The sequence below is a fragment of the Lepisosteus platostomus genome, chromosome 3 (assembly GCF_059453375.1).
Source record: "Lepisosteus platostomus isolate fLepPlt1 chromosome 3, fLepPlt1.hap1, whole genome shotgun sequence".
NCBI lineage: Eukaryota > Metazoa > Chordata > Actinopteri > Semionotiformes > Lepisosteidae > Lepisosteus > Lepisosteus platostomus.
The window spans coordinates 10739474-10811562 of record NC_142613.1 but is presented as its reverse complement, the minus strand read 5'-3'; the positions used below and the strand labels follow the sequence as shown (position 1 = coordinate 10811562).

Sequence of the window (72089 nt, the reverse complement as noted above, 5' to 3'; positions counted from 1 at the left end):
CCAAATGAAATGGCACAATCTGAGAACCTTTGTAAAATATTGCAACAGTGTCCTAATTCCGCTTACATTTGTTAACTCAAAAACACGAGAAGATGTGGACTGGGTATAGATATTGCTGCGTCTACAATGAATGATCAAGGTGGAGAGACCCACTGAGAGAGCGACAGAGATTGATGTTGCCTGTCTTCCACTCACCATGTCTGCCAGGGCAATGTACAGGAACATGCCACCTGCTAGGGCAAAGATCCAGTTGGCAGAGAAGTGACTGCCAGCCAGAATGCCAAAGCCCATACCCAGGTAACAGCAGCAGGCAGAGATGAAGTTAAAGAAGAGTGCTTGTTGGATGCTCATCCCTGCGTTGAGCAGAATCACAAAGTCACCTATGTGCAGGAGATAGGGAAGAAAGGAAGACTGTCGGTCTATATTTTTACAGCAACACAGGCCTATCTTGAAACCCATCTTTTGAAGAGTACTCAGGCATACAAATAACCATCCTTCAAAAGTCTTTGGCATGTCAAATCATCCCTGTCTTTTCAATTGTCTGCATCTTTCTGCCAAACAGAAGCTTCTGCTGTTTGAAAAGTTGGCAAGGCTTTAAAAAATGATATGGCTAACCAAATGCACTCATAAATGCTGGCAAGCAATATGAATGCTAATGATGGCAACAATTTCATGAGCTTTATGGGCCTAGTTCACTAAAAACAAAGGCAAACTCTCGGATTCGTTTACTATGCATTTGTTCCAAAGGGGAAAAGAACATAAGCAGAAATATTACAATGGAAAAAAGTGGAGTAGAGCAAACTTTGATAGTCATGAGACCAGCTGTGATATTACAGTACTAACAAGGAGTTGTCATTATCAATTCTCAACAGTAGAGGGGGGTACAGATCTAAAAGTCAGGCAGAGAAGCTTCATAGTACTTACTTATCTAATAAGGCATTTAAATCTAGTTTATAAAAGGCCATAGATGTCATTTTGTTTATCTCTATACAACAAAATTCTGAACTTGATTAGAAAAAGTATTTACATAACAATAGCTAAAGCAAGATACAAGTTTTTAATTGAATATCTGAGTCATGGTTAATTTTCCAAGTTTAAAAATACAGAAGCAAAAACGTCAAAAATCCAAGGTTTATTATGATGTTCATTGATGTTTTACACACATTTAAGATATGTTCATTATGATTCGTGGCATTCCGAGCAGCAAATTAGAATTTAATAATCTAACTACTCTGATCTTAAGGTTACATATACTGTACAGTATTTGGGATCTTCCGGCCTGGAATGCAATCTGTCTTCAGACCCTTGCCGAGATGAAAATTACGGTTCTCGCCGGCTGCTGTGGGTTGCTAGTGCCACCAGCCTTACCGAGCTCGTGTGGGAACTCTTCACACAGGATCGCCACGGAGGTGCTGATGCCCTGGAAGACGGACACTGTGAAGGAAGCGCCGATGGCCAGGCCGTCGATGAAATTGTGCAGGCCGTCACTCAGAGTTATCATCCAGGCCAGAGTGCCGATGTCGGAGTATCGGGTTCCCTTCAGCCAGTAGCAGGCCCCCTGCGCGCTCTGCGTTTCCTGTGTCAATATGATAAGAGCTGGCTTATTCAATTACAGGAAAGATTAGGACAACGTTTGCTTCAGAACAGACACCACAAACCAAGTCAGCTTCCATTTCTACATTACATATCTCCAGCGTGAACAGCATGCACAGTCTACAGCTTCAGACACAGAATTGGAGCAGTGCTTCACTGTGGCTAACTAGAGCATCAGCATCAAGAGGATGCTGCAATGCACCAGCTGAGACATCCATCCACTTTCTTTCTACTTTACCCAATACAAAGTCGAGGGGGAGCTGAGCCTATCCCAGCAAGCAACGGGCCTGGAAGGTACACCAGTCGCTCACGAGGCAAACACACAGACACACATCTCGCATCAGGGCCAATTTTCCCTGAAGCCAGTTAATCTAACAGTGCTGTATGTGTTTGGACTGTGGGAGGAAACCAGAGCACCCAGTGAAATCCCACGCAGACACGGAGAATACACAAACTCCGCACAGATAGCGCTTCAGGACCAGAACTAAACCCAGAACTCCAGCACTGTGAGGCAGCAATACACCCTACTGCAGTACTGCGCCGCCCCCAAATGAGACATCCGAGACTGAATTGGTGTCTAAAAGAGTGGAAACCATTACTAGTTGAGCCATACAGAAGCCCCTACCTCCCTCTTTTACTGTTTAAGGGTACACGGTGTTGAGACAGACCATTCATACACTTTGAGCTCCCTGCTACACCCAAATGCAGCTCCACGATTTCTAACATTTCCATGTGTCAAGATGCATTGCAATCGACCATCAGACAGAAGTTCCCAGGGATTCTCATTTCCTATCCTTTAGTCTACAGCATCTACTAGGCTCCTATCTAGTGCTACAAATTCTTAACTGAACTAGTAATCTGCCAGATTATTGCTTTTTTTGATGGATTTCTGGTCTTGAAACAGAAGATTTCAAGTTATTTCTAAAACCAAAACTAATAAGCTCTAATTAAGCAATCATTAAAAAAAATGACTGTTCTCTATTATTACTCTTTAATCCGATTAAGAGTTCAAACAAATAAGCAAGAGCACGTCTAGTCTGAAGACACTGGGGATCCTGAAATCTGCTTTTAGGGGTTGAGTGTAAGACTATGAAGCCAGAAGATTAGCAATGGATTCCTAAGACACCCTCAGCTTTCCCTTTCATTTGCACATCTCCCCTGCCTGCACACACACCTGCACTGAGAGGGCCGTGGTCAGGACCTTCTCCTGGTCGCCGAGGTTCTGATGGTCTCGGTCAGCTCCTGGGTGAGGGGGCGGCGCTTCTCCGTTCTGCAGCTTCTCCGTCACTCCATCCTCAATGTCCGACTTGGAGGCGTAGCACTCGGAGGGATAGTGGCTGTGGCCGTGGCCTCTCTGCACAGGACGGAAGCAGGCAGATGTTCCAAGCTCACGCGGGGTCCGAATGAAGCTACAAGTCAATAACCCAATCCCACCTCACCTAACAATCTTGTAACAGAACAGCTCAACAAAGTTCCCCAGGGCAATTTGCTTTGCAGATTATCACATGGGCTCATATCACAACTGTCATTCAATGAAGTGAACTCCATAACTGATTCTCCTGCATCCCGATGAACTAGAAAAAACAGTCTGAATTATCCCTAAGATGTAAAATGTGCAAAAGGTGATACAAACCCTTACTTCAAGGATGTGATTAAGAAACTGTCAAAAGCAGTTTGCATTTTTTTTAAATGATGTTCTTAGCTTGCTTGGTTAGAGAATTATTCAACACCTCAAACTCTGCTGTACTGTAAATCAGTAGTGTAACAGTTTTTTAGTTATGGATGGATGGATACTAATGAAAGTAACTGAAGAGCATCAAACACAAGGTGATCTTGTGCATTGTGGAGTTTGGACAGGAAATCAGTATCGACAATGAGCCACCACCCCCCCCTTATTAACTGTTCAAAAGAGGCAACAGTCTGAGATCAATGGAATGTAGAATGCATTCTAAGAAGTGCTTGCATTTATATAGCACTCATACCATCATACCAGAGGAACCCAAAGGACTTTGCATAGAAGGGAAACACGTCATGCACCTTCCAACTGGCTGATGCACAGCAGCCATTCTGGACCAGCAGTCTCACAAACACACACAAGATATCTCATAGAAATAAGAAACTGCTTCACAAATTGAATGGAAGGAGCAACCTTAGGTCAGGGCAAATGTTCAAGCTGAGAATGGAACTTATCCAGAACACCAGCGTTAACACCACCACTCCTAGGAACAGTGCCATGGGATCATTAAGGACCCATAAACTCAGTTTCAAGGCTTTGGTTTTGTTTAAACATTGCTTTTGTGTTAAAACAAGATGCCTAAAAGTAGTTAGGCCAACATCAGACACTTGGAGCTGTGCTTCAATGTTAAGTAAATTATTGTCTAACAATTCCTTTTCAACTCAGTGAAATATGATGACAGAAATTAAATAATTTGAATGATTTATTAATCAATTGAAATGCTTGCAGACACTCAGGGGAAACAGAATGCCTGTCAATGTAGTGTGACAGTAAGGAAAAGAGCTGTCCACCAGGGAAGTGGCCGACCCAAGAAATCCTCACCCCATCCTTCTGTTTCAGCACCATTTTCAGGACCTTCTCCGTGAAGAAGAAAAGGTAGAAGCCGCCAAACACCACAGCTGACTTGGACACATAGTAATCCTCAAGAGGGTTGAATCCAAACGCCTGGAGGAAGAGAGCAAGATGTTGCACATCCCACATACAGCAACACCGGCAGCAGTGTCCACACAAAAAAGGGTTGGGAAGCCTTTTCTCTATCAGAATCAGAAACTGCAGGGCAGCATTTTGTCCAGGTTAGATAATTGTAAGACAACAGCATTTCTATGGAAAACCCTTATCAGATTATACACATAATTTCACGTAACTTCTAATCTATCTCCCAAATTTTATTTCAGTCTATTCTATAGAACACCAGTCAGCCACAGTCCTATAGATTTTAAAGAGCACTTAAAACGGTCAGTTAACAGAGACCTTTTAAAAAAGTTCCTTTTTAATGAAGCAAATACTTGGTTCAAATTAAGTCTCAGATCGTATCTGGAACGTAAGCCAGGAGAGACTGCAGTTCTCTAGGACAGTGGTTTCGAGTCTTGGTCCTTGGAGACACCTGTGTACTCTGGTCTGTGTCCCAATGGATTTCTTCATCAGAGGCTTAATGAAATCAATTTTCCATTTGCGGCTCATTTTAAAATTAAGTTTTTAAGAGCTGAAAGCAAGTGGGATTTATTAACTAATGAAGTGGTCACTAATTAGTTAGTTTCAGAACTGCCCTGATTCAGGGGTGTCAGATGAAATGTGACCAAGTGGACTTACAGTAAGCAGGAGGAAAAGCACTCACATTGTCATTCCACTACTGTCTGTCCATTATAAACTGCTCACTTATTAAGAGGGTCATAGTCACAAAAAGCGAGTGAATTTCTTTAAATGTTAGAAATGAAAGAGGAACCCCAGAGTTGTGTACTAATTATTTTTTTAAAAAACTGAAAACTCAAGGTGTGCTAAGATGTTTTGTACGATGCTTAAGGGAAAAGGGAAAATGATCTAAGGTTACTAAAGTCAACTGCCAATAAGCTCTCAGGTTCCTAAATGGTTTTGGATAAACACTTGAAATATGACATACTTGTTACTTTGTTTTATAAGAATACAGGTATTGACTTCAATGTGCTAAGCTTCAACATCCGTAAACTCAAGAATCAGTTGGGGTGTTTTTTTTTCTCCTTTTTTTCCAGCATGGAATAAACCTATTACTTGTTCCTTTGCAGCCTACGCATCCTGACGCAGCTACCCACCTGAAATATAAGGTCAGGTTACTAAATCATTTCTATAGCCATCATTGGAATGCACTGATCACATATTCTGTATACACACCGCTGACATTTGATACTGTAATAAGTTATTTAAGTTATTAAGAGTGATCAAATAAAATATGGACAAAGCAGATTAGTGTTAAAAAATTATATGCTTATACGCCCAACCCTTTTTTCAAGGACACTTTTGCGTTTGTACAGGTTTTTGAAGTTTGAGACAAGTTAACAATCTCTAAATAAAAATTCTGCAAACCAGGCCTAACCACTGTAAACTGCACAGCCACTACAGAAGTAGGATACAAGTACAGAGCAAACACACCATAGTGACATTCAATAGGCAGTTGTGGCTTTTGTGCAAACACATGTGTTACTGTTTACACAATGTGAGGCATGTCAAGCCTGAAGGGTAGGATTTGCCAAGGTAAAAACTACTCAAGGCTTCTAGTTCAGTGCTAAAGCATCAATATGGACAGTACTATATTGCTTTCATATCCACGACTGTTAGAGTGCAAGGCAGTATTGCAATGTTGACTATAGCTTTGAAGCCCATCTTCACAACTGACTATTTAAATAATTATCTGTGGAATAATAAGAGTTGCCCACAGATGTCACATCATTTTGCCCTACAAATTGCCCAAAAAACTAGCTGGGTTAGACAGGTTCTACAATGTTAAGAGTTTAGAAAATTTAAATAGCCCTCATTAACTCCAAAATAAAGCCAATGTATGACTGAGAAGCAGTTTTCATCAGAATTTAGGAGAATAAAATCCCAGTCCAGCTAAAATTCTGATCAGCTATACATTATGGATTTATTAAATCATATTGCAATAATCAACAAACATTTCAATGGGCAAAAAGATTACAAAACAACTGTAGTTTAAAGGGTTTCCCAATCATCTGCCCATTGAAGCAAACTGCTCCTATAATTGAACCCAAATGTCACAAATTGGAGGGAAATCCAAGTATTTTGGTAACACACGAATTATTAAATTGGTACCTTTTATATTTTTTACTACATTGACTATTTTTCTTAACTCATTGGCCGTTTCAGTTGGTGCCCTAGTCACCCAGTCTAGAATGACGAGTACACATCTTCCCCACTCTTGAACCTAAACCACAGCCCATTATTGGCAGGACACGGTCATTAACCTATTCTAAACTACAGTGTCCCCAGAAAACAAAACAGCAATTACCCCGAGCAGGGATGTGAAAGTTAAACGTTTAAACGTGATCACATAGCTTCTGATCACACTAACTTCCCCCCAGCAATGTAGAAACCAACCTCAACAGCTCTGTCCCTTTGTGGTTAAGAAAATGATACCCTGTATATATATATAATATACTATATATATGTATACATGTATAAATGTAAGCCCGGAGTGTTTCTAACCCGTAGTTTAAACGTTTAAGTTGCATCACATCCCTCAGACCACACTACCTCTGGGATGAGCTGAAACAAGGCATTGGAGTAGAGCGTTCCAATCGCCAGGGCTATGAAGTACAGGAGCAGCCTCTTGTAAAAGGTTTTCCTCATGAAAGGAACCACGCAGGCGCCCACCAGTGAGCAGAGGGAAATCACCGTGACACACAGGAAACCGTAACCCCACACTGATGTGCCGTCCGGTCGGAAACCAACCCAGCAGACGGGGAGAGAGGGATGGGGGGGGGGAGAGAGAGAATCAAATAATGGGAAGAAAGAGTAGGGGGAGGGGCAGAGAGAAAAACAAAGATTTTTTAAAAATCATTTTGTTGGAAGAGATTATTCAGAATGCAGCCTTTCGGGGACAAAAAGAAAAGCTGCATTTCTTTACCATCCACTCCCACCACCAGTATTACGTCCCAGTGATGGTGGCTGTATCCCCCTTTACAAAGATGGCCACTACTGCTTCTGCCAATGTACTGAACGAGCAGACGGTAATTGAACTGCACAACTGCTCGTCCTTGATTGTTGCAAAGCACTCTGAGGACCGGGGATACAGTCCACTCACGAGACTGAGCTGCTGGCGATAGGAATTCTGCATTAACATAAAGACCGATGAACATGCTGGATCAGTTTGCAGCAATTACACTGATTCAGAGTATGCAAGAGAAAGAGAAGTCTCTGGAGTGAAAATCCAAGCATTTATCTGGTAAGGATGCAAGTACAGGTAAGCAAGAGATGAAGATGATTGTGGACCATGACAACAGAAGCTGGAAGCTTTTTGTTCGCACCTTATAAATTCTAACCAGGGTTTGATCTATTTAAATAGGAGAATAGACTGTCTGAAGCTTTTGAGGGAATACTGTATGGTTTAATACTACAAATCATCTAAATGATGAAATATCTAGTTCACTGGATGGTTAATTATGATCCTACAGCATACGTCTGATTATGATGTCTGTCCTTAGCATTTTCAAGTTAATATGAGGCTTCTTCAAATTACATTAAATAAGTTTGTTATAGCCATTCTATTAGGAACATACAGTTCTGACAAAGTGACCATGCACAGGAGAGAATAAGGAAATGTAGACAGACTCCTCTGTCCCAATGACCTTTGGGCCACTCCTTTTATAATCACTTAAACACAATCATACAGACTATGAAGAGGGCTGTGGGCAACACTGTAATCTATTTGCCCAATAACTCACATCGATGCCAGTTCAATGATGGATTTCCACTCAAAAAACCCAAAACCCATATTTATTTTTATTTTTCCTGAAATAAAAACAATTTCTGTTTGCACCACCCTCCTTTCAGTTTTCATTAGAATCTCGTAGCTGCCCTGGTGTACTCTTGTGCCCAGAAGACCTGGTGCAAAGACAACCATTCTGATAAAACAGAATTGGAAAATTTGTGAATACAGAAGGATGTTAAGCCGAAAACAAATCCAGAAGAAATCCTCGAAGGAAAAAGCACCCGTTGATTGTTTCTCTTTGGTGTGATTTTGGACTGTTCTGGGAGAAAGGGAGGGGTTCAGGGAGAGAGAGAAAGAGAGAGTCTTTTCAGAAACCGGTGCTGGTTACTCCACCTCTGGCATGAGCTGGAAGACAGCAGTGGAGTAGAGTGTTCCGATGGAGAGGGCGATGAAATAAATCAGCACCCTGCGCATGAAACGGGTCTTCATACAGGGCACCACAAACACGCCGGTCAGGGAGAAGGCACTCACCACAGTCACACTGACAAAGCCAAACCCCCACACTGTCAAACAAAGAACACAGCAAGGCCTCAGTTACCACTATTGGTCATCAGGGGGACAGGAGGACCATTACCTTAGTCTTGATACAAATCATTTGCTGGAAAATAAAACATTAAGGCCTCAGTTCCTTGCAGAATTGACACAGAAACTTGCAGTTTAGTGGTCACAAGCAATAAAGTTCAACATGAAATATGGAGTGTTTGTAGCTTTACAAAACAGGCCAGAATTGAGAAGAATCGAATTTTTATGTTGACAGTAGTATAATGTTTACATCAGATTTTACTGGGAATCTAGGCTAGGGTATACAAACAGCAAGTACCCAGAAAAGAAATGTTTTAATTTTTCGATCTTTTGAATTTTAACCAATTTATGTCCAAATTGCCACCTGGTCATCTTGGAAAGCAGTAATTAGAGACCAACATGGCATCCAATTGGAAAACCATCCCATTAGGGCTTGACTGCAAGAAGATAGAGGGGACAGTGCCCAGTAGACTTCATTATCTTTCTTTGTGGCAGGTGTACTCTTCTACGCACTACTGGTATGGCTTCTTAACCTGTAAAACAAACCACTGTAGCGATCAGGTTTCTTTCCCAAAGAACAATGAAGGTGCATGGCGTGATGAATTATTCACACAGTGTATTTATTTGTGAAAAGACAGTTCAACAATTCTTCGGTGTGGATGACACCAGAACTCGGCTGTGCAGGGGAAGAATTCTTGTATGTTAGTGAGTGCTGCAGAGGCATGTTTCCCTGAGGTTTCTGTTCCTGAATAACGCATGGCCCTTCACTTTCTTTCAGTGCCTTGCTGGGTTACTACACCCTTGAACGTGCTCCGTTTTACACGTGACAAAAATTAATTTGTCACACTTTGAACACTTTGCTCAGTAAAATGCTGAAGAGGCACATGGATATTCCCTTTGTACCAAAATCCAAAATAACTGAACTGAAACACTTAAGCTATTGGTTATTGCAAATGCAGCCAGTTTGTTGTTTAAAACAAGTCTCATTAACTCACAAATCGAGCCGCTTTTTGCCTGTGAATTAAAAATAATAGTTACGCAAGCAAGAATCATACATGTATATTCTAGACAAGACATCTACTCAAAAAGTGTTCTAAAACATAATTCAAGACCTCTAAAACAAATAATAAAAAGGGGTTAAAGTTAAAATCCAAAGAACAGAATTTGGCAATTCTGAACTGTTTCAAGGCGCATGTATCTCCAAAATCACTTTAATTGATGATGGCTTAATGTTTGGACAGCCTTACAGAGTCATACCACATTGTTACATATGCATATGTTCTGTAGCCTTTGATGAGATGGTGTAGAACCTAAACAAAGTCCTGCAAAAAAAACACGTTATAGAGAAATGACAAAATACACACCAACCTCAATAATTTCTCCTAAAGGACTAATAAAATCCTGCTTTCAAAACTCATTAAGAGCTAAACCCCTATAATCTCCCTGTTCAACAGTCCAGACCCAAAGCATAGGGCAACACTGTGGTATTAAGATAGTTTGAAATACTTTGCTTTCTTAAAAATTGGAAAGGTTATGGTATGCTAATCCAAGCTCTGAACTTGACTAAAGGTAACGGATAGAATCATGCCTTTCGACGAGAACAAAATAAGCAAAGCATTTGATTGGGATCTCAAGCATTTTTAGATGTCTCATAAAATAAATTGGTTAAGACTTCCTGATCAGATACTCCAACATATACCCATTTATTTGCTACAGGCTACTCAACGTTCTGTGCTTTACTTCTGGCAAGTCTTTACTTAGGTGAACCTCTCTTTACACCTGGCCAATCAAGCAGCAAAGCAGAATGTAAGATGTGAACACATCACTTAAAAGTCTACAACAATGTTATGTTCTGTAACTGAAATCCAGTAAAGAGAATTTCCCATCATTCAGGGTTTAATCTAGGAATGAGTTTGAATTTAGTCAAACTGACACAATCACAGAATCAAATCCTCGACTATCATGGCTATCACATGATGTCTTTTAGAAGACTAATTTGGCAGGAACACTTGTTTTGTTCTAAAATGCTGGTAGTATTTTTTTAGAAGTGCTATAAATACAGAGTGGCCTTAAATGCTTTCAGAATACTTGCTTTTTCATTTCCTTGTATATTCCTGCCAACACAAATGGCAAATAATTTTGTTTTCCTCTCCTGCAAGGCATAGTAAAAATAGCTCAGTTGAATAAATATTACTAAAAACTATTTAAAAAAAAACATTTCAGGCAACTGTGAATTATTAACTGGAATTTCATCATATTCAATTTGAACCCATTGAGTCTTCAATAAAATTTCATTACAGTGACTTTGAGCAGAAAGTGAGATTAGAGACGTAATAATCAGCAGTTCCCCAAGTTCAGCCAAGAACACTTCACCGCCACACTGTGTGAACCACTGTGACTAAATTCCTTGAACAAAAAAGGAACAATCTTCAACAAGTATTTTTTAATAAAGTGGTTCCCTTATTCAGGTTTCATATCTTAGTAATGCACTCGTGCATGCACTTATAAGTATGGTAAAAAAATTAAAGTGAATATTTTGATAACCACTGCATTGCGATAATGCCCATCAGTGCTGTGACCCTGGGTTCAATTTCTGGGTTGCTATCTGCATAGAATTTGTATGTTTTCCCCATGTTCTTGTGGGTCTCCTCCGGGTGGCCCTACTGTGAGCGTGTGTGCGTTCGTTTATGTGTGTGCCACCCAGGGTGTATCCTGCCTTGCGCCTGTTGCTTGCTGGTATAGGCTCCAGCTCCCCCATGACCCTGTACTGGATAAAGTGGATTGAAAATGGATGGATTCTGATAATGCATATAGAAAATCATTTAATGCTTTTATTGAATAATACATCTAACCTTAAGGGACTAAATCATGTTTATTTTGAAAATCAATCTACAAATATAACTTAAAGCAAAACAAATTTTTAAAGCAAAAACAGATTTAAGCTACCATCTTCCCGCAACTGAAATCTTACTGTTTCTGCAATAATTATTCTTTAAGAGTGTTATTCTTGGTGATTGACAAAAAAAAGGCAAATTTGATTATTTTTGAATATCAAATACACTGTAGGCAAAACCTTCAATACTTTGCTCCAGACCAATAAATACCCAATGACTGATGAAATAACAATCATCTAACTGACAAGAAGCCAACAGTATGAAAAAAGTTTTACGGAAAATAACAGGAATAACAGGAAATGACTGCAAGAAACATAGCTAAAGACTGGTCAATCACCTGTCATAATTGCTTACAGCAGGAAAACATGAACTATACTTCTCATTTGAGATTTTAACTTGTCAAAAGCAAAACATGTGTGAAGCCAAAAGTGAAATAAGTACAACACTAATAATATGTGATTGTTAACATTACAATTATCTGGTATATCCACCTGACAATTTTTCTGTATAGTATGAGGTTTTGTTTTGCTTAAAATATTAGGTAATTCTCACTGGTTGATTGATTTTCAAGATAAAACCACTTCAAATGCATGCCTGACTGGCAAAGCAAAAACAGAAATATCAACAGAAGAGAAGTTCCAGAATGAACAAAACTGTCCAGGTGACACTCGGAACAGAGCTATGCAGGTATAATTTAATAACGATTCATTTTAAAATAATACACCCATTTTAAAGAAGACCTTAATCTCATTCCCAGCAAAGAATGAGAATTCAAAACCCGCAAGGTGACATAAAATCACTGTGCCTCAAAATGAACACCAGCTCTGCTTCTCCATTCTTCCCTTTCCCTCCACTAGATTCCCATGAGTCTCAGTTCCTTTTCAGAAATGGAATTCCATTTTAATGAAGAAATAATGCAGCTTTTGACTCTTTACATGAATTGTTTAAATTCTGCACTGGTGGAGTGAAAGGAATTTACTTTTCTGTGAAAAAAATCTAGGCCACATCAACCTTTTTTATTTATTTCTTCATATTCTGCAGAACTTGCTTGGGCTGATGGTGGGGATTTGGGTGGCTAGCAAGACATGGGAACACTGCAGTCAGAGAGGTCACACTGACGCCTACCCTCTGCGCTCGAAGGCCTCTCCTGGGCAGGCTCTTTGCCCTGTTCCTCCTGGCCCATCACCCCACATGCCCCCGTCTCCAGCTGCTGCAAAATGGTGGGGCAGAAGACTTGTAGCTCATGCGTGTCCAGTCGAGACTCCTCCGTCAAGCTGTGGGCTGCCAGGAGAGAGTCTGACGAGAGACACTGCAGAGAGAGAGGGGACACAATGTATCGTGACCCTTTCTGAACCGAGAAGAAGCTGTTAATACTTGCCAGTTTAAAATGTTTTCAATGTGCAACAGAAAGAAGTCAACGATTCTGCACTGACAAATTAGGCCATCCTATTTGTGCGTTAACCATGCATTTTAAAAAGAACTATTCAGTGAAATACTGGTGAAGAACCAAGATACACAAGTAAAACTCTTATATATGCACAAATACAGTATATGCCTGTGCCCAGGTACACTGCCACAGACATTCTTCTTATAGGCCACAAAGGCAGGCTGGCACACAAATGTTAGAACATGAAGCTACAACAAACCACATGGAGACCTTTGCAAAAAGAAAAAGCCAACCTTTGAGCTTGTAGAATCTTAATATAAACAATAGACCTTCTCTGTTACTAAGTTTTTTATTGGGTTCATAGGACTAAGCAGAGGATTATCGTTAAAAAAAAATCTCAAATTACTTTAGCGGGATCAAATAAGGTAATCCATACAAATCATAAAAAGCACAAAGCCTGGAAAAAATGTAAAATATGCCTGATCAGCATTTAATTACAGCAGTCCTTACTTAAAACACTGCCTCTTCTGCTCTGCTTCAAAGAGTACAGAAAAACCTCTGCATAGATTTGGCAGGTATACATTTTTAAAGAATAAACTAGCTTGCAGACCCATGTACTGCACTTAAATAACAACCAGATTGTGGCATTCAATAACTTCATGTAAAAAATTCTCTCTAATAAATGCAGCAACTACCAAGATTTATACAATGGTCTTAAAAATCCATTGAAGGACCTGTAGAATCATCTGGATTTCATGCATGTTTAAGTCTTTCATTAATTTTAACTAAGCCAAGGATTGACTTAGCTGGAAATGTTTAATATTCTAGTTTTTAGAGATTGAAATGCTGCAATTAAATTCGCAGTATATTAGTGATAAAACATCTTTCAGGCCTGTTTTAACACCAAGTTGTAGAAAGTTGAATGCATGCCATTAACGATCAATTTACTGTCAAAATACAGTTCTATAGACTTCCAATAAGCATATAGGACCTCAAGTAAGAGTGAACAGATCATTCATACAGTGCAATCTACATCACTAATGTTCACTACATTATTCCAGCCAATTAGACTAAATAAAGAGAAGCAAGGAAGAGATGGAAGTCTTGCATGAGGGGCATACCCTGGAAATGTTGGCTTCGGGTCCCGTGCGCTCTGTAGCATTGTTTCCCAGCCCCACTTTGAGTTGGCTGAGCAGGACTCTGAGCTGAGGCACGGAGAGCGTGACATTGTCCCCATACCGAGACAGCAGATCCTGGAGGAAATCAGAAGGAGAGGGGACCACAGTGGCCCCTACGCCCCCTGTCGCCAGCAGCACACAGAGCAGCAGGGTCCAGTTCAGGGTCAGCTGGGTACTGCCATGGCCAGGCCGATGGGTCATGACTCCACCTGAGCGGGCCTGACGTGTGCACAGACTGGAAAGAGAGGAGGAAGAATAGCAGGGTTAGTAGTCTTGCTTACAGGAGTCAAAGCTTAATTCAGGATTCTAATATCTTAAATGACTGGTCTAATTACTGTACTTGTTCCCTGAATTATTCACTGCAGAAGGCTGTGAAGTGCGACACACAGTGAGACCCAAAACACATTGTTTTTATGGCGTTTTAAATGATGTACTGTTAAAAAAGATGAGCAAATAATTAAATTAATTAAGATATTATGAAAATCAGAAGACCAATGCCATTCTAAATGCTGGGATAGAGCAAAATGGTCCAATACATAGAATCCTTATTCCTAAAACATCTACCATGACCCACAACTTACTCTTTGCTTTCTATAATAACCCAACAGTGTTGTAAAGTATGATATAAACATTTCAAGATACTAACTTGTACTTTAAGCATAAATGGTGTAGAACACATCTAAAAGAAAAATCAATTAACAGCAGTAGTTAGTTAAGGCTCAGGTCCTCAAAGAGAAAATCCAATGAGAATTATAGGTAACTTGAAGCTGTTGACACATTCAGCATCTGGAAAAGGAGCGGGCTGTCTCTAACTTACTGCCAGACTGGACTTTACCCCTCCAAACTGTTGATGCTCCCTGCTCAAGCCTGCTGGGTCTCTTGGGGGCTGACAGACTAGTGTTACTGGAAAGCAAACCTGAAAAGAAATATGCATACAGTTAAGTGATCTGAGGGGTCATCTCATTGATGGGAAGAACACAACAGAATTATCGCAGAATTAAGAATTTAATAAAAACTACCATCAATGTTAACAAGAGGCATTATATGTGCAACAAAGGAGTACAAGAACCTTTTAGCATTTAATGCATTTTTAATGCCTTATAGTATATTTTATGCAGTACCTCGACCTTAGCTTCACAAAAAGGAAGTCATTAAGAAGATGCCTTACCCGGAGCAACTTACAGACTGTACGCATTGAGAATTGCTTGCTTTTCATACTGAAGGGTACAAGAGCACTTCACATACAGACATACAGTATAGGAGGGGACCCATTTTATCCATCACTGAAGTGAAGCTCCTGCCTGGATGATGAATGGCAGTTATGCTATTCCAGCAGCACATTATTAGGATAAAACCAATTCACCAATTAAATTAGAACTATAAGTCGAACACCAAGGTTAAAAGTCCTGCTCTTAAATGAACAGTGTCATGGGACTTTTACTGCCTTTTACAGTGTCCATCTCAGACAGTGTCCCTTCACAAAGTGTAGGGCACTCGTTTGGGAAATCATGTCCAGTGAGTGAAATAAAAAGAAGTTTTAAAAAAGCCTTATTTGCCAAAAAAAGATCCTTTTCCTGGCAAATGCAATCCTTAAACAAAGTAAATAATCTGGCTAATAGTCAAAAACCTTAAATGTTGATTCTTAGAGCTGATTTCCTAAAACGTTCAGAAAGATTGCTGGTTAGAGTACTGATCTACATTGCTCATAATGACCCCATATGGTCACAAAATAGCAACAGATGAGATGCACACCACAAATGTCATCATTACTCTGAAAAATATTTTCAGTTTTCAGTTTTCAGAAATAGGGTATTTTCTGAACTAGTGTGAAAGCATCCTAATTATGTAACAACTTTCGTCTTGTCTGCTTCAAGTTCAGCCTATACCCACAAGTCTGGACAAACCCTTTCACAGTGAACAAAGAGAGGAGTAAAATCACTTTGGGCTTTGTTCTGTTTAAGGCTGGGCTGATGCTGTGAGTTGAGCTGTATATTAACATCAATGATTCATGAACATAATCAGCCAGCCCTAAAACAACATGGAAAAGACAACACAAAATCAAGGGCAACGGCTTTAATTGTACAGTACAGCGATAGACATGTTCTCACAAATAATCAGGGACTGCCGATACTTACAACAATGATCTACTGTATCTCCAGGAATTAAAAAAACTATATCACACAGGCATACTACACATGTGCAGTAGCCCTACTTGTAATGGATGAAATATGTGCCCTCCTAAAAGTAAAGCTTTTCAAAACACTTAAAGACAAAAACAAAAAATGTAAAGCAAGAAATTATTACACATTATACACATGGTCCCTATTTGATTTTGAAAGCAACAGATTAGGAGTAGGATTTTTCTGAGTTTCGAAAACGTTCAGGACAATATGCACAGCTTGTATACAGTCTTTATAATGGGAACTTACAAATTCTGCTAGCTCGGTACAACCATCCTGCAACTCCTCTCCTACCTGTAAGAGTCATTCCCAATTCACAATTTCGGCACCTGCTGTCAAAGATATGACATGGCTAGGCAATATGTGTATGGTAATATCCTTGCAGTCTGCCACAATGCATTTCTCTTTTAGCTTGCTAACAGTAAGAGCCCCAGACAGAGGCACATTACAATTTATTTATAAACCGTGTTCAATAATTCCATGATAATGAAAGGAATCTTAAGTGGCTCTTTATCTGTGCTTTCCCAATACTACTTGCTAAAAGTAAGTAATCCAGTTCGTTTTAAGTCACCCGTTTCTGGAAATTTGAAATGCTTGCAAGTTGTTGATTGTATTGTAAGTCATGTATTAATTTAAGGTAAATCTTGTCCATTGGGACTAATGTTTTTGTTCCAGGTGATCTGCAAATTTTGTACTGCAACACAATTCATCACAATTAAACTGCTGCAAGCCTTTAGAACCTACAAAGAGAATTGGATTAATGCTATAAGAGACATCAAACCAAGTTATCAATGTGTTGAACAAGACCAGCATCACATGTTAGAATGTAGGACTGCCTTATTAGACTCCTACTTAAAGATGTGATCATTCCATCTACAAGAATTATACCATCAGCCGAGGGAATGGAGCTGGAAATAATAAGGCCGAACACCCACCACTCCTGAGACAGACCTGTGCATAAGTGGTCAGATTAAAATGCACAGAAAGGCATACACGAACACGAATAGAAAGCATTCTTCTTGGAACATGCAGGCTTTATTTAACCAGTCTACAAACAAAACAAAGGTTGCCAGTAACAAAGGACAAGGTCATTATGTCTATATCTAGTCCACTGCCATGCTTATCAAGCTGTAACAGGGTTTTGATTAGACACTGTTGAGTCTATGCCGTGAAAAGCCAAAGTCTATCTCTATCAAAGAACATCCACTCAGAAAGGAGGTGTTATATTATTTTTATGTTAGAAAGCACATTTTGCTATATTAAAACCTGGTTCTATTTTTGAGTAACAAGTTACATTATTGGTTTACTTCTCAATGTAAGATAAGAGTTGTACATTTCAGAGTACTGAAACAGGCACATTAACTTTATTTCCCTTTGGGCTTGAATTCATTCTGAGAGTTCATTCTGCCCCACTTGATTACACTGCAAAAGAGGCAGACTTTGTGAGCTCTGTCAGAGAACTGGGGAAGACTTAACAGAGGAATGTAAGAAGGCCAGGTAGTGCTTTTTTAAATACTTTTTATTGCATACACAATTTAGAAGGGACAATAACGGCTCAGTTCTCTTACAATTCCTTTACTGTGCATGCTGTTCTGAGACACTACAAGCTCCACAGTGTCCCACACATCCCACAATTAAGTCACTGTAAGCCTGCAAGCCCTCAGCAAGTCGAAGGTGTTACACCAAAAGGCAAAAGGACTCTGGTGAACTTATCCCAGCTTTATCCATCCAGCCCTCTGCCACGTGTGTCCCACTGTTCAGGGACTCTCAGCCATAGCTGTTTAATGACATGACCCAGCAACTAACAATGTCTGAACTACAGAGTGTATATGGAATTCTTCAAGTGGAAAATCTCAATTTAATCTTGCCATACCTCCAATCAAATAGACGTCATTAAAGGGCACTAATCTGGATTTTTTTTTTTATCATGATGGAACTTACCCTCCATTACCACTCAAAACATTTGCAGCTAGATCTAAGAGAGAGGAACGCATTAAAATAATTACCAGGATCCTGCTTAGGATCTTACAGCTAGAAGCCATATCACCCTGTAACTCACAACTGGCTACCCAATGAACCCAGCACCTGGATGGGAGACCTCCTGGGAAAGCTAAGGTTGCTCCTCCTGGAAGAGGTGTTAGTGGGGCCAGCAGGGGGTGCTCACCCTGCAGTCTGTGTGGGTCCTAATGCCCCTGTATTGTGACAGGGACACTATAATGTAAAAGGGGTGCCATCTTTCAGGTGAGAGATAAAACTGAGATCCTGATTCTCTGTGGTCATTACAAATCCCAGGGCATTTCTCAAAAAGAGTAGGGATGTAACCCTGGTGTCCTGGCCTTTACCAATCACGGCCTCCTAGTAATCACCATCTATGAATTGGTGGTGGTGGAGGGGAGTCCACTTCACCTGTAAAGCACTTTGAGTGGAGTGCCCAGAAAAGCACTATAAGTGTAATGGATTATTATTAGAATCTAAGACCTCATGACAGTACACTTCAGCATATAATCCTGCACACTTTTATGAAAAATTAAATATAAAATGGCAGAGGTAATAAGGCAAGCGAAGAGAAAGTTTTTTTTAGAAAAGTAGCAATTCTGAAGGCCTAAGAATCTATTTTAAGCAGTAACCACAAAACATACTGAGAAAAGGGATAATTGCAGGTGATGCAGATGATCTGTCGAGTTCTATCCACCTACATGAGAAAATATCACGCCTACAGTACTAACAACAAAAAACCACTTTACCTGTTTGCCTAATACTTCTGCCTCTACTGATAGCACAAGCTGCTAAAGTGAGACATTATCCCATTTGCTGGAAAATTAGCTCACTGAGGTTATCATATTTGATTACTCAGCAGTTGAGATAAGCATGACAATGTAGATAAAACTATGCACCTTTGATTAAAGTTTGAGACCGACACGTCCCAAGTAAAAAAATACTACTTGACTACTGAATTTCTCATTAGTGACTGATACCCATTTTATGATTCCAAATGCTCTTTGAAAAAAAATCTACAAGTGCCGGGAGAACATACATGATTTGAAATGGACTCTGGCCCCAGAGGCGATTCTGCCTTTAAAATGTAAGCTCATGTTTCAAGCAGTAAGCTAAATCACAAATGTAAGAATTCTAACAGTCACGTTCTCCTTCCTGACAAAGCAACCATTCTGACAATCAGACTCAATGTAAAAAGTCAGGAGCCAACCACCGAATTAAAGAGTGCTACACTTAAATTACGCAAACTATCAATTTTGGTTTCTGAAACGGTGATGAAATCACTTAATTATGAATTCTTAGGCAATTACATACTCTCGTTTGACACAGCAAAGTATCCTGGTGCTGCAAAACAAAAGCAGCACAACCTTTTACATTTGTGAGTTTGAAATAGAAATCTCAGGCAATGTCTTATACAGTATGTTCCTGTTCATATCTACCTTGCAGGCATTTACTGCTAGGTTAATGCAGTACTGTACATTAGCTGTGGGTGTTAGCTCATATATAATGTTTGATAGCACGGTAAAACTTAAACAGCAAAATAAGAACTGCTATTATTATGGTGTTTGGTACTTGCACTTAGCTTGTTATAGCAGCATGTACATCTTTTAACTTTTTCTAAAGCTTTTTAGCTGAGCACTAAACATGAATGAAGGCAACATGGGTCAGTCCACTTATTTAGAATTGTAGAGCACCCACTATGCTGATCTTCAAGTCCTTTACTTGCATATCTACCGACACCTTACCATAAATGAGAAGAAGCCTTTCAACCCTTGTAGCTCCTTAATGCATGGGGTTTTGAATGCACTACCCCCTTAGCTTCATTTGTAAACTGTGAGGCTCTCTAGTTCAAGATATACTCTTGAATCCCAATTCCATAGGGTTGATTTTGTCAGTACTTTTGAGGATTTTGAATAAGTGAAACAGGCCCCCTCAGTCTTCAGTGTACAGGACTAAACCAGATCGTTTACTCTATCACTAGGACATTCTTTTAAACTTGGTGATACATTTGGTTGGTTTTCTCTGGACTGATTCCACAGCATGCAATATCTCTTCTCTAACACTGTGAACAACCTTGTGCATTATATATTGTTAGCACAACATAAGCTGACTTGAACTCTACACTTAACTACATATCCTAATTTTATCATTACTTTTTTAACTCTTTCCCCACTCACCTAAAATGATGCTCTTACTTAAGGATCATCTGCAAACTTTAGTTACTTGCCTGGTAAATACCCGTGTCAAATGAATTTCACTCATCACCCTCTTCCCCTTTTCTGGTACTGAAGACACACAGCTATTGATTTTTCATTCCAGCCCAGCTCCATTTCCTAACCAGGGCTCTAAATTTACCAAGTTGCTTGATTTGGAGATTGGAAAGTTGTTTTTTTTCCCTATTCAAAACATTTGGATTTTATTTTACTTCCGATGTGCAAATAAAACTTGACTGGAACAAAACCCAGTGGGTCTGTGCACAACCTTTTACATCTGTGAGTTTTACATTTAGCCGATATGTGGTGAGCTTTCTATGGCTGCCATTGCATCATCCAGGTGGATGCTGGTGGTGGTGGTGGAGGGGAGTCCCCATTATCTGTGAAGCACTTTGAGTGGAGCGTCCAGAAAAGCAAGGAATTATTTATATTTACATTTGTGAGTCCAGTCCATCCGGGACAAGGACTGGGAGGTCCTGGGCTAGATTTTCCCACTATTATCCCTGAGACACTTTGCTTCATACACTGTTCTACAACACCTACATGCAAATACAGGGGGAACTTCAAATCAAGAAGTCAATCTGGGAGAGAAGTGGGAAAGGGAAAGCAGGTAGAATTTCACTGCAATGTAGCCTACAGTAGATGAATAAAAATATGTGCTCAAATCTGCAGCAGGCCAGGAATGGGGACAAAATGGGCTACTTTTCACTGTGGCTCAGTTTTAAGTCTACATTCTGGGATTAGTACTTTTAATTCACAATAAAGCAAACGGACATGAAAATTCGGATGCTTTGTACTGTGGCCAGCAGAGTTTTGCCAAGGTCTCGGAGAGTCAAAAAGTGTAGACCACTCAGCAGGTTTGAAAGTTGAAAGAAATGGACAAACTTCTGGTGTTAGCAGCTGAGGTTAGGGTAGGCTTGGGCAGTACCCTAGGCAAGGTCTTGGGTTCAAATTCAGGTTAGTAGTTACAGTGATGGTAAGAATTCTGGGGAAAGACTTATAACTTATGTACAATTTGCTCAGACATACTGTAGACAGTTCTTGATTTATAAGTCACAAGGTGCCACACTCAATATGAACCGGAGTGAGAAGGTGTATAAGGGGCAAAGGAGGTGTCTGAGTGCTTATCTCAGACGCACCACACTTTTTCTGCAGGTGTGTAACAATCAAGGCACTCTTTCTTTCACACTAAAGCCTCATCCAGCATTAACGAGATTTTAGGGACACATTGTACAATCTAACCACTCACCTGTCTCCTTATTTCTGAGGAAATGTGTTGTGGAAACTTCGAGCAGCTGCAGCACTCTAGTGTAAAACCTGTTCTCCATCAATCCCACTTTGTTTCTGGACAATCTGCACAGACAGTGTTTGCAGCACAGCACAGCATAAGGCTCCACTTGCTGTTCTATTTTGTTTGTTTTTTTTTACACTTGAAGCCTGCTTTTAAGGTATTCACACATCATGAGTATCTTTAAGAAACTTTTAAGCTGTAACAGCACACGTTAAATTTCTCAGGTCACAGGGAAGTCCTGGAGAAGTGCTTAAAGGTCCCAGAGAACAGTTAAATTGAGAGCTCATCTCTGGCAAAAGAAATATTAAGTACAGGTTATCTGCAAATTTAGTGTTGATCCTGGCTACAGCTAAAAAGGACAGGTTTACACCTCTGTGAAGATGGAGTATTGATAAAATTAAAAGTTCAATTCATCCTGCCGCACCTACAGTAGATGAGCTGCCCTTGGTGTGCACGTAGGGCTCGCAACAGATTCAATCTACGAGGCCTGTAACAGAGTTAATCACACAGACGTCTCAACTCCCAGGGCACTGTCGCTTAGAATCCAAGAATAAAAACATCTTCACCACCAAGCACACTGCTTACATTTCTAGAAATGAGACATGCTTTCCATTTACATATGATCTAGGTATTTCTAGTATGTGCTTAAATAACTTATGCAGCATGTCATACAGTACATGGATTTTTCAGGTGTTTTGTGGATTATTGCTGATTTATGCGCAATGACAAGAGTTCTGCATCAAGACTGAAGAATGTCTGTGTTGAGAGCACACTAGTTTCACAAAGCCCTTATAGCACTAAGGAGACTTCTAGAATGCATTACTTTCTACACTTTCCCAAAACAAGATTTCAAGATAGATCTAGGAGTTTCTATGGATATTACCACAGCTATCTTAGTTGTTCCGAAATTGAATGCTGAGCCTTCTAACTTTTTTTTACCCAAAATGGATAATAAATTGGTATTCTTAGGCAGCACAGTGGAAGTGTGGGAAGCGCTTTGTCATCCCCTTCACTGACCTGCAGACGACTTAAAAACGAGGCGTTTACACCTGGGTTTGCGTTAGCAATAACAATTGACGACTCAATTACAGCAGATTGTCAACAGGTATACACCGCTAACAGATCTCATCACTTCAGCTTCTATAGCGTATTGAGGACTCCTGACATTTCAATCCGACGGTTTTTTTTAAATATACCACAAAAAAGATGTAAAAAACGTACAGTTTAAAACTCTGGAACTGAAGAAAGGAAGGAAGGAAGATGATGTAACATCACGTCTTTCGAACTGATCAAGTTCGAATCTGATGGCTAAAAGAAAGGACAGTAGATTTGCCAAACGCTATTTGCCTGACGACTACAGGGAAGGAAATTAAAAATTTTGTTTAAATTCTACCTCCGTCATCACCTGTTTACAGATGGATGTGGCCTAACTGAAAACAATTTCAATGTCTCCAGTTTTATTTTTTAGCTTAAATATATACAATATTTCTCTATTACAGCCTATACAGGCACGTATATTATGGTTCGGTAAACACTGCCACTCTGCAATTCAGAGGTTAACCAAAATGTAGGACACAATCTCAATTCTGTTCTGTCAGGCTGTGCATTATTACGCCTTTACAGAAGGCAACTATTTTTACTTTGTATTATTTGAAAGCCATGATTTATTGATGCATCACGGGGCAGAAAAAAAACACTCCATTGACCCCGACCATAAAAATATTTCCCATTACACTCAATCTTACGTCTGTGCAGAAAACCCCATTAGGTAAAACACCACACACTTTGTTATTTTTATTATTTTGTTGAGAACATTATTTTGTTGAAAAACGTGTGTTGATACGTCACTCTCATGTAAGCACGTTGAACCACATATAGATAATATAACCCGATATTGTAAAAAAAAACATTGTCAACAAAGAAGATCTGAACGGACTGAAATGAGACGGTGAAATGACTTACCGGTGATTTAAAATCAGTCACCTTTTGTTGGAGCCCTTGTCCTCCTTTTTCTTGCGGCTGCTTCCATTAGCCTGATGCTGGCAGAATTATCAAAAACCGTCTCCAGGAAATACACACCAATGATCTTTAAAATATTATGGTATTACCCTACGTCCTGCCTAGGGCTACCTTCCCTTCTACCCTTATACAATATCAACGTGTAACTGCTTCTTTTTATATCAACGTGTAACCGCTCAGAAGCGGACATTGGGCTTCTCTGACGTCACCACAAGCCAACCCCTCCACAACACGGTCGCTTCTTCGGCGACTCGTCTTAAAGGAGCCGCCAGGAGTTTTTGAAAGGGAGAAAACAAATTGTTTCAGGCGCTCCTGAACCCAGGTGTGGTGCCAGAAAATGAGGGGAAGAATGCAGTCACACCTGAAGTAGTCAGGCTTCTGTGATCATCTGGTTTCAAGTATGATTTACGTGTAGTAGTGTAGTTCCCTTGTGAGTATATGTATAGTGCAACCATTAATGAACTGGAGTCCTGTGAAAGTGTTTTACGGCGTCGCGTCCTTTTTAAGATATTACGGTAGCGTCACAGAAGTAGCTTTTGCCGTTTACTACAGCTAAGCATAAATATATTTCCAACACGCTGGTTTAAACTAAACAAATAAACGGCAATAAACTAAAATGTCTAATATTTCCCCCTAATTCAGTTTCTAATTCTGTACATGTATTCTCAATAAGACAATGAAGAAACATTAAAGATTTTCAATTTTAACAATTTTAGACACCCATTTAAAAATACTTAAAAAGTTATTTGTCACATTTCAGTAGAAATAAACCTTTAACAAAAACTATACACTACATATATATATATTATACACAATATATACACACGTATAGTTACCAGCTTCGAGTTTGCCATGTACAATATACTGTACAACTACATTCAAGTACTGTACATTTCTGTAGATACTTTTTGGGATTGACAAAGAACCTCAGAGTATAAAATAACATTCAGTTCTATAACAATACAATTTAGTTACACGATTTAAATTCACAATTTTTGAAAAATAAAAAGATTTTCAAATTCAGGTGAGGAAATCTAATCGCTACGAGGTCATACCTTTTAAGATGTTTACGCTGTTAAGAAATCCGTGCAGTCCCCCAGAATACAGTTCATTTATAGAGCAACAGAGACAGGACACCCGATGATGAGAAGACCTTCAACCCAAGGGACATCCAAAGGGCGATCAGTCATGCATGCTGGCAGTTAATTGCTTGCATCACCCATTCATCCTGTCTCATTGTGCAACTATACTGACACTTTTCATTGACGGCTTAAATGAAGCACAACAGGTACTGTACTAAACCTACAGGTATTAAAACACATTTGAAATGTATCAGCCAAGTAAACCAAAGATGCTTATATGTCAATACTTGAATGACAGGGTCATATCCTAGTGGTAAAGGCACTCAGAACAAAGCTCAAGCTCCACAGTCCAGACATTACCCGTCTAATTTTGCAACTATACTGACACTTTTCCTTGACGGTTTAAATGAAGCACAACACTTGTTTTCATTTCATGTGGAGGACATTAAATGTCTTCACTTGCTTTACGGTACAAAGGACCCCACTTCTGGATCATCCCAAGTTTCTACAACAGAGTATGGCCATCTGGTTCCTATACACACAGCTCTGTGTCTAGCCATACGTATTTTCTGACAGTCTGTGCTCTTTGGTCCTATTTCTATGCGTTTGATGCAGCTCCTCTCAACGCCTATAAGAAATTTAATATCTGCTTCCTGAACGCATGTCTCATACAGTTAAATTGTGCATATTGCAGCATTTGTTATGATTAAGGAAAACATGTTAAAAAAAAAAGTCTATCTGATGGGCACTAAGGAATTTTTCATGATTCACTGCATGTGACATCAGATGCTCAAATGACAGTTCTCAGCACGCCATACCCTTCACCACAAAACTAAGAAGCATTGAAAATGATGACCAGGAATGATCAGCTTAGACTTGACCATCACAACACTCAGAATCATAGTGCTTAAGACGCTCATAGGAGCAGAGATGATTCTGCGGTAGAGAAAATACAGGAAAACACTTCTGAATCTTTTGTTCATCACCCCTTAGATTGAAAGTTTAGTTTGCAAAGAATTAAAATTCTTATCAACACAAGTAAACAAGAGAAAGATCAGTTCTTATTATACACTCGGAGGCAGCAATTATTAACAGCGTTTTAGACAATACAGTTTTAAAATAAATTATTCAGCATGTTAAGAAAAGGTAATTTTGGAAAGAACAAATAACAGAACATGGATTTCAGCAGATCCTAAGATTTATTTGTCTATAGAAATTTAAACGTTTAATTAACCATCTTTTTCCCTTTTCATGAAGTACCCGTTTTCTTTGCGTTCATTTTATTTTGTCAAATAAAATCTGTCCTGCAAGAGCCAAAAACTAGTACAACAGAATCATTCCCACTAGGATAACCTCCCTCTAAACCGTAGAGCCTGGGACTCTCAGCTCATCAAATCTTCCTGGCCTAAATCATTAATAGCTTTTATAAAATCAGCTTTTAGTGTAAAATACTAAACACTTATGGTTTGATGATATAATGATATACATCACGCACTGTAGTATTTGTTTTGGCAATATTAGCAAAGCAGCAAGAAAAAATATTGCAATATGGTTGTGAGATATGTTGAAACATCTTTTTTTCTGGACATCCTAGACAAAACAGTGTGCTTCAGGATATTCCACAGCCAACTATGATTATTGCCGTCAGGGATGTACACAAATAAAACTGCTTATGTAATTAAAGAATACCCTGAGCAGTAGGCAGATATTTGGCTTGTGGATTTCCACAAAGACATTTAAAAACCTCATTTTCATTGAAGCATTTTAACAGTACTTTATTTGGGATATAAATTAGGAAAAAATGAAATGGAAATGTGAATTTGAATTTTCATAAAGCAAAGGTAACTTTCTAAAGGTAACTACTAAAACATGCACACTTTACGCTTTAGTAGCTTAGGCAATCATTATACCAACTATTTACATCTAAGAATGTATGTCAATGACAACAACAAATGTGTTACTCTTTGTAAAGTAAAAGCATAGCAATCATTTTTCTTCTATGATCAAACCAACTGGTTTAACCACTTATGATCTACACCTCCAAAACTAAATACGTCTGCACACTGAAATGTAAACTATTTGCAGTTTTACTTACAGTACTCCTCCCTATTCTCCAGGATTTAACTTGAGGGCCTACCCTTACAGGTATTAAAACACATTTAAAATGTATCAGCCAAGTAAACCCAAGATGCTTATATGTAAATACTTGAATGACAGGGTCATATCCTAGTGGTAAAGGCACTCAGAACAAAGCTCAAACTCCACAGTCCAGACATTACCAGCTTAGGCCTGGGATGCGTCATCCTCTGACAGGAACCAAGATCCCCCCAGCAGCAGAAGCAATAACTGGCCAAGCCAGGCACCTCTTCATTTCCACCCTTCATTTGTAGGGGCACTGCAGCAGCGAGATGAGCTGGTTATTCACACTCCCACATAGAGAGACTACAAAATTGAAAAGCTCCAAACAATCAAAACCAAATTCAAATGTTTGTGAACAATTAGAACCGGGCTTTCCACAGCCTTGCTAATGTAAGCCTTCTGAACTTGAATGGCACAGACTGTTGAAGCTCCTCAGATGAAGAGATTACCACCTTTATTGCTGGTACATTGAGAGTGGTTTCATAGTCACTGTTACGACCCCAAGTGTCTAGGGGTAAAGAGGTATAACATATAGGATCATCTTTGGAAGCAGGTGGGTTCTGGTGAGGGACTAGGAAGCATGATAACAAGGGTGGGTGCAAAAGTGATGATTTTAAGTTGAATAAGTGACTGGTAAGACACGATAACACAGGGGTAAGGAACTAGAGTGGTGCCAAAGTAAAGAAAATAATAAACAAAATGGAGGTGGCTAGGAAAGTGAGGGGAAAGCTAACCTGACTACAAAAAAACCCCGAAACACACAGTCTTCAACACCCTAGCTAACCTCCACTGACTACCCAAAACCATATAAGACAAACGGCACTCACCCGTACTAAACTAGTGTTACTAATACAAAATCAACTATATTGCAGCCATATCACCCTGCAACTCACAACTGGCAACCCACTGAAGCTAAGCAGGTGTGAGCCTGGTCAGTACCTGGATGGGAGACCTCCTGGGAAAAACTAAGGTTGCTGCTGGAAGAGGTGTTAGTGGGGCCAGCGGGGGGCGCTCACCCTGCGGTCCATGTGGGTCCTAATGCCCCAGTATAGTGACGGGGACACTATACTGTAAACAGGCGCCGTCCTTCGGATGAGACGTAAAACCGAGGTCCTGACTCTCTGTGGTCATTAAAAATCCCAGGGCGTTTCTCGAAAAGAGTAGGGGTGTAATTTCCAATTGGCCCTTACTAATTATGGCCTCCTAATAATCCCCCTCTATGAATTGGCTACATTACTCTGCTCTCCTCCCCACTGATAGCTGATGTGGGGTGAGCGTTCTGGCGCACTATGGCTGCCGTCGCATCATCCAGGTGGATGCTGCACATTGGTGGTGGTGGAGGGGAGTCCCCATTACCTGTAAAGCGCTTTGAGTGGAGTGTCCAGAAAAGCGCTATATAAGTGTAAGCAATTATTATTATTATTATAACTAAGTGTGTAGAATATACCCAACAACCTAAACTAACCTTATACACAAAAGTTCACACAAAAACACAAGTGAACTAGGAATACAAATAAGGGAAAATGAGAGTAATCAACAGGAACAGGGTACAAAAGAACACAAAGGTTGAACATGTAACACGTTAGGGCAAGGTAATGGCAAAACAAGGATAAACACACAAACAAACGAAAGTACAATGAAACAAACAGAAACCAACAAACCAAAAAAGCCGAAGCTAAATCAAAAGCGAAACGAAGCGATAACCAAAGCAGGGAGGGACCGAAGTCAAACAAAAGGCCTCTCCCTTCTGAAAGCCCCCATGTTTTATACTGAATAAGACGCACACTACTTGGCTGAGAAGCTGATTGATGATGATGTCATACGGAAACAGTGGTGTAATGGTGGGCCAATGGGGGAGGGAGAACAATCCAAGTCAGCAGTGTGGAACATAACAAACACACATAGACCACACACTGGGATGTAACAGTCACACAGTGGTTTCACACAGCACACTTTAACAATAACGTGGAAACTCACAATAACACTGTATTAAGATGACAAAGATTTTAATGTATTATACATAGTAAATAAGAACTGTTACAAACAAGAGGAGGCCATTTGGTCCATCTAGCCCATTTGGTGGAAATATACTAATAATCTGGTATTTTTAGACTTCTTAAATGTAGCAGCAATACTTTCCAGTGATTTCAACACCACAAAATATCTGCATATAAACTTGCATAATAATGCATTAATAACCTGTCCGCACAGCTTTAATGTTTTTTTACTGTTTTTATTAACCATCTATTAAATTTGTATAGAGTACTAAAATATTGATAACCACCACATAATTGGAATGCCATGCTGCTTGGAATTGGAATTTTACCAAATTAGTTGACATGATGGGTGACTAACTGAGAATTGGTCGTCGAGAATGCCTGAAATATGGGCTTTATTCTATTGTGCCAACAAATCACTCAGGACATTTACTGCAGTAGTACTAATGCCAGTCTAGCTCTAAAATTGCTTTGAATATTTTGTTGCCATTTTTGACCAACTGAGACCACATAGAGATTCAGCCCCTTAATTTATATTTTTGTTATAAGGTTCTATCTCCCATGAAATCTGAACCACGTATTTTAATCAAAAACACAAATGAGAGCGCTCAACAGAGCTAGAAGTCAAAATAAGTAAAAACAGTGCTCCACCTACCCAGAAGATAAAACCAATAAAACAAAGATAAGTTATACAGATCTACTGTATAAACCAAAAGAAAACTTATGAACAAGACAAGGCCATCTGACCATTCTAACTTGTTCCTTGAAGCATACTCTAACAAAATAATGAACCCATTTGAATTAAGGATTCTGTAATCTCTTCAACAATGATTACATGCCTCAATCATAAGTAGTAAAAGGAAAAAAATACCACAATGTTTTTTTTTTTAGAAAATGCTTTTCTCTCCACCTAAAGCAAGTTGCAACCCATGTTCCTGAAAGGCTGCAGTGTGCAATGGTTATTTCCAGTTGAAAACTTCCCTAATCGATTGTTTTATTAAGACTGTAAAAGAAGTGTCCCAGTCACAATACGTATCTCCATAATGTTTTCAAGCCAGGAAGGGCTGCTGTTTAGTTAATCCAGTTAATTAGGTAATTAGACATACTGTTAACAGAGGAGTTTGGATAGGAAAAAAAGCCAGAGAACACTGCAGATCCTCAAGAACTGCAGTTTCTCAACCATATCTTAGAAGAACACCCATTCTGCATCGAAAGAATTGGCATGTAGAAGTCTCTAGCATCTTAAAATAATGTTTTCTTCTTTTAAAAAGGACAATTCACAGGAAGAACAGCTTGTCTGAGAGCTGTTCCGATGGCTCAGCGTGGAGGTACTGTCCTGACAGGTATGCCAGTTTGTGAGCATATTTGCACGGTGCAGGGACTCTGATGGTTCCAGGCCAGTTCCAGTACATGTGGCACATCTTAAAAGTCAATCTGCCAAGAGAAAAAACACACCTGTAAGTGCCTACTGTGTGAAAAAGACTGCCCTATGATCAATATCATAGCTACCTCAGCTACTTCTGAGGATAGCGCTCTAAGTCATTCCAATTTGAATAATAAAAAAAAACTTTTATGACTTTAAAAAATGTTTATTTTAGAATGTATTTACTTACCTTTGTAAATGGTCTGGGGTGAGATTGGCTGTATTGTACACAGAGACATAATGCGTTGGCAAACCGCAACCCTGACGAATATGATGAGCCAGTAAATAGAAATCAACCCTAAAAGATAGCACAATGAAAATCAAGCACAGCAAAAACATCATAGCAGTCTTAATACATCTTTGGATATACCTGTATTCAAGAATCATAAAATGAATCAACAAGGCTTCTACCAGGCACATGTTCGTGAAAACTTTAGTTAAGTTCAGAGCAGAGGGTTTACAGGCTTAAGATTTTCAGAGTCCTGTTTGTGGCGATTGCTTCAAAGGCAAAGACAATGCTGTCTACATTAGCCTTCTACAGGTGACAGCTCTGGGTTTTCCTAATTTTAACTTTAAAACTTTGAGTACAGTTTTAGTAAATAAGGGTCAGACTTTGTGTCTGAGAAGGCTGAATATTTTAAAAGCTAGGATTTAGCTCAATATACTTTTTAAAATAACATAGGCTTATCAGATGCCCTCATACTGAGTAGCTTGCAAAAAACATTTTATATTTTTATTTCTAAGTACAAAAGGAACCGACTGTAACATGCCAGCACTATAAAATAATTAAAAATGGTAATAAAGTTAGCACAAAGTTTCAAATTGCACAATAAAGTGCAATACAAATATCGCGGAAAACAATAAAAACTACATTTACGAATCTGCATTGGCATTTCTGTTAGACATCTAACGTGTAATGAATTGTAGCCTATTACCCTCATCAAAGGTGGGGGCAAAGAGGTGAGCCTACTACTGTCCGTCCCGCTTTAGAGCCACCATCGGATTTTGCTCAAAATTGTCTAACTTGGGTTTATGCCCAGAACCCACGTACTGGTTTGATAATTTTGAAAGCTCCAACCGAGGCACCCCCAGACCCCCTGTGGCTGCTCCATTTAATAACCTTGCCACACCACCATAACTGCCAGATTCTATAGTCAGATAGTAGACTTTTCCCAGGCTCTCGTGACCCGGACACCAATGTGGGACAACACACAAACAAGCTGAAGCTGAAGACTGAAGTGTGGGCTGGACACATCCCCAGGCACCGCCCATCTGTCACTTTGACAAGGGCATTAGATTATAACTACCCATGTTTAATAAGTAAAATCTGCACAGTACCAATCTCAATTAAAAACATTAGCACTATTTAAAGCACAAAAATTTACTCAAGGATGTAACCGAGAGCTGAGAAGTCAGATATGTGGCCTAGTAGTTAATTTCACCACAGAGTGAAGGTGGAGTATAAACAGGCTCTGAAAGAGGTAGAGAGGAAGGGACTGAAGACAGGCAAGAGGAGAGTGGCTGAGACAGCAGCAAGAAAGAACTTTGTCTTTGAATCAGAATTGTGTGGCAAGAGTCAATGAGTGGAGAGACTGGAATAAGAATAGCAAGACAGAAAAGTCAAGGCAGGCAGCAAAACTGTGGATGAGCTCTAGAGGACCGATATTGTGTTCATGGAATACAGTCAAGAGATGTAATAGTCTAAGCAGGAGAGTACTAGAACAGGAGACTGGTGGGCTGGAAGCTGTGTAGAATGTAGAAAGGGACAGATTGTATAAATGGTAGTCATGAAAACACAACAGGAATTTGGCAGATAAAAAAATAAGCATGGAACTATTCCACCTGTGGGACAGGAGAGATTCCGATTCTACTTCTCTGAAAACCCTAATTTACATCGCAGACTTACCAATCCTTACTGGTGACAGTATGGTCTAGAATTGTCCCAGGAGGTGGAGTACTAAACCGGTCTCCAGAGAAGGAGTACAGCGCAGTGCTGATTTTCTTTTGAACCACAATAAACGTCAGCTTCGGTTCATAACTTGGGAAAGTCTCAAAACACTTCAAGAGCTGAGGGATCTCATAATTTTCCACCATCTTTAACTGTCCTTCTGACACCCCATCTCGGTACACCACAATCTTGTCTGGGAGGCCATGATTTATCTTGGAAAACACAGACACACATTAAACCATATCCCACTTTGTTGTTAGAAGTTAAATCAACAATGTTAAAAATGTGGTTTGCAGATAGTCCTAAAGATAAACAGTGAAAGACCCTTCTGAAAAAGCCTCTTAAGCAAAGGTTTTAAAGAAAAGTCTTTGTAGTCATTTAGCACTTTTAAATCTAAAGGACAGTAAAATTACAGTGTGGAATTTAGCCAGGACTCTTGGGTTTACAATTTCAATAAAGATCCCATGTCAGACGTCAAACAGTTAGACTTTAGTTTAATGTCTCATCTGAGGGAACGAATCCTATAGACAGGTGTCCCCAGTTACCTTACAGGGATATTGGTTTAAAAATATGGTTCAGAGAAAAGAGTGCCACCTGCTGATTCACCAACATCAACAACCTGGTTGTCCTTACCAACCAAGCTTAGCTTTGCATAGCTTTGAGATCTGAAGAGATCAGGCTAGATGATGGTAACACTGCTATCACAATGACAGCTCAGTCTGAAAACCTTTTGATACTGTGAATTAGAATCTTGAAAGCCTATTTTTGATTTAAATACTAAATAAAGACACCATAGTGCAAAAACCTATGGATGTATTCTTTACTTGAGAAACTACTGTATTACCTCATAATATTTCTGCAAACCAGCTAAAAAGCAGATTCTGAACCCACTGATAACCTCTTCATTGGGCATTTGGAAGGTCACCTTTGAATACCACCTGGTTAATGAGCTGTAGAAAAGAAATAAAGTTAAGCAAACCTGTGTTGGGAGCAATGCTCTTAAAAATAAATGTGTAGCCTTGAAAAATGTGTTTAGATTTACTCATAAAAATGTCAAATAGTACAATAGATAGTATTAATTAAACTAAATTAAATTAAAACTGCGACTGATATTGTGCATGTTATAGGAATGCAACTATAGAGGAATGTAACAAGTTTCTAAACTACATAATAATAATCTGAATAAGAATCCAAACAATCGATTCTTGAAGTGTCTGTACAACGTCTCTTAATATTGTGCTAAAATGTTAAAGAATGTCTTTTAAGCACTATTTATGTTGTAGAGACTCAGGTTAATCCAATTTCCAGCAACGGTCAAAGAGGTCATCTTGCAAGAAAGCAAGAGTATTCAGATGTTTTATTAGTGCTCACAAATCAGCCTGTTATAAAAAAATACCAATTGGAAGAAATGTATCATTTGTCATCTGCTGAGCCCAGATACCTGTTAAGACTGGCCACAAAACCCATGACCGACCGTTTCTTCTTGCTGGGGTCATGATGTACATCAACTCCAATCACCATCAACTGTTTCTGTTAGCAGATATCAAAGGCAAAAACATGACGTCAATTAATTCCCTATAAGACGTGCACAGTTTTGCAGCAGCTTGCACTGCATTGATATATTGACAGCTGATTAAATTTTCCTTATACAGGTGCAGGGCTATCAGCTGTTTTTGTTGGTGCCAGTTACTGTACACCCACAAAATAAAATTATTTACCCACAAAATAATGACACCAAAAAGAGAGAGTATTCACAATTTACTCCCACGTCTCAAATAAAGATTGTTTAGAACGCTTTTAAAGCATCTAAACACAGTTCAACGCAAAATTCACATTGCACAGAGGCAAAACTGGTAAACATTTCCACAACACTTGTCATTCACTACTTTGAGGTGCATCCCCCACTGAACAAAATGAGTTCCTAAAAAGGAAGTACCTAAGGAAAAAATGACTGCACATTGAAAAAATGACTGCACATTATCACTGATTCAAGTAGTAAAACATTCAAAGAAACCAGACTGTGAATAGCACTGGCAAAAAGAAATTATGAACTGATAAAAGTTTTTAGTTTTAGAGAAATAATTTTTTGCTTGTAGCAGACTAGATTTTAGTGCTTCATTGTGGCTCGAACACCGTCAGAACTTCTGTGCTGTTTCTTTTATCAGCATAACTAGTACAAAGCATACCACAACAATTTCTCTCTATCTGGATGTGTCCTGCCTGCAGGTGTATTCAAGATGCATTTTGCAGCCAGTTTCTTTTGTAAAGCAACAAAAGTGCCAGGCTGAATTTTGCAAATGAAGCATCACAAGCTTTATGGTAACATTTCCGTAGCAACATTAATGTTTACAGTTTCTACTATAAACAAATGCAAGTAGCAGTTAGAATTTAAGTGCCTGTGCTTTTTTGGCATCTCAAGAAGCATGAAGGCAAACTCTGTTGTGAACTATTACACTTCATTCTGAACTAAAAACACAAACATTAAGTTCTGGGTAACTTTTACAAATGCAACAAAAATCAAGCTTCCCTAAGTTGCTCATTTGAAGGAGCTTACATCACACAATTTGAATGGGTAATAAATGCTGTCAAAAAAATTAAAATGAATTGTGGCAACCCTAGTGCTAAAAAATGTAGAACAGAATTCTCAATCCCACCCTAAGTAGATTTCCGCTTCACAACTCCCCACCCTTTTCCTGTCTGTACAAATTTAATTTGACTGCAAAGCAGGTGATGTAGCTGCATATAGCTCTGTTCACAAACTGTGGCCCACATTCCCCTTGGCCTCCCAAATGGCTCAAATGAGTAATGTCTCCCTTCAAGGGGAGGGTTCGAGCCTGGGTCACGTCACTACCCAACTGTGACTGTCATTTCCCAACCAACTGTGGAAAAAAATGGAAAATCATTTAAATTTAATTGGTAGAATACTCTTCTGAAACAGTACTTTTGTGTGACATGATCTGTCCAAGTCTAAGAAATTTGAAAGACTTAACTGTCACCGTAATTTGCAGCATGATGTCACGTATCTCCTGCCTAAATTTGAAAACAGCAGTTAACTTCTTTTCTACTGCTGAGTATTTGGAAGTTCTATCATTAAACTCTTTCATTTCAGACAAAAAGATCAATACATTTTAAATGGCCAGCATCACTGTAGCCATTGGTTCTTCTGTCATCAAGAGAAGCTGGACATGTTTTATCTAATGTAAAGTGTTGAATAGATAAGCTTTCAAGTGAACCATACAGTGAATATACTGACCCACATCCAGAATGAGACCAATAGTGAATTCTTTGATTTGGAGTACAAAGTGTAAAAATGCTTAGAAAACAGTTATTATTTTTCAGTATTTCATCTAGACAGCAGGTGCTTACCAGGGGAATACTGACACTCCAAAGCTCCCCTCCTAGCTTACAGTTTATCTGCAACAGGATCTTTTGGGCAATGCTCCTCAGTTTTTGAGGCTGAGAAATGGTCCTGATATTTATAGCCTGTAACATTCAAAAATCAGTTTTAACGAAGAAGACGGTTTTAGGCGAAACATATTTCAAACAATTGTTTAAGGTTACTACAATGAAGGAAGTGAGACAAAAAGTAAGAGGTCTACACTCCCTAAGTAAACCAAAGGTCAGTTCTGGAATGTGAGAACTAAAAGCAACATTTCCAAGGCTGCACAATGTGTCAGTAAGTAATGAATCAGTATAACAAGCCACAGGCACAACAAATGTTAAATGTATTGAAGAATGCTGGGTGGATAAGGTAGTTTAAGTGATCTGTAGTACACAATGAAAACCGAGAGTTGTTCCTCTCGGTTGGAGATCCTGTAATTTAAACTTTTTGAAGGATATTGTTTTTACAGAGTTTCAAAAAAGTCAAAGAAAATTAAATTTCCACCAGGTGCTCTGGGTTCCTTCCACAATCCAAAAACTTGGTGGTAGGTTAACTTGCTTACGGGAACCTGGACTTGGTGTGAGCAAGTGCTTGTTTGTATCTGTGTACTTTGGGATATACTTGTGTCCCATCCAGGGTGTACCCTGCTTTGCACCCACTGCTTGCTAGGATTGGCTCTGGGTCCCCTGCTACCCCCTGTATTTGATAAAGCAGCTAGATAATGGATGGGTGGTTATCATAGTAAGGACAGGGTTTAAGCATGGTTTCATAACTTTCCTGTTAAACACGATATAAACAAAGACCATAACGTGGATAGCCTGACCTGAGAAGGCACTGGAGTCTGCACACAGCAGACCTTTTTAATGGCACTGTAGAGGTCATCTCTGTTGCCAGTGAGGATACAAACCACAAGCTGCACATTGGGCTAGAAAGAACAAGAAAATAAACGCAATAACTAAAATGACCTTGTTGAATGGGTTTTGCACACAATCGCAAAATAAATCGGTGCAACTGCAGAAACGCCATGGTCATCTGCGGCCTGCCCACCTCCATGGCAAGCTGCGAGTGGATGCTCCTGACGTAGGTCTCAGTGCGATCATCCCTCAGCTCCACGCGGATGGGCCGGCCCACTCTGTACCCAATGGGCCCGGCCACTTTCCCGAAGGTGGTCACCAACTCCTCTGCCTGGTCCGAGCAGCGCCGTGGGTAGAAGATGGCCCAGCAGTTCAGAGGAACCTGGGTACAACCGACAAACGGTAAACTAGCAAGTGCAACAAAAATGTAAAAAGTCACCACCTTTGCCATCTCCTTTTTACATTCATTAATACCACGCTCAAGTTTTAGAACCTAGCATTTAGCTATATGCAGCTGCTTGCCTTCTACACAATGGTAACAGATCTCATCCAGAACCAGAGCAAATCAAACGCACCCAGATTTGGGATGTCACCATCCCTTTCCAAGCCATTTTCAAACTGCAGCCATGACTTACAGAGCTGATAGAAGCGTCCCGGACCACTTCCCTCGACCAGCTTATTTCCGGAGACGTCACGAAGGAGGCAGACTGCAGGAAGATGGTCTCAAGGGGCAGTGTCCTTCCTTCACACTGTCAAAACAATGACTAAAATGTTCTAGAGGAAATACAGTCAAAACCAGGTTTAGAAAGCAATGCATAATTACAATCTAAAGAATATTACTTTGCATTACACCATACACTGCTGTTTTATGGACCACAATTATAATTACCACACAGTATACCAGTCTTGATTAAGATTTATTTTACAGACCAAAAACTGATTTCTGACATAAAACAAAATTAGTATTAAAGAATAAAGACCATCCTAGGAGGTCCATAAACGTTATTGGCACCGTTTCAAACTTTCCTGTGGTAATTGTGCTTTTAAAACTTCAAATGTCAGTTACTTGAAAAACTGTCATGCAATTTCAATGCCTTGTCAATGATGTATTATGCACAATAAATGTGAAATTTGCCTCTCAAAACTTGTGGGATCTGAATTCAAACTTCCACAAAAAAGTTCTATCTTTATAGGCCATTTAACGGTTATGTTTCCAGTACACGGTGTAGCTGTTTGAAAGCACTTTTCTGCAGAAACGTAACCATGCATGTCCCATTTCCTCTAGCCTCTTTGAGACGTTCTTCAGACAGCCTGTTTTTCGAGACTGTGAAAAGAAAAGCACCACCTCCACATAAGCCCTTTCTCCAATTTTGCTTATGTCCTGTGCATTTCAGTATAAAATGTAGTGTCATGAAACGGTCTTCTTTTTGTTATGCGCATTAGGCTTTCAAGGAGATGTTTATCTCTCTTCCTCACATTTTTAAAGTGCTATTGACCAATGATTCCAAAACGGAAAAACAAGATTCCTGTGTACATCAGGATGACCTTCAAATCTATTGTTGAGTAAACAAATGGGTAAAAAATTATAAAAGTGGTCTGCCCTCAATCAACACATCTCATTTTCTGCAAAAAGGCTGATTACTCTTTTATTTGTTCTTTTCTACATTGGAAAAATCACAATACTTGTTGGGCTTACCTTCTTCAGTAGTGTCAATTACAAAACTGCTCTCTCATTTTAAAAAAAATTTAACATCAGGGTGCTCTTGATTATTTCATTTTTGTCCATTACTACCCTTTTAACCTACATTCTAAAATATTTACTTTTAATGTCTATATAAAAATATCAAAGTACAGAGAATTCATGATTCATGAAAACTGCGGGCCCGGACTACCAGACTCAGAGACAGTTTTTACCCCTGCGCTATCAAACTATTAAACTCCCAGCCTCTCTCACTCTCACCTCACCTCTCACCTATGATCTGAACCTCACAGTGCCTTTGTTCTTGCCAAAAACCCAAACACATTGAAAATCTACCTCTACCATACATGTTAAAAGCTCACTCCCCATAATTTCTATCCCTTTATTTCATTCTGTTGATGCATGTTTTTGCACATAACCTGTTACCTTTTTGTTGTTTTGCAAATCGCCTGTTGTTGTTTTTTGCACACTGCCTGTTGTCTCTGTCTTTCTTTTGTTATACAATTGTATTGTTGTTGTTTTTTTTTCTTTGTACTACTTATGTCCGAGAGCTAGCTAAATAGCATTTCGTTACACCATATACCTGTATATGAGTATAATGACAATAAACTTGAACTAATAACTCAGAACTCAACAACCAGTCTGCTACTACTGCATCACCTGAACCAGCTGTCTAATCAGAAACAGAAAGAGAAACAAATTCACTAAAAGAAGTCAAAGATTCAAAATCCTGACAAGTATTCAAAATTATCAAAGACAATGACCAAGTCAGCCCAGCACCTTCTTCAGAAAGAATAGTGAAACACATTACAGAGGGCACAAGTGAAAACTGTATGTAGAAGTACATTTAAAATGAAGATCAAGAGGTACTTGATCTTCACAAGATCAAGTATACTGGAGCCCCCCAAGGCTGTGTGCTTAGCCCTGTCCTCTACACTTCACTTATTCATGATTGTGTCGCCAGGCATAACTCAAACTCCATCATTAAGTTTGCGGACGATACAACAGTCACCGGCCTGATCACAGATGGTGAAGAGTCTGCGTACAGGGAGGAGGTTGAAACCCTGGCAGCATGGTGCCAGGAGAACAACCTCTCTCTGAACATCAGTAAGACTAAGGAGATGATTGTGGACTATAGAAAACACCAGGTAGGAGATCACACACCTATCTACAGTACATCAATGGGACTGCAGTGGAGAGGGTCAGCAGTCTTAAGTTCCTGGGAGTTAACATCTTAAAGGACTTAACCTAGACCCACCACACCAACACTGTGGTCAAAACAGCACGGCAGCGCCTATTCTTTCTGGTTGCACCACTGCCTGGTATGGGAACTGCTCCGCCCGGGATCGCAAAGTACTGCAGAGGGTGGTGAAGTCAGCGCAGCTCATTACCGGCTGTGACCTCCCAAACATCCAGGATATCTACTCAGCTAGATGTCTGAAGAAGGCCAGGTCCATTCTCAAGGACCCCAGTCACAAACTGTTTTCCCTCCTACCGTCCGGTAAACGGTACCAAAGCATTTTGGTCCAAGTCCAACAGACTACGGAACAGCTTCTACCTCCAGGCAATAAGACTGCTAAATAGCCAACCTGCAGCTCCTTTAGCAAATCACCTGTAATGGCTACATGGACACACGGTGTTCACTGTATTCAGCATAACTGCACTACTTGTATATACTGCATACACCATGGACACATGGCAGCTCTACTCATATTGAGTTTTATTCAATTTCTATTACATCTATTATTATGTAACCTTATCTTCATAACCTCAATTTTGTGATTTTTGTGTTTTTGTGATTTTTGTTATTCTGTGAGCTCGCGGAAAAGACATTTAATTGCCAGCAACTACTGCTGCACGCTGTATTGTTGTGCATTTGATAAATAAACTTTGATTTGATTTGATTTTGATTTACTATTTTACCGAAAGGGTTGTAGGTTTAAACGACAGCCTTCCCAGTCACGGTCTTAAAGTCAACAGCCTGATTTCTTTCAAGAAACAGATAGATGAGTTTTTTAAATTAAAATCTACTAACTACAAAATAGGCAAAATGGGCCAAATGGCTACCTCTCATTTTTAACCTCATAGCACTGGAGAAAAAGTACAATCCTCGCCCGGCAGCTTCAACATGCTCAGAAACTCTCCTTGCCACCGTTCATGTTTAGTCTGCTAAAGCCTGTCCTGTCTGTGTGGGAAGGAAGGTCAGACTCACCACAAGGATGTCAGAACTGATTACCAAACCCCAACGGCTGAGCTCTGTCAAGGCCTCCTCATTGGAGTTAATGTTGTGGAGGAGCTGTTTTAAGGAGATTGTATGCTGCTCCCCACTCAAGCTGATATGCATTGTCAAATCCTGAAAGAAAACCATAAAACCAATCACTACATTTACATGCATGCTAACATTTTATTACATATGCATCTGAATGCATCTTCAGCATCTGTATTGGTTTTATTAAACATTCCATGCATTAAATCTATTTCATCATCATTTTAACAAGAATAATTCAACACCAAATTGCAGTTATTAGATGCTATTAATGCTTCACCCTGAGCACACTGACTTTACACATAATCTGCTCTCTATTCTACATTAACATCACACGCATGGATTATCCAAAAAAATTCTAGGTGTCTAGTGTCCATGGACAATGCACACTTTGAGAAGTGCCCATTCAGCCTGAAGCCCTATTGACGACACAGCATCACAATATGAATTAGTACTCTATAGGTCACAGATTTGGTCTGACGTGCCTTCATAGCTCGGAAATCCTTCCTCATCTTCTCAGGAATCCCAGTCATAAAGGAAAGCTCAGGAAGGAGGAGTATCTCACCAGTGATAATCTGCACAAAAGACAACTGTCCTATCAGCAGCTTCAATGAGGTTTGATTAAGGTATTAAGCAATACCAGCTCTGTGTCAAATCTCCTTAAAATCTAATTAGAACTCGCTTGTAAATGTCTTAAGGAAGCCAAAACAATTAGGCTGTTCACTGCCATGACACTTCATATTTTCAAACACTAGGTGGCAATGCTGCATCTAGATGGGAATGTTTAAAGAAAAACATTGCAAAAGGACCTACCTAATGAATTACTAATATTCCAAGGATTTCAATTTCTATTGAGATGCAGCAGCTCATTATATTTTGTATATAGCTGATTATACAGAGGTGATCTACCTCAGCAGCGCTCCATCCTTCTACAGTAGAAGGGAAGCCACTTCTAAAAAACAGGTCTTGTGAAAGGTGTCGTTTTGATAGACAGATAGATAATACTTCATTAATCCCGTAGGGAAATTGATGAAAGTGCCTTTTTTAAAATTAAAATTCATTTAATTTTAATTGATTTTAAGTGCCTTATCAAATCTGCTCAGATATGGTTTAGTTACATCTAAATACAAAAAGCTCAAGTAGTTATTAATTGCAGTTATTACTGACATTAAACATCTTTCACCCATTCATGTTATATGTGTACACCCATTATGTAGTCATAATTCCTATAATTCAACTTAATGGGACAAAACTGAAAGGAGGCACTGCAAACTAAAACACCCATTTTTCTAATTCGGCTACGTCTTATAAAACCTGCACATATTAAGCCTAAACACAACTGAATAGCCTCTTCATAAAAGAGAGCTTGTCAGGTGTTTGCTGCCACAATGAATGACGAGCGCGGCACCTTTCCTCCAGGTGTTGACCTCTCTTTGGGGCGATGCACAAGAAGAGGTTGATCTATCTCCTTGATGGTGATGCCATAGTGTTTACTGTTCAGGAGAACAACACAGTTATCCTTCAAGCACCATTCACATAGCTTCCTGCTACTACTGTGGGGACCTCTGTGAACACTATGACAGACAAGCTTTATACATGGAAATATACATATAACATTTAACCTAGGATTAAAGGCAAATCTAACTTTCACTTTTATTAATATTTTGGTGAAATGCAGAGTAAAGTGGCTAAATACAGAGTGTACAAATGTTTTAAGAAGTTCATGTTTGCTTCAGTATAGCTGTTTTCACCAGGAACAGTAATTGTAATAATTACTTTCACGTAAAAATGAAAACAATTGTGATTATTTTTCTAAAGCCCCAAAAAAACACTCACATCAACATGAGTTATCACCAGAAAAACAGATCCAAGAATTCATGTAGCTATTTTTTTTAAGAGAAGGGCTACATCATGAGAAAAAGCATTGCCTTGTTTACCATTTCACTTGGATTCTATTTTAGGTATCAGGCATTTTGTACCAAATGAGTACCCCTGATGCTGCCTTATTCTTGGTAATAATGCTTGTACACCTCTGCAGGTGTTCTGGGAAAACTGCTGCTTCCTTCACAATGCTTTTGCTAACTCTTGCAGAAAGATTTAACACCATGGAAAGTCTTTTTCATGTGTTTTTAACAATCGTCACCTAAAAACATTATTTCAAATAGACTTTAGTCCCACTTTTTATTTTTTGAATCGGTATACCTTGTTTTCTATATTCATACCCATACTTTAAAAAAAAAAGCTATGAGGCATTTTCTACTTGAGGTCATTGAAGATCGCATGGCCCTCTTTAAGAGTAATAGGAGTGTTAACTCCAGTATCCCAGAATAATTCCACTCTGAATTTGCACCTTCTGTCTTTCTTAAAGTTCTCCCTTAATTAACAAAGCTATTTTTCTTCTCTGGGTACATGGGTGCAGCATTTTACTGGTGGATAAAATGGATCACTTTCTACATGTACCTGTAGAGCCCTTTGGGATGAGAAGGGCCATGTTTCAAAAAATCATTACATGTTACAAAAGTGCAGTCATCCTCAATGCAAAAGAAGGTCCCAGACAATACCTGTAGTAATCGATGAACGTAATTTGTGATCCATCAGCCATGGTGAACATGTCTTTTGGGGACTTGGCCCAGTCAATGTCATCCACTCTGTAGGTGCGGTTGTTGTACCGTGTCATAACAATGCTGCCAATCAGCTCTTTGGTGCACTCATCCTGAAAGCTCTCCCTGCTCTGCTGGTACACAACGTTCCTACAACACAACATTCGAGTTGCAGACAACCTCTGATCTATGCATTTTGGTTTACGAGAACATTTTAAAGTCTTGGATGAAGATTTGTATGCAGTTAAGAACCACCACTTACAAATGATGCAATTTTTAAAATTTAGAAATAGACATTTCTTTTACCTACATGTTTTATTCCATCGTGTGTTTTTCATATCGCAGCTCTCAGTTAAGATGCCTGGATGAAATGCAACTGTGGGAGGGACTAGAGAAGAGATGGCAGATTCCTCTCACCCTCCCACCTTCTTTTAATACACCACAGGCCCACAGCAGGAGAGAGGCGTGTCCCTTACTGATGGCACCACTCACCTGCAAGGGCTCAGGAGGCCAAGTGGGTCTCGACAAAGCCCTAGACAGCTAATCCCACAATGCCTCCAGCAGCACCAAACCACAAAACGCACAACTTCCTGGACAAAACTCAGTCACAGTTGTCTAGGGACATGGCGAACTCGAACCCAAGATCACAAAACATCCCAGCACGCACCCTTAACAGGTGGACCTCTCAGGAGGCCTCCCATTCCACAAACTATTTCATTCCCTATTTAATGAATGACTTCATTGCAGGGTACCAATTATACAAGTTGGAAATTCCCTTAACTTAAAACCTGCAAGCAGAAGATAAAAACTCACATGATGTCCAGCACAGAGTCATTGCGGAGCACTTTGTGGGTCACATCCACTGACAAGTAAAGCCCTCCGTCAGTGCGCTTGAAACAGGCCGAGTAGCCAGGCCACACTTGTAACCTAAAATTCAAAATACAGTAATCACTAGATACAGCAAGAGGCAGTTCTGGCAACAAAGCATCTGAAAGAATTATTACAGACAACCAACTTTAGGAAAGAAGAGGAATGTTAACTGAATATAGTAAAAGGAAGAATCTTCTTGGCTATGAAAAGTTTAAAATCCATCAACACGTTATGAACTTAGAAGATGTTTTTAGCACTCCAATGATTACTGAATATTGTCAAAGCATTGCTCTAGTTCTGAAGAGACAGAACAGCAGTTTAAGGTCTACAATTTTTTTAAATTTGCCATTTTTTAAGAAAATACTGTCATTTGATGTGTTGTATGCATTTTAATACACATTATAGAGCTTTTTTTCTTCCTATATACAGTACATAAAAAATAATGTTAGAGAAGAATTACTAAGAATTACTTACCTATGCTTTCCAAGCACCACCGCATTTTGGGGGTCATAATGATTTCGTCCCACTAGTTTTAGTCCCAAGATCTTCATTACCCTTCAATGCAAGGCACACAGACTAAAGCCAACCACTCACAAAAATAGTGTATTGTGACAATGTGAGGTTAGTCCATAGGGAAACACTTACCACCAACCTCTCCAAAAGAAATGAAAGTATATACTTCGAATCTAGCCTCCACCCCAGAAAATTCTTAATATCCAAACTTTCTTTATACTAAAACATTATACAAAAAACTTAATACATGAAACAGAATAAAAACATTAGGTAACACAATTAAAAAAGTTACAAAATGGTCACATATCAATAAAAATAAATGAAGTAAAATCATTGGCAACTGAATAAATTTTCCACACAAAAAAAAAACACCGGGCTTTTAGGTTTTAATTGCTAGTCTTTAAGCCGTTTTAATTAACGAGGTTTTGTTGCTTAACTGAAATAGGTAGAGCACTGATATGGAGGAGAGTCAATGCATAAAAATGTTTCCAAGGTTCAATTCCTTCTCATTTAAATCAGGTCAAGAAAGGTAATTATACTATAAAATAATGTTGACACCAAAGCAACACTCTTCAACTCGGCAATATGAGAGACCTAAACAATTGAGACATTTTTATCAAATTAGTAACAAATGTGTGGGTTAGACAAACTGTCTGTTAAATTACTTCCTTAACAGGCTAATTAAGTTAAAAAGATTCACTATTTTAATAGATTACTAGTTTTGTTTATTTTAATTTTTTTTATTAGGAAGCATGTCAATCTAAAGTCTTCCAGGGGGAATAATTAACAAATAATCCAAACGCAAGAATAGCTGTGGCATTCCCAAAAAGCATGAGTCAGTGTCTGGTGCTAAGAATATGGAGCCAGAAGAGGGGTCAAATAGGATTGCAGCAGCAGAAAGCTGTAAGCACCTCTGACCTGGAATTTGTGTTCAACTATAACACAGAGCTCTTGGCTAAAATGTAAATATGTTCTACGTTCACTTATTATTTCCTGTTGGCAGGGAAAATGTTAACGTATTGCAAGATCACTCAGGGTAGGGTCATTAACAACAGGTATTTTTGTAATGAAACGGCAACGGATTAGAACTGAAACGAATACTGATTTATGGATTGTGGATTCAGAACTGGAATTGGGGGGGGGGGGGTTAGGATTGAAAGAACGCTTTGTGGTGTGAGTAATTTGGTCATTCTTTCTTTGGATTATACTGTACAATCCCCCTGTGACACCACAGTATGCAATCTGCTTGAAGAACTATATTTCCCCCACATTTAGAATTACCTTTCATAATATACCCATCCAATCCAAAACTGACAACAGTTTCAAGCAACCCTTAAAAATAAGCCCAGATCTGCCCTGGCACCAGGTGCCCACTTGGAGAATAGTGGTCACTCTCCACTAGGCTCAAAATAGAATTAAAAAAAACAGTGGGGTGCAAGTTGCCCAAAAGATCAAGTTTATCTTGGGCAATGGACCCCAGAAGAGAGAATACTCAATTTTTTTCCACCTTAGCGTATAATGCCCTGGAAGCCAATCTTACCTTCTTAACACCACATTGTAGAAAGGGAGGCACAGGTCAGAGTTGGGTGGAAGGATCTTTGTCATCTGAATCTTGATGCTAATTTGTTCATTGTCAGTCAATCTCTTGCTTTTCAAGTGTATCTCCTATAATTGGACATGGACAGTCAGATTCTAGGATCTCGAAGCCTGTTTCACAGATCAAACCTTACCCATGGTGACCATCCATATAATCAGAATTTATTATGCCATTGGTAAAGCTCTTTTTTGTATGCTGTAAGGGTGTGGTAAATGGAGCTGTGATAGTGGTTCTGGTCTAAACCTCAATCCACAGAGAGCAAAGGGGAATAACATGCCGCCTTCAGTCACATGACCAATTGGTGAAAGACAAGTGGTTGAGCGATAGTTAAAGCCAGGAAGCCGAGGCTTCTAGCAGGTCAGTTTGAATCTAATATCTAAGTAAGACATCATATCTCCCAACTGCAACATAGGGAGGGAAGGAAATGGCAGACCAACATGGAACCTGTGGACACTTGATGAGTTTTTGGAAACGTTTGGAGCCATTAAGCAACTTAGCTGTGCTTCTGTTGATCGACTATATATACAGAAGTCTAGCTAGAGCTCAATAATGGATGTAGGGTTTTTGTTTGTATTTTGAGTTAATGCATTGTCTATAAAGAGCCTTTTCTTTTAACTTTCCAGGGTATAAAGGTGGAGATTCTCCTGCCTTATCATTTGTTCCATCTAATAAGTTTCCAGGTTGAAGAAATACTGGTTGAATCATCCTGATGCTCTGAAAATGTTCTGTTTTGGTAAAATTTCCTAGGTCTCTTTAACTGCTGTGTGTTAAGAATAGTGAAACTAAAAACAGCCATGTTGTTTACCAGCCAATGACGAGATCATTGCGTGTTAAATGAAAAACTCTTGGAAATAAACTTTTTTTTTTGCTTGGAATTGACACCATATATCCTTCCAAAATTAATTCATGACAAACCACAGGATCAGTGAGGTCAGTAAAATGAACAATCAAAGTTTCAGATACACACCTCTTTCAGCTTTACTGGGAGGTACAGAATAGTGCCGTCAAAAGCTACAACATCCCCCGTGACAGAGCGGTGTTCTTTCAACATGGCGAACCGCATGCTTCGGGCCTCCACATTAGGGCTACAAGACAGACACTCTTCTTAATTAACTTCCCAGACATAACACTTGTCAGATGGTCTCTAACAGTAGTTCTCAAACTTTTTGGATCAAGTACCACCGCTGATCAAACCAAAGCATCCAAGTACCACCTACAAGTCATCTTCTCAAAGGAACCCCAGATAAACTCAATGACCAACATGAGAGCGCTTGCGCCAACACATTCACATACACATATAATAAATATTATAATAAACTTTATTTGATATAGCACCTTTAAAGGTGGCTTCTCAAAGCGCTTTACAGAATGACAAAAGGAACAACAACAAAAATTAAAAATAAACAATAAAAAAGCACCATTTCAGTGAGAGGGGTGAGCCTGTTTAGTCGAGCAAAGCAGATGTGAATTCATTGGTCGAGCCTTGATACAATTCACAACAGAGCCTAACGGACTTTAAATCGTCAGGCATTTTTTTGACGGCCAAGGCCTCGCGGGGGATGCTGCAGTTCATATCTGGAGCAACCTCTCTAATACGTGCAACTACACCGCTGTTTCGGCTTGTCACCGATCTAGCACCTTCTGTACAAACTCCGACGAACCTTATCCAGTCGATGCCATTCTCTTCGATAAATTCATTCAGAAGCTGAAGTATGTGCTCTCCTGTAGTTCCTGTTGGTAGCGGCTTACAGAACAGAAAGTCCTCATGGGACATGCCCTCAAACTCGTATCGAACGTAAACGTGCAAATTGGTGAAATTAATTACATTTATAGACTCATCTGATTGAAGTGAAAAGCATCTGCTCATCTTAACACGCTCTATCAGCGTACTTTTGACATCATCCGCCTTATCAATAATTTTATGAGTGACTGTGTCTTTCAAAGGGGGCAGCAGGTCGAGCTGTTCAGCAGCTTTTTCTCCACACATAATACGTGTCAGCTCTTTTGCCAACGGTAAACAAAGTTCTTCACAAGTAGTGTGTTAAGCTTACCTGCTTAAGCAATCCACAAGCTTGCATTTTTCCCTGTTTCCATTTCAGTACTTTGTCTCAGAAGTTAAAAAGTTTTTATTTCATGCGCATGGGAGCGAAACACAGAGACGCTCGATGTATTTTTCTCAAATTAACCTAAAACGGCTCTTAAATATTTTTCTGTTATCTATCACGCTTTCCTGTGCTCACAAGATTGCCAGAGTTTCTGTGCATTTCTGTGCTATCCTGTGCTTACAACATTGGCATTGTTCCAAAATCACGTACATTCTCATACCTCCCTATTTGCTGGAGATAACTTTTTTTTAAATACAATTGGTCACTTGCGTTCGTAGCACGCATTCCTATAAAATGGTATAGAATTACATTGTAGGTCTTGTGTCCACTCAAGTATTGGCACGCGCTGCATCGTAGTACGTAGGCTGCGTATGCGACACAAACTAATTTGATTAAAATAGAAAATATGAAAACCCGTCCCAATTTTTCAGTGCTCACAACAAAGTTCCAGGGGTCATATGGCGTACCGCCTGGCTGCGCTCCATGTACCACAACTGGTACACGTACCACAGTTTGAGAACCAGTGGTCTAAAATATTCAAATTCATTTTAAGCAGCTGGTAGGCACAATTAGCATGAACAAACTATTATTTTGTGATTACAGAAGACCAGTTCAGATGCCACAAGACTTAAATGATATCAGATACAACAGTCACGATATCGATAACGAAAAATCAGTTCTAAAGGGAACGTTGAACTTTGAAATTGGTTTGAATGGTCAAAACATAGACCTAAGTAAGAAAAGTCATAATAAACCTAATTTCACCATACTGCCGTGACATTTATAACCAATTTCAATTTCCAAACATCTTCTTCTTGTACGTGGTATTAACTATTCCCCATTTAGTATCCTAGGAAAACTTAGTGATCCGTATATTGAGCAACCAATTTGAAAAACATTTTAGTGAATAACGCCTTATCATAAAACAATTTCAAACATTTACCTGAACGTGACATGGTACTGATAGACAGCCTCATTCTTGCAACTGATGGGGATGTGGTTTGAGCCAATGGTCAAAGGATTTCCCTTCATACCTTTCTTCAGCAATGGCTCACTACATTTTAAAAAAACATGCAGTTAGTAAAAGCTGCCAAACACCTTGTGATGCAATAGGTGTTCCCCATCAGAACACTTTTTAATCAGGAGGATTAATAAGAAAGTCCCTTAGCAGTGGTAAGTGTAAACATTTTTAACCGACTGGCTGAATTTAATCGGAGTAATTAAAAAACGACATAGGATTAAAATACCTTATACTGTATGTGCCTGAAGAAGCAAGTTGGAGTTTAATATGACCCATTCTCTGCAAATTAATTTAAAATAGTACTGTATGTTGCCAATTTCCCTTGGCTGAGTGCTATGCAGCTGTTAGTCGCTAGACCACTTTGAAGTACAAATGAATGCATTTTGGCCCCATAGTGCTAAATGTTTTGAGTATGCATATCCCCAAAGTTTTAAATTTCATCATCAACATTTTTTCTCGCTATAAGTCCCAAGATTAAAAAAAGGATGATTTCTCCAAATAACTGTCGCATGTTTAATTTATGATCTACCACAAAACAGCCTCTTAAATTTAAGACTCGGATCTGAAAATACTGCTGACAACCACAAATAACAGACGTAGATTACCAAATATTGGCTGAAATGTTTTGCATTTTATTAAAAAATGCTCTCCCCTGTACTTGTGAAGCACATCAAGTACTCACAGTTCCTCCCACCACATAATTCATTTTAATTAAGTTCTCGAAATGCAAGACAACCTAAAATTAAAACTAGATTACAACCTTTGTTGTAAAGTCAGAACCTTAATGTGTTAAACATCGTTTAATGCTCTTCCATGTCAAAGTCCATGTATTGACCTAAAATTAAGAAATTTTTCATTTGATTCAATTAAATAGTTTTTTATGTTACTTATGATAAGTGCTTGCTTCTATTAATCAGATGGTTCTCTTAAACGACACTTTTTAGGAAAATCGGTCATTGTCCCCAGAGTTGACTGTGCCAAAAGAACTTGCTTTCATCATAAGATCCAGAGGACCCAGGAATCCTGAGCAGTATTCTTACAACATAAAGACCTGTTGCACAACTTCGAGAAAAGAGCCTCCTTACTGTGGCCCCTCCTTCTGAACTTCCCCTACTGGAACAGGGGCAGGAGATGGCTTCCTGCAGGCTTCTCTAACTGGGGAATCAGGACTAGGTGCAGTGGGAGGAGGCAGCATGAGGACAGGAGATGTTGGGGACGCTCTACCCCAGCCATGTGAAGATAAAGTTGCTCGTCCTAACCCAATCATTTGAAAGCTTGGCTCTTTGTGTCCCAGGGAACTGTAAAAGGAACACAGCCACAGGTCCTTAATGAAAATGGAAATCACTAGTATGTGTACTACCATTTGTGCACTTACTGTACCTGCATGCATACTTTTGTATTTCTACAAGCTCTTACTTTCCCTCCCCAGATATACCTGCCATTTGGAAGATATTGATCAAGTAGAGAAGTCAGTTCTACAAAATCTTTATCTAGAGCTACTTAACTGAAGACACTCAACACTCAAGCAAATCTCATTCTTGGTTTTGTGGATCTCTTGCAGAGAGTTCAACAAGTTCTAGGGGAAAACAAGTCTCATGTTTGATAGGATGATTGATCAACTCTGTTACACTTGTTGCCGAAAGCAAAACAAGCGTTGGTATTTTAATCTGATCGACAGGAAGAAAAACAAACAGGGGCTTAATTAGCACTGAAAATCAATTTACAGACGGATTCACACCAAAGTTAATTTTAATAATGCACACAACATCTTTTCAGCAGGGCCAAAATCACAAAGTGGTCTTAAAAGCACTGATTTAATTAAAAAGAGACATGAGCAATTGGAAAGTGCCCAACAGGAAACCGAATGACTCATGCTGAAGTTTCCTTACCCGCTGCGCCCTATTGCCTTCTCCTTAATTTCATCTCCCCTGGAAGCCTTTTCTGCAACTGCAGGAGCTGGTTCAGGCCTGACCTCAGCTCCGACAACCCCAAATGCACCGCGACTCACTGGAACCCCAACTACACAAGAAAACACCACAAACAAAGGTGTCAATGCAGCAGATCTGGTTACAGGGCTTTATAACAATCTATACAATATATGCTCACACAAAGTATGGCCTTATTTTTCATTTCTGCTTAATTTGAGACTTCAGACACTCATACACAGGAGATGAAACTTGTAAAATGGCACACGTACACAGTGAGTGATAAGTCGTCAAGGTGCACCAATTATCACAATAGTAATTGGTTAAAAAGGAGTCTAAGTTCTGTAATTGAACAGTTGAAATTGAATTTCTAAAACTTTTTACAGATCCCGATACTGATGAGGGTCAGTAATGCTAATGAGCTCTTCATTTGATCAGCTGTTCAATTTATTTCCTGCTCTGACCAGTTCCTGCTCTGGGACCCATTTACAGAAGACAACATTTTCCACAACCTCATTAGCAGTGCAAACAGGTTTCCCACCTGGTAGACATCCTGCTGGCCCTGCTATTTCTTGCTTTTGCTTATGCACTTCCAGTTGCTGGTAAAAAAATGTAAAAAGATTGCTGGAGGCCAGGTATAACATGCGATTCTAAGTTTGCAGGGCTAACAGTTACCTGGTTTCTTTCACCACAGCTAAATCTTAAAACTGGTGAAAATGCATTGTGGCCTTTTGCATCTGCAGCTGTCAAGCACACTTACTACTGTAACAAGTAACAAGCTCATGTGCAAGTCGAATGTTGTGACTGAACCAGACTGGAACAAGAGAGTGAAGGCCTGAGCTGCAAGCTTAGCCAAGTCTGGGTATAATAAGCAAATACTTTTTTTTTTTAATTTGAATGAGGTATATTTACGTTTTTGCTAATTAGGTCAGTGTGGGTCATTCAGGTTTCTTCTGACACACTGCACAAAAGAAATAACTAAGAACAGCTTCCCCTATAACAGCATTGCAAGACTGAAAAGGACAGGATTTCAAAAGTGACAATCCTTAAGGGACATTCAATGCTTTGTTTAAATTAAAAAAGAGAATGTTACGTTCAAAAAAACTCAAAAGAAATTAAAAAAATACACTACATTGAAGCGACATACGGTATATATACACACGTTAGGTTATTAAATGTTATCTTGTTTGTTGGAGAATCTATCACAGCCACCAACATCGCCAAACTGCGCTGATAAGTACCAGTACGTTTTTCCTCCCCCATTTTCGTTGCAATTTGGCCACACATCACATGGACATTATTTTTTTACCCCTTTGTAAATTTCTTACTGAATTACACCAACAATTTTCAACTCTCTTATACAGGAGCAGAGCAGGTATGTCTCCGTCTTTCCACTTTGAGGAGCATGATGGGAATGCACTCACCCCCCTGTGGAGCTCCCCTGCCCCACGGTGTCTTTTCCACAGGATCTATCCCAATACCTCGGAACATGGACACCAGGGTCGGTCCAGAGGGTGGAGAGGTCGCCTGCTCGCAACAAAATAAGATCCCTCCTGTTCAACCAATGAGGGCGGCTACCACACTTTGGACTGCATTGCGTAACGGATCTACAGTCCATTGGAACTCCACTTCACAAACTCCCATGTTACACAACTAACTTGAGAGCTTTGAAGCTCTGCCACTCCCGGCTGAGTTAATCACAAAACAAAAGTGCTTTTCAAAAATGGTCAAGATTGATTAACTTTCTGAACAGCAATATTTTAGACCTGTTTAGAAAACACCATTTAAATAAATCTTACAGATTTATTACAGAAGCCATCTTTCTATCCAAATCCCATTAGCGAGTTATCTTAAAACTCTTTTTTACTTTTTTAAATGTATTCTTTCTACATACCAACACAAGCTCCAAATCACAAGAACAGTAAAAGTACACCCAAGTATAGGCTTCATTTTTAATTAACTAAGTCAGGGCTAATAATGCAACTGATTAGCCCGCTCAGACAGCTCTCAAAAAACAGTTTTCAGCTATTATAATATTTACAATCAATCTCATACAGTTGCAAAAGTGAAAAATGGGAAATGGTTAATTAGAAAATCAGTTAAACCTGGAGATGAACAATTAATAACTTAACTTATTAATCGATAGCATTTTTTTAAAATTCCATTTCCTTGTATTGGTAATGCTTTAGATATTCTCATTGCAATGTTGTAAATATTTTGACTGTTTTTCAGTGAAGTTAGACCTAGTCTTCTAAAAATGCCAAATTAAGAGATGAACAAAAAGCAGTGAAATCAAGGCGGCACATCTATGTGTAAGACCGAAATACACATATTTTTGCAAAGTAAAAATGGAAACCTAAATTCTTGCTACATTTGTGAGCTGAACAAGTTCCAGTTTACAAAGCCTGGACACAACTGTTCTTTTATTGGTCTTTACTCTTCACTACATTTCTAAAACATCTCCCAATAACATCTGTTTGCTTACAAAACTGGACAAAGGAGAACATAAAAAAGGCACGATTTTATTCTTGATTCAGACACTAATATCTTTAGACTGAGCAGGCAGCAGACCAGCGTACTTTTGAGAACAAGAGTAATGACCAGCTTAGTAACCTCTCCAACTGAGGCTGGACCTACCTGTGCCACCTGCAAGCCTGGTGTATCCCGAAGGGCTGGGAAGCCCCTGCCTCCACCTAAACGAGGAAGCTGGTGTACTGGTTGGCTTTGCCTTTCGGCTGGAGCGCCCAGCTCGACTGCCCTGCTGAAGCCGCTTCTCTGAGCGTGAAGTGTCACACCTCTGCCAAGCATGAGGGGCGGCTCCTCTGAAGGTAGGATCAACCCTCTGGCACACCCGGAGACCGGGTCCCCTGCGGGCACTGGTAACCCCCTGGCACGACCAAGGCCCGTGGGTGGGCATGGCATCCTCCTTAGAGACCGCACCGCCGTGTCATCACCAGAGAAAGCCGGAGCCCGGGCAAGCCCCAGCCCGGACGCCGCTGGTAAAGACAGGCCTCTGGAGAGGCCAAATGCGGACTCGTCGCGAAAGAAGCCTCTTCTCGGTCCGGGAGTCCTTCCGCCGGTAAACTCTCGGATGCCCCGCTGGTGAGGGTCCATCTTTAATTGTTTAAGGAAGACAAATGCGTTTCTGGCATAAAAACGGGGGAAAAGAAAATATTCATTTCAGTTATGGTCTGAAATATTACAAGGCAACACGGGTGGTGGAACACTTTTTTAAAAAAAGTATTTTTATCCATACAACTGCAAAAGCCAGTTAACCCCTGCCCCCCTAACTCCTGAGTTCTAGTCAGCTGAGTGGTATTCACATAAAGAATATAGATGTACACGGGTTTTAATGTTTCACTAAACCATCTGATTGGGAAAAAAAAAGTGTTGTGATTCCCGGTAGCTCCTTAAAAACCGACGTCCAACTTTTCCAACGCCATTGTAGACATTGAAGTGTTACAGGCTACATTTCCATGACATGTTACTTAAAATACGCCAAACATGGCTAAAATGTATTATTACACAGTATATATTATATATTATTACAATCTTATATTACAACTTAAATATTGACTTGCATTATTTAATATATTTTATAACCATCAACCAAGTGCGATGTCGGGCTTTACACCTGTAGTTAATGGTCCTACGCTTTTCATGTTTTTCACTCATTTTGTTACGCAAGGATACGTAGGCAAAACGCTATATTAAAAATATTATACATCTGAAAGAAATTACAGGATGACTTAATATGTCGCTACTCAACATAAAAATCAGCACTTAAAATAATGTGAAAGAAAACGTTTCAATCGTCTCATTGCAAATGAAACCAGAAAATTTACCTTCTAACTTCCGATGACTGTGTTAGAAGAAAATCACAGGGGATTTCTTCAGCTATTCGAAACGGCGATTACCGCAAACCGGTTACTTTCTACCAAACCCAACAATTCAAAAATTCTGCGAATGATCTACCGTAAATTCTTCATCAGCTATTGGTCAATCATCCAATCTCTTAATCGTTCATTGGATCTTTCAACCATCAATCAAAGTACACCTTTAATTAAAGGTGGTGTGCTTGGCCTTCCCATACCTAGTTCTTAAAAATCTTTTTTTTTTACTTAAAGGTGTTGTTTTCCTTCAACCTAAATTTTAAAGTAGCCTTTTCTCAGTTTGTTTAACCTTTATTTCTATTTTTTTGAAAACCCATAATATAGACTTTAATTACCCATTTACAGAGTGAAAATGAGATGAGAAGAGAAAATGCCTCGCACAAGCTCATACTGTACGTTGTGTAATAAGTATAGATTTCCAAGCAATACAATTTGCTTATGATATTCTCATAATTTTGTGCATGAAAATGTTTGAACTGGCAATATGAAAAAGCTGATAGTAAACTTTATTGTTGGAAAAATACTTTTAAATCAATTCTCTGTAAGGCTAAATGAAGATTGGGAATAAATACAGTACCTTTGCCACATTTCTTGTGGATAGTTCTTGTCTGTTCAAACCTCTGCAGCTTATAGCCTCTTTATTTCACAGTCCAGCTCTCTGCCTCTTAGATGCATTTAGTATTTATTTGCCTCTAGAAAAACTTCATTCTATTTTTACAATGATAATCTGTTGCCACTTGTTTATATTGCATGCACATTTGATATATTTTAATTGTGCAATATACTGTATTTATAGCATTACGCCTGTAAGGAGGTTTGGCCCATAAATCTTTCAGGAATAAATAGGGATCCTAGCTTCTGTCTCTTTGATTTATCCAAATGATGATTGCAGGGTCTCTTGACTCTACTAAAATGGGTGATGGATTTTGTGTTGTAGACTTACACTGAGTGGGAGATAAACAGGCAAATCGGTTTCTTCATGTGCAAAGCTGGGACTAAAATGACAAAAACATCGTACTACTTTAGAAGTAATGGACTCAGTCCAGTTCTACCAATGCTGGACACCTACCACTTTCTAACAAATAAAACAAATATATTGTGACAGACTGAAAAAATAAGATTTTGAGGAGAGGCTATTCACATACAGTAGATGCCAGGGCCAGTTAATAATAGAGCCAAAAATGAGAGCCAGTGCATTAATTAACAAGCAACACTGACCTAGAGCGCAGTCACTGTAATTAGGCTTGATGGCTTTCTCAGTATGCAGCAAAAATCTGTGAGCTTCCAAAATTCAATCCTCATTCCCCAGTTTAGCCAACTTATGTGAACACCAGGCTTCTCTGTACATTGTCACGTCTGCACAATAGCATGATAGTGTTCTTGCAGAAACTATAGTTTCAGCACTGAGGCATTTACTCAGATACCCCAGTTATAATTAGCAGACAGCAGAAAGAACGAGCATGGGACATTTTTCTTCTTCTAGGAACAATATAAAAGGGATGATAATTGTGGATTGTAGAAATAAAAGAAGGGGATTAGTCCCATTGTTTTCGCTTGTCGGCCTTTTATCGACAGAGAAAAAGAATGTTCACACTTCAATGAACACTCAGAGGGAATCCAAAAGAGGGTGCCAGAGACAAAGGATGAACAGATGCATAAACGAACAACGTCATGCAAACAATATTCCCAAGAAATATGACAGTTTGCAATCCCAATTCCTCAATCACTGTAAGCCCCCAATGCGCACACACAACCACAACTCCTCTGCCTGCTGTCATCCTTATTTTTTTTTCCTGCTCCGTGATTCTCTTTCTTTTTCTACTTAACGGGCACTGAAATCCATATGCATTCTTCCTCTCTTTTTCAACATTCCCGCCATTTCATGATTTGCATTTGAATGCTTGCTCATTTGTTTCTGACTCCTGCTGTGGTTTGCGTCACCCACATGGTTAACCTCCTGACCAATTGGCTTCACAATGAAAAGATTCGAGGTTGTGAATCCCCTTCTGGTGTGCCCTTCCCCACATCAAGATATTGAAAAGATGGAAGAAGAAGGGCAAAGTTACATTTAGAAAAAACTAAAGCTGGATATTTTTGCTACACTCAGCGTTGTATTGTGAGTGTTGTGATTTTGAACAGCTCAGCATTGCATTGTGATTGTCATTCACACAGTCTGTACTGCTATCACTTGCACTGCTAGGGACACTGCTCATATGAGGTAAAATCACAGAGGTGCACAATGAGACAATCTTAAGGCTTTGGATGAGTATTGACATCAGTCCTCTATATTTTTAGTCTAGCACTAAGTTATCTCTGAGATAATTTTCAAATAGTGCTTTCAAATCATGGAGCATGATGTCTGGAGAAATATGTCTGTATACACCGTATACACAGTATGTGTTTGTTTTTGTGTACTCTATGTTATTGATGAATACCCATAAGCAGGAGATGGATGCACATAGTGTAACAAAAACATACTGCATCTATCTCACAACTGCATAACCCACTAGAATCTCAGATACTGCCAAATGACATCCCAAATCTTGTTCAGAAATAAAGATGGAATTAATCAGCATTTGGTTTGTTGATACATTTTTAGCAGTAATTTAGATTTAAACTATGTTAACATTCATTCATTCATTCATTCATTGGAGTCCCTGGCACCGGAGAGCTGAGCTCTTGGTATATATTTTGACAGGCAATTCCTGCAACACTGCCTGCCTTGCACTTGGTATTTTTGCATGAATCTGTCCAATAAATAATTCCTGGTGCTACAAAAGAGACTGAAGAAAGTCAGATGGATTATTTATTATTCTCTTTTCAACAAAGTTCTAGATTTACAGAACATGCTGTAAAGGAAAGCAAGACTCAGATTCAGTTTTGAAACTGTATTTACAGTATTTGTTATGGAATAGTCTCTAAATGGATTTTCCAACAAGGCAATAATACAGCAAGAAAAAATCAATAAATGTATGCATGGATATGTAATAACATAGAAGAAAGGAGGGGGGAAGTGGGTGGTAAATTAGAGTAGAGTACAACCCTAATGCAAAATTGGTTTGTGTACATGTTAGCACAGATTAAGGCAATAATAATATTTCTCTTTGAAGGGGGTTGTATTCCTCCAGAGGAGACTGTTGTAAATATCCACTTCCCTGCTATGTGCACAGTGGGTAAGAGGACTAAAGATACTGTTTCTTACAGGGAATGTGGGATTTCAAACTATTTCCAGCTAATGGGCTACTGAGCACACTGTGTGTGCCCAGTGTTACTGTGAAGAACAAGGACAATTTGGAAGACATTTTTAAAAACATCCACTGTAATGGTAATGGTATTGTATATATATATTTGGAGGTGTCAAATTTCTCTAAAATCTCTAAAAAAACGTTATCCTTCATTGTACTATCAAGAAGAGCAGGAGTAAAACTTGATACCAGCATTTGAAAGAGAATCAGAGAGCACTGTCTACAGCAGTCAAAGAATATAGTTTCCTTTTGGGGACTGGTTTCAGCTATTTTCAAGTCTGTTACTGAAATACTGACACAATAGGCTGAACTCCCTCTTTCCTCTAAATTTCCCCTTTTACCACCAAATCTTTCCCTGCTTTCTCAGAAATGACATGATGAATTACTTTGTCATGGAGACAATAATTGAGAGCTTTTCGTATTGATTCACTTTTCAGGCGTCTTTTTCCACCGTGCTTCAGAGTAGAATTTGAAACTTACCTCAATGAGATATATACACTAGAGATGCAAGAAACAGGAAATAGGAAATTATACTGGAAGAACATCTACCAGAAAAGAACTAAATTGTTCCTTATTATATTTGTGTCTAAAAGATTATTAAGGGTGCTTTTGAAAACTAAAAATACTAGTTGGATAATGGGACTGAATACAGAACATATTAAGATGTCTGTCTATTAGTTTTCTGCAAGTCTGAATATTGATAACTCAATCATATAAATGCAACCAAATCCGAATGTACTGGGAGTAGAAGATCTGTAGCCTGGTGAATCAAATGACTGCTTTTAGATCAGTGGGGTCTATGCAGTTCATTATGCTAATGCTATCCTTGTTAAATACAGTCTCTGTAAAGGAAGGCTTGTCCCAATATTATTTGGTTTTCAACACCCTCCGAATATAACTCATGGTCTGACCTACTGTATGCTTGCTTAGAGATCACCTTTCTATCTTCATTCTTTCTTGCAAGTTACTGGATGAGGGAACACATAGGAATTATGATATTTTGTACATTATATTACCATGTGTTCTTACCAACATGCCCATAATTTTCATTTTTAATATTCCCATCTTGGCAACTTATGGTTTCCATTCATCACTTGTAACTTCAAAAATGTCAGCTCGCAGTCAGTCCAAGAATACGGGCTGAGGGCTGTGGTCTGCCTGATGTTACATGCAATAACTAGAGAAACACCTTCCTTCAAACATTAGTGCCATGAAAGCACCTGGTGTTGGTGTTACACCAGCAGCTGTGAATGACATTACGGTCCAGCCTCAAGTTCCCCTGCTGTATTGAAAGTAAAAAGACATCTTGAAACTCAGCACAATATAACTTCAATATAACTTAAAAGTTTAAAGTGACCAATATTTGAGGAATTCAAGCAAAAATTACATGAACATGACTTTAAAGCTATGGTAACAGCTGCTGATGATGTATAATGCTCTATTTTTCATGACTCATGATACTTGCTCTTTGGAGTAGCTGCAAGTTAAGAAAAAAGCCTTCCAATGCTTTTTCTTCAATTGCGCAATTCAATATCTGGGGCAGAGAAAGACTTCATATCTCCATCACTTAGATGTTTCTTCTGAGCGACCCTAAACAGGCCTGATTGCTTTAATCTCTATTACAGACTCCTATTATGGGGAGAAGACTCCTGGAATTGCGTGGCTAGCCCCAGTGGGAGGGATTTACGAGGAGGGATCAATGAACAAGTAGCAGTGCTCAATGCCAAGACCCAGAGAGGCACAGAAGCTGTAATTGACTTTCAATGTTTGCACAGCCTTGTTGACAATCTGCCAACACCTTGGTGTCATTGCAAACATCTAGAGGGACTCTGGGACTGATTTCTTCTCAGAGAGCTTTGGGGCAGAGCGCTGCTTTCTTCTCAGGGAGCTTTGGGGCAGAGCGCGCAGAGAGCTGACAGCTGGCTGATAACGCAGTGCTTTCACGGTACCTGTCAGGTGAGTTGCCCATCATTGTGCCGATATGTCAAGCTTGTAAATGTAACTTCCACAAATTGTAATTACTACCACAGGGATTGGATTCCTTTATCAGAAAACAAGAAATTTGGTCGCATGAAACTGTAGGACAGTTTGTTCTAAATGTAAGGCGGTTCGGTAACTGTGAGAGAAGTTACTCTAGATGATTGCTTGAGTGCCACTCAGCATGATTTAATGTCAGATCCTCACCTGAAAGCTAAATGAGTTGTCTGTCTGTGAGTGAATACCACAGACTAGGCAGGCTAAATCTTTGGACTGTTTTTCTTATGGTGAAGCTGATTATAGGTCTTGCAAGCACAAATTTAAGGACCATGCCAGAGTTACCCTCAATTTCTTTGCCTTTCTGTTCATCCTCGCTTTGCATATATCACTCAAAACTCTTTCAATCCCAGTATACTCTGTTATTGACAAAATAACTGCAAGCCTATTGCTTAAATTATATGCTTCATTGAACTTGAATTTATTGCACTGTGATTTATCTATATCAAATTCCTTTGTATATATGTAACTAAAAAATATTCTCTGAACATGTGAACTATGAACTTTACTCCATCTTCAAACAATAAAACAGTACAGAAGAAAAGGTATTTATGACGTTCCCAGCAGTTACGTATCCCCTCTTCTCCTGTAATGCTCATTTGTGTCTTCCAAGCACAGTGGCTCCGTTACTGGGCACTCTTAGTATTACCCTTCAGGACTGAGCACGCCTAGGGATCAACACAAACTTCTCTCTGTAGTGCTACCAGAAAACACTAGAATGAGGATTCCTGGCTAAACCTGGCAGCAGTGGGTGATCATGTGCCTTGTGTAACTCTCAACTCGGCTCAAGCACAAAAAGGAAAAATTTTGGATGTTGTTTTTTTTTTCAAAAAGGAGAATAACAGCTTAGATGGGATAAAAAAAGAAATGACAGGGACAGCACATAACACAAAATGACTGGGAAGTCAACCCCAGGTTATATCTATGCCTTCAGGTACAGCCGTATCATATTAGTCACTTGATGTGGATCAGGGTTGGAGGGTTGCAGTCCCTGAAATTGAAATAACTGCACATGACATGCTCAGTCTAGCTGGATGGACTGGATTGTCATCCCCACAGTCCAGACCACTGTGAAAGAGGATAAGAACACAAGAATGTCTGCAAACAAGAGAAAGCCATCTGGCCCACTAGTTCACTTGATCTGCTGTTTCTTGCAATGTGTCAGCTTTGACTGCATGGTTGGGTAGTTCTAGACTCCCACAATGCTTTGTGTGAAGAAGTGCTGCTTGTTCTCAGTTTTAAATAGGCTTCCCTTTGATCTTCCCCTTAACTTGTGTTTCAGTGCTGATTAGGAAGAATGCCATAATGTTGACTTAGCTGATGCTCTTCAAGATTCTGAATACTTGAATCAAGTCTCCTTGTAGTCCTTTTTTTGTGACTAAAAATATCTAGTTTTATTCGCCTGTCAGAAAAGGACTGCTCATTTGAGACCGGATGTTTACCTTTTCTCTGAAATAATTGCTAAGCAGCAATATTTTTTTTTAATGTGGTGAGCAAAACAGAACACAATAACCTTAAAGTGGTTTTATTAGTGCATCGTACAATTTCACCATAACATCCCTTGATTTAATTTCTATACTTTTGTCTATGTATCATAACATTCTGCTGCCTCTTTATGCTTTCTGACATTGTCCAGAAGATGAAAATGTCTCTTCACTAGTAGCTTCTTCAAAGCTCAGTTTTCCATGCACTCACTAATATACAGTTGTTAACATTAAATTAATGCCTCCTGCTGGAGTTTTGCCCAATTTTGAATTCTGTTTAATCTTCTGACTTTTGTTTGAAATATCTACAATGTTCAGTAGTCCAGAACTAAAAACAACTTTGTCCACAACTTAAAAAAGTTAATTTGCAACTGGCCAGCAGCCATATCACCCTGCAACTCACAACTGGCAACCCACTGAAGCTAAGCAGGTGTGAGCCTGGTCAGTACCTGGATGCGAGACCTCCTGGGAAAAACTAAGGTTGCTGCTGGAAGAGGTGTTAGTGGTCCAGGTGCGTCCTAATGCCCCAGCATAGTGATGGGGACACTATACTGTAAACAGGCACTGTCCTTCGGATGAGACGTAAAACCGAGGTCCTGACTCTCTGTGGTCATTAGAAATCCCAGGGCATTTCTCGAAAAGAGTAGGGGTATAACCCCGGCGTCCTGGCCAAATTTCCCATTGGCCCTTACCAATCATGGCCTCCTAATAATCCCCATCTATGAATTGGCTTTATTACTCTGCTCTCCTCCTCTGGCACACTATGGCTGCTGGTCCAGGTCCAGGTGGGGGCTGCACATTGGTGGTGGTGGAGGGGAGTCCCCATTACCTCTAAAGCGCTTTGAGTGGATTGTCCAGAAAAGCGCTATATAAGTGTAAGCAATTATTATTAATGTGACTAGCCATAACTAGAATTTACTAGCCATACCTAAAGTACACCCAGATCTATATTCCTGTTAGAAATTATGAATAGCACTGGTCCTGATATAGATCACTGTGGTGCTTTGCTAATTACGGTACCCCAGTTGGATAATTCCTTACCTGAATTCACTTTTTTTCAATCTAGTTATTAACCAGTTCTTAACCGAAAGGCATGTTCATCCTTGAAATCCTTGAAACATTCTGAAAATTGAAATGTATGTCTGACACTCACTGATACAGGGCGTCTTAAAATAAGAATTTTAACATACTATTTATGGGGAAACAAACAAAGTAGCCCTAAGGCACAGTATAAACTATGTGCAATTTATTTACAGTGTGGAAAACATAAAAACAAAACAAAAACCCAGGTCTTCTCCAAGCTCCTGACAGACTTCTTCAGTAACTATCAAACTGAGAAGCTAAGCTGCTTACCAGTTTTCCGGTTTACAAGTAAAAGCAGTAGAGCAGACCTTAATAAAGTTAAATTTAGTATCTTTCCATAACAAATTAGTAATCTCTAAAAATCTTTAAAATCTCAAAAGGATGTTTTAAGATGGCCAGGTTCTGAAGTATGAATGAGTTAAAACCCTCCAGTGTTCAGAGTGAGTGATTCCTGTAACTATTTTAAATGATCATAGAATTAGGGTAGGACTGGAAATATATGAGGCAATATGCTGTAGCAAATACAGAGAAATAAAACACACAAGAGTATATTTTGTGTCTGCATGAAAAAATGCTTACTCTTTAACACCGTTATTTTTCAATCACCTAATGTCACATAAATTTAAATTTTGCTCAAAGGCTTGGAATCATTTAAAAGCAGAGGGAAAGAACAGAATATATTTGGAGAAGAACTGTCTTGCACTGGATTATAATAATCCATATATTTAATCTCTTCCTATAAAGATCATAAAATGGAAATTCTAAGAATTTAAGCCGTATGTAGTCCAGAAACTGTAGATGAATAACATTGGGTGCACAACTTAATAATGTCCACAGATTTGAGATGGGTCTACTGAAGTAGAGCAAATTGAACTTTCTTATTAAGTAAAAGATCTAAACATTTAGCTGCCTTCATGGGTGAATTCAAGCTAAGCACAGCTCAGAATATAATATTGTAAATATCCATTTCAAAAGATTTAAAAACACGGGAGTTAAGGACAGCCTGCTCCCTGGGACCTGGACGTATGTAACAGAAAACAAAAAAGTAACATTCATCCACTTTCTTAATACTTTCTCCAGTAAACCAGAGTCAGAGTCACTGAGAAGCTGGAGCCTCTCCCAGCAAGTAACTGGCAGAAGCCAGGATACACCCTGGACAGGATACCAGTCAATTGCAAGGCACACCCAGACACATACCTGGGCCAGTTTTCCCAGACATCATACAGTATACCTACCAGTATGTCTTTGGACTAAGGAAGGAACCCAGAGCACCTGTCAGAAACCCACGCAGACAAGGAGAGAACATACAAAATCCACCAGGATAGCATCCCTGGAATTGAACCCAAGGTCCCAACACTGAGGGTCAGCAATGCTGGTCACTGTCCCACTGTGCCTCTCCAGATGGAAATAGACAGAAGTAAAACATACTGTAAGTTAAATTATTCCACAAAAGCATTAAAACAGGTTCCCAAATGATTACAACACTACTTCTGAAGGCAATCTAAGAACATAAAACAGCACAGACCTTTACTGTGTAGTTGAAAGAAGTGGCAGCCTGCAACTCTGCTGTGACCTCACTGCCAGAATGAAAATAAAAAAAAACATTAACTTATATGGTTTTAGACTGAGATATCAAGGTACAGTTGCAAGAAAAAGTTTGTGAACCCTTTGGAATTTCCTGGATTTCTGCATTAATTACTCATAAAGAGGTTGCTCCCCACCTTGCAACCTTCGCTTTGGGAAATCTGGTCTCCCAACTGTCCTCCAAGCCCATCTACATTGTATGGGTGACAGGGCCTTCTCCTGTTATACCTCCAAGCTCTGGAACTCTCTGCCCAAGGATATCAGAGTGTCACCTTCTCTAAACTCCTTCAGATCCAGACTCAAAACCTTCTTCTTTAGAAGATCCTTTACTTAACTGGTTCCATTCTTTACCCCTCTGCTTCTACTTTTCTTAGTACCACCATCCGTGGTCTCCTCTGTATATTGTAATTGAGTTTTATCTTGTGTATTCATTCTATTTATTGTTGCTGTCATTCTATAAAGTGCTTTGAGAGGCCACCTTTAAAGGCGCTATATCAAATAACTTTTATTATTATTATAAAACTGTGGTCCGATCTTCAACTAAGTCACAATAATAGACAAATACAATCTACTTAAACTAATAACACACAAACAGTTGTACTTCTTCTTGTCAAATCTGAACACATTGTTTAAACATTCACAGTCTAGGTTGGAAAAAGTACCTCTAGATTAATGACGTCTTTTCTGTTCTAGTTTGTTCTTGTGTGTCCGGACTGTGAGTAACTCTTGTATTGTATTGTATGTATTGTACTATTATTATATAATTCGTTACACTGTGGCTGTGTTGTGTGTGTTAAGCTGCTGTTGCACTGCAATTTCCCTCACGGGATCAATAAAGTATCTATCTATCTATCTATCTATCTATCTATCTATCTATCTATCTATCTATCTATCTATCTCCAAAAGCCAATTGGAGTCAGGTGTTTCAATCAATGAGATGTGATTGGATGTGTGGGTTGGAGGTGCCCTTGCCCTATAAAAAAGGTACACAAAGGTCTGACAGAGTCTGCTCTTCTCAAGAAAGAGCTGTTCATGTGAACCATGCCCCAATCAAAAGAAATATCAGAGGACCTTAGAAGAAGAATTGCAGAGAGGCATAAAGCTGGAAAAGGCTAAAAAAGCATTTCTAAAGGCCTGGGTGTTCATCACTCCACAGCAAGACAAATTGTCTACAAATGGAGGAAATTCAGTACTGTTGCTACTCTCCTTAGGAGTGAGTGTCCTGCAAAGATCATGGCAAGGAGGTGAAAAAGAACCCTAGGGTAACAGCAAAGGACCTGCAGAAATCTCTTGAACTTGCCAAACTGTCTGTTCATATGTCCACTATAAGAAAAACACTGAACAAGAATGGTGTTAATGGAAGGACACCATGGAGGAAACCACTGCTCTCCAAAAAAAACATTGCTGCACGTCTCAAGTTTGCAAAAGACCACCTGGATGTTCCACAGTGCTTCTGGGACAATGTTCTGTGGATGGATGAGACAAAAGTTGAACTCTATGTTTGGAGGAAAAACAAAACATACTAGTCATGCACTGCACATGAACATCAAAACCTCATCCCATCCGTGAAGCATGGTGGAGGGAGCATCATGGTTTGGGGCTGCTTTGCTGCCTCAGGGCCTGGACAGCTTGCTATCATAGAGGGAACAATGAATTCAAAATTGTATCAAGAAAGTTTACAGGAGAATGTCAGGGTAGCAGTCTGTCACCTGAAGCTTAATGGACGTTAGGTGATGCAACAAGACAATGACCCTAAACACAGGAGTAAATCAACAACAGAATGGCTTAAACAGAAGAAAATTTGTGTTCTGAGATGCTGTTGAGATGCTGTGGCATGACCTGAAGAGAGCTGTTCACGCAAGGAATCCCAGAAATATAAATGAACTGAAACAGTTTTGTACGGAGGAATGATCTAAAATTCCTCCTAACCATTGTGCAAGTCTCATCAGCAGCTACAGGAAACGTTTGGTGGAGTTTATTGCTGCTAAAGGAGGTTCTACCAGTTACTAAATACAAGGGTTCACATACTTTTTCCAGCTTGGACTGTGAATGTTTAAACTATGTGTTCAATATTGACAAGAAGAAGTACAATTGTGTGTTATTGCTTTAAGCAGATTGTGTTTGTCTATTATTGTGACTTAGTTGAAGATCAGACCACATTTTTATGAGTAATTAATGCAGAAATCCAGGTAATTCCAAAGGGTTCACAAACATTTTCTTGCAACTGTATACTTCACATCCATACCAAAAGATAAACAAGATTGTCTACAAATACAGAACAAATAATGGCCCATCCATTGCCTAAGATCTTTAGCTGAGGTTTCACCATGCTGAAGTGGTACATGTAGTTTTTGGGCTGCGTGAACAATGAGGTTCAGGTCAGTATAGAGATTGAGTTTAAAGAAAGATTAAGATCTGGTGCCCATCCCTCCATGCACCAGTGACATCATATCAAATCCTACAGCGTACATATCTTCATTACCTCAATGAGTCTGGTAATGGCCAGGAAGGGTTACTATTTTGGTAACATTTTTCACAAAAGGTTAGTAATATCATCTTCCTTGGTTTCCACCAGCAGGCCAAGATTACAGAGGTTTGATTGGCTTTTATCCCCCAGTTTAGCTAGATGGGATTGAAGCAGGGTCACCTTTTCTCAAACTTTCTGATGCTGTCAAAGTTCTGATGTTGTATAACCTGGAGGACATTCTTCCACTACTTTGTTTTTATTGGTGAACAACATAAGACACCATGGTCCCCATGATTTTTGGTCATTCAGACAACCCATAATAAAATCCCTTAGTGAGCAGAGCTGTTTACAGGAGAATCATGGTATCCCCACACCCCCCGTGAGTCCTGACAGGAAAACCAATATCTGTAGTAGCAGCCTGGAAGGAAGAAGCTGCTGGTATTCATAATCCTTACTTTGAGATAGGGGGTGCCTGGCTCCATTATCTATTTTCACACTTCTCTGGACATTGAATAACAAGGTGTAGAATCACAAACTGCCTTAAAATGATTTTTTATTTAATTTTTAAAAAGAAAGGGGGCAGTCAGGTTGACAGTATCCTGACTATGGCACCATCTTATCTAAAAGCCACCGGACATCCCACCTTAATTACTTGTTTGAACTAATAATCTTCTTAGTTGAATGAGAAGAATGTTTTTCATGTCTTTAACCACTGGAAATTTAAATGGACCCCTGGGCACACCACTGCATTGCCTCAGCAATGTTTTCACTCACTGTGATTATCAAGTCCATTTGGTATATTTTCAATTCTTTATTTTCCCTAAAGACAGTCTGGAAAATTGTTTTTTTTTGTTTTGTGCTCAAAAATACATATTTGCACACTTAAAATGAAATGACCAAATGGTTTAATGTAATGGTGGGTTTTTTTTTTTTTGGGGGGGGCAGATTTTTCTTGATATTTGATTTTAAAAATGGATGCTTTTTTGCACAGATCAGTAAAATACTCAAACAATGAAATTGACATTTCAAATGATGTGTAGGGTATGTACTGTACATTCCTAGTAATGCATAATTACTAAAAAGGACTCTAAAAAGTTAACTGTGTTTACTCATGATATCCAGCTGTGCCTGCTATATCTTTGCCTATAACATTTAAAATTTTTAATTCCAAATTTACTGCACTTCTAAGACAGTAAAGCAGACTGCAGGCAGTTTAGTGCCTCATTCCACCTCATTCTTTATCCACTTCTCTTGGTTACTACTGTAACCCCTGAACTACAGAGCTCTGAGTGGCTCACTGGCTAAGACAACTTCAAGTTTAGCTCACCAGATTGGAGGAAGGGCTCCTGTGGCTTAAGGATACCACCCAAAACTTTCCTTTTTGCTGGAGGTCAGATGCAAATCATGTACAAAATATTCAAAAAAGATCCCACTGAATTTAGCTTAAAAAACACTATTTAAAACTACATTTTGAGATTTCAAGGTACTTGCAAAATGTTATGAGTACCACAAACGCCCCATCTGGATAAGTCTAATTAAACACAAAAATCTAATTAAACAAATAATTAGTTTGCTTAAGTGATTGAATATTGGGAGATCTTGAGGTCTTGAGGAGGTATGAACTTTGAAAAGGGACATACTGTATTTAATTTAACAAACATCTCTGGGGAAAAAAACATCTACTGTATATGAAATATGAATCAATTCCATTTCCATATTCTGTCCCTACATACTGTATGAAATCATGCCTCCCTGCCAGCAGTGGTTCAAGTGCTATACATTCTTCATAATATATTGATATCTCTGATTCACAGCCTAAGAAAATCAAATGTCCGTCTCCTTGGCTACCGAATGGAGACAGAGAAACAATGGAAATGCCATTTGGAGCTAATTGTGTTGCCAGAGCTTGAAGGGGAGGGATGGCTTAGAATAGGCTCTGAGTGAGTCAGGCAGCACTGTGAAAGTCAAGTGGAGACAGCTGTGGAAGGGACTGTAATCAAAGCTTATGGAACTGAGAGAGAGATATGATTGCTCTGTTCCTGACAATGTAAAGACTACCATAGGGCATGCTTTATGTTAGCACAGAATGCCAGTACAACTTGAGTATATCAGGATCAAAACCCTCTGTTTTCATTTTGTTTTATTTTTTACCAGTCTACTTGCGATTAAAGCCTTACTCAACTACCATTAACGCATCTACATTCACTGCATAACAAAGCAACTTCTATTAGAAGCAACAGTGGTTACAGCATTTTTATGACAAGTGAAACAAAATCTATATTCCTCTACACCTGCTTGATTCTAATTTATGAATTATATTGAGCATGTTAAAACATAAAGAAATGAAAGCAACTTAAAAATGGGTGTATCTGATTAGAATAGTTACATTTCACAAGTAGTTGTATAATTGCCTACTGGTGCCTAAATTGAAAGACAAATGCTCTCAACTACAATTAGCTTTATTGCATGTTTTAACAGAGAATCTGTCAGTCTGGGAACATGTTATTTAGAATGTGTGACTTTTTAATCTTAAAGATGTACCATCAGTGTCCGAGCAGAACCTTTGTAGCCACAGCCTCCACTACCCTCTCCTTAAACATGCACAACTTCACAACACACCTTAAATCAGGCTAATCATCACATAATAAATTAAATGCAAAGATCCCCCATTATGAAGCATTTGGGTAATATTTGTGTGTACAATAGCTTTCCTACAAAATGTACTTCTGGAGAATGTTGACTTTTCTATCATGAGCACAGAACTGAAGAGTTGTGAATAAAGAATAAACAAACTATTCTGCACCTTCACACAGTACTAAATACACAAGAAGTCCTTGTCTTGTCATTGCATCGTCAAAATGCAACCCACAGAAGCTAAGCAGGTGTGAGCCTGGTCAGTACCTGGATGGGAGACCTCCTGGGAAAAACTAAGGTTGCTGCCGGAAGAGGCGTTAGTGGGGCCAGCAGGGGGCGCTCACCCTGCGGCTCATGTGGGTCCTAATGCCCCAGTGTAGTGACGGGGACACTATACTGTAAACAGGCGCCGTCCTTCGGATGAGACGTAAAACCGAGGTCCTGACTCTCTGTGGTCATTAAAAATCCCAGGGTGTTTCTCGAAAAGAGTAGGGGTGTAACCCCGGCATCCTGGCCAAATTTCCCCATCGGCTGTTATCAATCATGGCCTCCTAACAATCCCCCTCTGTGAATTGGCTTCATTACTCTGCTCTCCTCCCCACTGATAGCTGATGTGTGGTGAGCGTTCTGGCGCACTATGGCTGCCGTCGCATCATCCAGGTGGATGCTGCACATTGGTGGTGGTGGAGGGGATCCCCATTACCTGTAAAGCACTTTGAGTGGAGTGTCCAGAAAAAGCGCTATATAAGTGTAAGCAATTATTATTATTATTATTAAAATAGGTGAACCCTATGGGAACTTCACAAGGATTAAGATACTGTACATACCTGTACTTTACACTGCCTTGTAACCGTAGTCAGACCCTTGCACGGTTTTTATGTTTTGTTTCTCAAAAACTTGCAGTCATGGCAATATGAAGTAACAATTACTTAATATTTAATATTAATATTTGTTATATACACAAAGTACTCCACACATTCAAAGCAAAAAACAAAAAGAAGCAAATAGTATTAGTACTCAAACCCCCTGCTGTGGATAAAATTGTATAAAGGCACAGATCAGTAAAAGAGCATAATATATTTCAAAGATCCTTAACACCTCTTTAAGGAAGTTGAGGTTATTTGTTAAAAAGCAGAAGACACTCAGATACTGCTTGCACTAGGCTGTCCCTCCAAACCGAACAGCTGGGAAAGGAGGAAACTGGTTAGGGATGCCACTGTATTGCCAATGGTGACTTTGAACAAGTTTGAGAAAATGTCAGTGGGTTTACAATATCATGGTAACTCCACAAAAGTGGGCTTGGAAGGAATACAAATACTGCCATCTCAAATTCCTAATCAGGTTGGAAACAAAGTACTCAAGTGAAAACTGGGACAGAAATTCACCTTTCAGCAAAACAATGATACAAAGACCAGACTTAAAGTGGAGTGGCTTAAGAGTAGGAATGTGACTGTCCTTGAGTTACCCAGTCAAATTCCTGATTTGAATCCTGTTGGAAATCTGTGGAAAGAATTGAAAACTGCTGTCCATAGGTGATCCCGAAGCAAACGGAGAGAACTTGAGGAAATCCGTCAGGAACGGGCTAAGATTGCATCAAACCAATGTGAGACTTGCCCAAAATGATTAGCAGCTGTAATTGTTGTCAAAGTTGGTTCTACCGTACTGGATATTGTTTACCTGTCTGAATACTTATGCAATCAAAACATTTAAAATATTGTATTTCTTTCTATAGTTTTTGTTGATTGGTGCTGTAACACACCTTACTTCATTTTGTCGATAAATATTTTTCTCAGTTTTGGAAGTTATTTCTCGGCCTCCGTTAAAAAGCATCTCAGTCTAAATGGATATGATACAACGCTGTTTGAAATTTCCTATAACTATTGCTCAGTGTCAATGTTGAAGTTAGCGATCAATAAGGGTACCCATTAAAGGTGTTTTCTAGAGGAAGGGTTTGATACTTTGCCGGAATCCTATTGCAACTGCAGTGTCTTTGGCTTGCCAGCTCTACTCCGGACATAGTTTAATGTAGAAGGAGTCGCAACAAACGCAAATTATACGTTAGTACATATAGCATTTTCCTATTAATTTTAAATTATAGATCTTCCACTGCTGCACTGTTAACCAATTTCATCCGATCGGTCATGTTTTATCGCTAAATCGGCAACCCTGTCCTAGCTATTTTTAGAGTAAAGATAAATGTTTACCCTCATTTAAAGCAATACAATCTGAATCGTATGGCATTAAAATGTGAAAACAAACGGGCAACGTGCCAGGCTGCATGGAGAAACAGTCCCACCAAGCCGCCAAAATAGAAAGGCTTACCTTGCTAGTCTGTCTTGTTAAAAAAGTCTGTTCTTGAATTCTTTACTGAAACAGAACAAATAACCGTGCAGAACCAACCACTGAACTCGCATTCCAGGTTCAGTCCTCGGCATCAGACAAGGCACTGCTACTAGAAAATGTACAGTACATTATTTA

The 72089-nt window shown here is 39.2% G+C and overlaps 2 protein-coding genes across 7 annotated transcripts in view; both read right to left on the bottom strand.

The window, feature by feature from the left end:
* Positions 1 to 24000, bottom strand: part of slc39a14 (solute carrier family 39 member 14) — a 28953-nt gene extending 4953 nt beyond the window's left edge. Inside the window, exons 1-10 of one of the 5 annotated variants that reach the window (XM_088624470.1) lie at positions 23710 to 24000; positions 14886 to 14984; positions 14715 to 14747; positions 14012 to 14303; positions 12629 to 12812; positions 6851 to 7020; positions 4151 to 4273; positions 2768 to 2947; positions 1369 to 1576; positions 196 to 380 (exon numbers count right to left, since the gene is read on the bottom strand). In XM_088624470.1, coding sequence (XP_088480596.1) covers positions 196 to 380; positions 1369 to 1576; positions 2768 to 2947; positions 4151 to 4273; positions 6851 to 7020; positions 12629 to 12812; positions 14012 to 14269 — 1308 coding nt within the window. In that variant the 5' untranslated portion in view covers positions 14270 to 14303; positions 14715 to 14747; positions 14886 to 14984; positions 23710 to 24000. Of the gene's footprint in view, positions 1 to 195; positions 381 to 1368; positions 1577 to 2767; positions 2948 to 4150; positions 4274 to 6850; positions 7021 to 8420; positions 8591 to 12628; positions 12813 to 14011; positions 14304 to 14714; positions 14748 to 14885; positions 14985 to 23709 lie in introns of those variants that run through there. The other 4 variants (XM_088624469.1, XM_088624472.1, XM_088624468.1 and 1 more) reach the window with 4 other exon arrangements.
* A 4971-nt stretch (positions 24001 to 28971) lies between these two features.
* Positions 28972 to 55175, bottom strand: piwil2 (piwi-like RNA-mediated gene silencing 2). Of its 2 annotated transcripts, XM_088624466.1 has the most exons (23): positions 55033 to 55158; positions 53825 to 54332; positions 52612 to 52714; positions 51152 to 51281; positions 50348 to 50560; positions 49185 to 49295; positions 47104 to 47221; positions 46080 to 46204; positions 44501 to 44581; positions 43970 to 44083; positions 43118 to 43306; positions 41965 to 42049; positions 41042 to 41131; positions 40503 to 40643; positions 37227 to 37340; positions 36785 to 36973; positions 36561 to 36662; positions 35722 to 35838; positions 33797 to 33885; positions 33200 to 33305; positions 32314 to 32567; positions 30598 to 30705; positions 28972 to 30418 (listed from the first exon to the last, which is right to left on the bottom strand). In XM_088624466.1, the coding sequence occupies exons 2-23, from the start codon at positions 54299 to 54301 to the stop codon at positions 30262 to 30264; spliced, it is 3213 nt and encodes a 1070-aa protein (XP_088480592.1). In that variant the 5' UTR covers positions 54302 to 54332; positions 55033 to 55158; the 3' UTR covers positions 28972 to 30261. The 2 variants fall into 2 exon arrangements, with proteins under 2 accessions (XP_088480592.1, XP_088480593.1); XM_088624467.1 differs by lacking the exon at positions 50348 to 50560 and having other exon boundaries at positions 55033 to 55175.
* Positions 55176 to 72089: the final 16914 nt, after the last annotated feature.

Excerpts from the sequence above, each read along its gene's own strand:
- piwil2 (XM_088624466.1), bottom strand. The coding sequence starts at position 54,301 with ATGGACCCTCACCAGCGGGGCATCCGAGAGTTTACCGGCGGAAGGACT. Across the intron at positions 33,886-35,721 it reads GGAGTGTCAGTATTCCCCTG|AAACAGTTGATGGTGATTGG; the intron begins GTAAGCACCTGC and ends ATCTGCTAACAG. Across the intron at positions 32,568-33,199 it reads GTTTGCAGAAATATTATGAG|ATAAATCATGGCCTCCCAGA; the intron begins GTAATACAGTAG and ends GTGTTTTCCAAG.